Here is a 72,089-nt window from a genome sequence, read left to right on the forward strand (position 1 = left end):
AACAGAATAGGCTGTGTAACTTGGAGCTTGTGGCATGGGCCATATGCCACACAGAGTTTCTAAAGGGACTGGTTGCTTAATTATGATTGTGGTTTTTGTGCCTTTCCAAAAGTGGAAACTGGCTCTACTTTTCTTTGGAGTTTTGGCCATAGGATGTGGAAAATACAGAATGCACATGAAATATTGCAAGTCCTTGCTTTAGAAAGGTTTTTCCCTCCAGCACAATCCACAAAAAGATCCCAACCCAGAAAGTCCTCTGGTATCACTGGGAAAGATATGGTGGCATTTATCACAGACTGTGAACATTTTCAGACCTCCATCATCTCCTGGATCTCACATCTCTGCCACACTCACATCTGCAGCTTAATTAAACAAGTTTTCCCCAAGGGAGCTGTCACGCAACAAAGACACATGGGAGCCAAAAAGTACTTGTGTCTTTGTGCCATAAAATTTCCAAGACAAAATCTGCATCAACCTTTGCACAGAGAGGTAGAGGGGCAAAGATGACCAGTTATTTATAAAAGGATGATGGGCCAGAGGGTAAATCCTGGAGTCAATCCAGTAAAGTCAGGGGATTTACTCTGGATTTATACCAGTGTGATTGAAATCAGAATCTGCCCCCCATGAGAAAAAAGGTGAGAGAACACGCCTGTGCAAGCAGTGATGCAGCAACAATGCTCACCTGGCTTCACCCTCTGCCCACTTCAGCCACACTGAGCAGTTAGACACAGAACAGTTTCTCTACAAATATTTCCAGAAAGCTTCTCTCTCACCCATAACTCATAGACTGCCTCTCTCTCTGCTGTTATCCAGCATTGATTTCTGCTGCGCATTTTGGGGTACAGCTGGTGTGAACAACCATCTGTACAAAAAAGCTGCATGTAGCATTTTGTAACAGCTGAGGCATCAGGGCTGTAACAGCTGCAACTTAACGGGAGAGTCGCCTTGAATTTGGGACTCGAACTCTGAATTGAGAAGCTGAAAGGAAACATACCCAGGTCATAGTAATTGTCATGTTGGATCAGAGTCTAGTGTGAGGTCCTGGCTATGACAGTTTCAGAACAAGGTGCAAGAAACTTCCTAGTAGGCAGATGTAGGATAAACTGCCCCCCCATGAAGGGGCCTCATCTTAACCCCCTAATAGTTAGAGATTAGCTTAAGCACTGAAGCATGTTGGGAGTACATGTACAAGGACACATTTGGTTGCTAGATGTGCATGGGGTTTCATAGCCAGTCGCTATGCACCTGAAGTTTTAATTATTGACATTTTTTAAATTTCTGTGTTTTTTTCCTCCCAATTAATAAAGGGGTTACAAAAACATTGGAGTATCTGCATAATGTTTTTGAAGTAATGTTTTCTCATGCTAAAGGCTTTCAGGGCATATTTATTCTATCTAGTTAAAACAGCAAGATGCTGAAAGATTTGCTGTTATGGAACAAGTCACAGGATTCCAAAATCTCAGCTAACAGGATATGTGTGTGTGTGTGGCTTTCACCATATGCATTCAGTTGTCCACGTGAAATGACTTCACAGATCGCTGGCTCATCTGACATCTGTTCCTAAAGTAACTAGAAGTTCTTATCAGCATGCACCTCAGGGAGGTATTTTACCTGTCAAACTATTTCAGATGTAGCTCTACTCAAGGATAACATGATCAGCATTTAAAGTCCACATAATCTAGGGAACCAGTTTTCCTTTGGTCCCTCTGAGGTCATTCAGAGTGGGAAGAGAGTTTCTGTAGGTGTTTCATTACAATTAAGTTAATCATAATTTCCAAACCACTGAGTCTTCCTGGATTCTGACAACACTTAGTTGTTTAGCTTGATTTAACATTATCTCTGTTAGAACAGTTAAGAACAGTCTAATTGCTAAAGTAAAAGAACATCCCAAGCCAGCACAGGGCTGGGGCAATTAAGCATGCTACCTGATGGCTTTTGATATGTTTTCTTCCTGCCTTAACTGTACTTGTGTCAACAGGTGGATGCCTGCAGAAAAATCCAGTTAAACTCAGCATTTTACACTTTCTTATGAAAAGACAACTGTACGGAAAAGACTAGACAGTAGCAGCAGTAATCTTTTCATGTGTTACATAGCCCAGGTCTAAAGAAAGAGGTGTAGGAAAGATCACTATGAAAGGTGAAGGGATAGTCATTTTTTTCTTCCCTAATGCAGGTTCAGGTCAGTGCTACTCTGATAAGTGCAGGCAGGATGTACTGAAATTTGGAACTGAGGCTTACAAACATATTACAAAAAATAAGAAAGATTTCATAGAGACTTCTGCAGCTTCAGCATTTGTTTGCTGCAAGCAGAGCAAGGTGGATCCCTGTGACAGTTTTTATATTATTTATTTGCTGTTTGTATAGCACCTTCAGCATGCTGGATAATTTAAAAACAGCTGAAACAAATAAGGTAACTGCCCCAAAGACCCTACAATAGAAATTTATATAGGCAGTTCACAAAGGAAGGGGAATAAGGAGGCAAGGAATGTGTAGTGTGAATGAATTCAGCAGCATTGTTAGTTCTTCTGTCTTTTTTTCCTGATATGTTGAATTTAATCTTGATTATTTTAATATTTCAGCATGTCTGAGGGCTTGTGGAAGAGAAGACATCTATGGCTTATGGGCCAGTTTGAAGAGGTGTTTCACAGTAATAGCTCATAATTGATTTATGTAGCTGAAACTTGCAAAGTGCTTTGAGATCCTTGGTAAAAGGCATTCTAGATATCCAACATGTGTATTATTATTTATTAATAAGCTGCAAAAATGGGCTGCATTAAGTGAAAAGCTCATTGTATTGTTCCAGAGTGCTGTGTCTTCATCTCAACACACACAGGATTCTGATTATTCTGTCTTGTCACATACATCTGGTACCTTTTATGTGTCATTCACAAATCAGTGAAAATTCAGCCTAATTATTGCAGCACATTTCACCCAGAATGTTTGAATCTTCATGTCTCTGTTTGGTCAAGTCTTAATCACAGATGTGGAAGTGAAACACCTGCCACTAATTCACCAACCTTTCCACTGTCCTTGCCCTCTGGCTTTTTATTTGCATCTCAGGTTGTCACTAATTCTGACTTCAGCAGCTGTTAACAAGCACATTAGAACCTACATGCTTTTTAGGGCACTGTGACTGCAAATGCAGGTCAACCATAGAAAAACTTCCATGTTTCTCTGCAATCAGTGGTATTACTAGTAAACGCTCTCATGGGAATTTTGTTAGAAATTTGATGGAGGTCTATAAATAGGGTTAATATTTTACTTAGGCAACAGGACAAAGCAGTGTATGTTCTTTCAAATGTAAAAGTAAATATCAGAGAAATAGGCTAAGCATTTATTTCATCTTCTTGTAGGTCTCCTGCAGAATACATGTTCTTATTTACTATTTGTATTGCTTATAGAAGCCCCAACAAAGATCTGGGCCCCACTGTGCTCAATACTATATGTGCATAGTGAGAGTCCAGGCCTGCCCCAGAGAGTTTACATGCTAAATAGAAAAGGGAAAACAGGTACAGAGCAGAGAAGTGGCTTACCCAAGTCACACAGTAGTGGTTCAGCTATAGAAGCAGGAATAGAACCCAAGCCTCATGAGTCCCTATCTAGAGTACTATCCATTATACCATGTGCCTTCTCAGTTCATTATACAAAATTTAATTAGCAGTTTGTTCAAGGGACAGTTGGGCAAGTCACACGTTTTGAGGTAGATTTCCTTACCTGTAAAAAGAAAAGGAGTACTTGTGGCACCTTAGAGACTAACAAATTTATTAGAGCATAAGCTTTCGTGAGCTACAGCTCACTTCATTGGATGCATTACGATGAAGTGAGCTGTAGCTCACGAAAGCTTATGCTCTAATAAATTTGTTAGTCTCTAAGGTGCCATAAGTACTCCTTTTCTTTTTGCGAATACAGACTAACACGACTGCTACTCTGAAACCTGTTCCTTACCTGTGTTATTATATTATTAAGATAAGAAGGATTTTTAAAATTGAATGTACTTCTCACTGTTATTGCTGATCCTTTACTTTGCACACTTCACTCAGTTTGGAAAAGGGAAATAGGCTGGTCAGTTTGTTTTATTTATAGATTATTTCTGACCATTTCACTTTCTGGTTCTAATGCACCAGCACACTGGTCTAATGTCTAGGTTGCAAACATTGCCAGGGAAGTGCTTAAATCCAAATTTAAGATTATTTTAATTGGGTATTAAAATTATAGGGCTATTTTCATTGATCCTTGGATTTATAAAACCTTATGTTTTGCATCTAAAGTGATCTGACACTGTCCTTTGAAAATTTCGTAACACATTTCAGGCTTTTCCTAGGATAAAAGGCACCATATGAATGTAAAATGTTGTAAATGAATCCTTACACACTGCAGTCAGATCTCATTTCTGCTACATCCCCATTTAAATTCTACATGTTTTCATTTATATAAAAATAATGGACCAAATTCTGCTCTCAGTTACATCAGTGCAACTCCCCCAAATTCAATAGTGCTTACCAGTGGATAAACATTTTATAATTGCTGATAGATAAACAGAATAACCAAATTTTATGTACTGTTTCCTATGTTCTAGTGTGATGTGTTCTTACTACATGGTTTTCTAGTTTGTTGAGTGGTAGAAAACTGAAATATCCAAACTGTATATATAAGTGAGTTGGGTTTCTGGCAGGATTCTGTATTTTATTTGTAAATGTGTGTGGCTAGACATGGAGAGGCTGGACATGTCTTCTGCACTGTGGTCATCTGGAAAATGCTTCGCACAGAAAGTCTAAAATGAGATTACAGAAGGTCTGTTCAAAGCTTGCGCAGAGTCCCATATATGTCCCATACAGTCAGTGCCTGCGGGGGTTTATTAGTCACTCTGACACTCAGACCATTTGTTGTTTTATTTAAGAGCTTGGTTAAGTGCCTGTGGCATTGTTTATTTACTTGATAACAGTCACTTTATCATATGGAAAACATAGAATACCATAAGTTACAAGTCATTATAAAACTCCTTGGTTTTTGTAATATTGGTCATTGCAAGGCATCATGTTAGAGCCGTTTTTATATGTGATGGGTACGGTTGCACAATATTGAAAACCTGGAGAAATCTATAAAGACAATAATTGAAAATGTTAGGACTGATGTACAGGAGAACTACTGCAATGATAGGTGTGAAAACCAATTCTAGCCTATTTTCTGCCTTTGCTTTTTTGGGCATACCTAAGTTGTCAGTCAGGGCAGACCAGAGCCTCTTACTAATAAAAGTCAGTAGAAAAGGGGAGGGTGTGTGCGTGTGTAAGGTATGTACATGACTGAGTACTTGCACATATTAATATTGCTGTGACTGCAACTGCCCAAACTAGGCAGTTACATAAATATGTTTAATATTACAGCACTTTTTTTCATGGATTAAGCAGAATGGTCAATCTTTTTTTTACACTGAGAGAACACTATAAGTCTCCTTGTTTATCACAGAGTTAAACTTGTTTTGGACTTTTTGGGGAGCACTATACTAGCAAAGAGCCCAATGCTGAAGTCCCTATTATATATCCTCTGCTGAACATGGATCAAAAAAGAATTACAGGATCTGGCACCAAAACAAATAATTGAAATTCTGTGGCTGTGTTACAGTACAGCAAAGACAGGAGGTGATAAGACACCATCACATAGCTCTGTATAATAGAGTATTATCTTGCAGCCTGTCTCAAGGTGGTAGATAAGTGCTGTTTCACTTTATTAACAACTGCTAACTTCTGAAGAGAGCAGTCTTTGGACTCTTGGATTTTGCTAAAGAAAACTGAAGCTAATTCTCAGGAAGGGGGAGAGGAAGCGTGTCCCACTTATAACAAACTATAAATGTGTGTCCAGCTGCATTTCAAGGAACTGCCATTAGATTTCAGAAAACCAGAATGTTTAAAGTGATAGGAATTCCTCCCTGTTTGTTTTATTGTACTTATTCTGGGGAAGGGGAAGGAGAGGGAAGGAGTAGTACTGTTAATTTTATCTGCTGCTTTATCAGCACAGAAGTGAATGAAATGAAAGCAGCAATGGAATCACCTTTGGGACACTGTCTGTGCAAGGTATTAAACTAGAGAAGGAGGAATAATTAAAACAGTTGGCCAGAGGGTAGAGAATCATTTTATATTTCAGTGATGTCATGTGCAGCAGTGTTGGTTACAGCTCTCTTACAGGGTTACAGGATTGGCAGCAAGCGGGAGGAGAGAGTGGCAAGATTGATCACAGCAATAAGAGGGTGGAGGGTATCAGGGACTATTTGTCATCTGTTTAACACTTGAGGACATGCTTTGGAATCCCATTAAACTATTAAGAATAAAGATATCCATTAATTGGAGTGTAATGAGATGTCCCAGCTACTTCTTAATCCCATAAATTCTTTTAAAAAAAACCCCTAATGACTTGCAATATTGTTGTTCTGTTCTGGAAAAATTGTTCTTTGTATTATTTTTATGGCTGTTTGTTGCCTGAAAATCCTTTATGGGTTTGGATGGCCAAAATTTCTATCAAGTTGGGTTTCTAGAGACTATAAAATATCTAAGGGAGTAATTTAGAGTCTGTGACTCAAAGAGGTTTGGGTTATTATCTGTTTCAGATACTCACTGACAGCCTGCCAATGTCTGGAGGGGACTGAAATGGGAAACTCTCCCGAGCAGAGATTAGGGCTAACAATGGCACTGACAGAAAAAGAGAGAGAGAGAAAGAGAGAGAGGATGGTCTTGGAGTTAAGGTTTTGGGCAGAAAGTCAGGAGATCTGGATTGAATGCTTGGATCTGCCCAGGCAGCTCGTGTGACTTTGGGCAAATCATTTAATCTCTTTGTGCCTCAGTTCCTGGACAGTAAATTGGGGATGATATTTCCCTATTTCCCAAGGGTGCTGGGAGAATAAACGCATCAGTGTTTTCGGTGGGCACAAATACTTCAGTGAGGGGACTCATAATAAATACCTAACTCGATAGCTTCCTTAAGAGAAACTACCAGTCTCTCCATGTCTATATTTCACACTGACAGCAGCAGCAAGTCTATAGCAAAGTATCCATGAGATCCTTGAAAACTAGGAGATGGAAGTTTTTCATTTTGCAAGTTACAACAACACAATTAAACCCATCTTCACTGTTCTCCTTACAGCTGAAAACAACATGTCCTGGTTATGTCTAATGGGCAAGTCATTAATATCAAGTCAACCACTGACTTTGGATTTGAATTGAAAGTATTAAATGCTCAGCCAAACTGATACAAAGGTGGAATGTGTATCAAAGGGGAGGGGAGGAGGCATCTTCGACTGCAGACAGCTGAAAAGTACCTTCTATGTTTGGCTGCATTTAACCTGCATTGCGATACAACTTTGCTTCCTACAATGGGCAGCTCCAGATAGCAGCAGTCAGAGCCTAGATTCTGCAGTGGAAGGTGCATTGGCAATGAAAATGGAGAGACAGGTCGATGCTATTCAGCTCTCAAATAATTTGTAAAATTAGTGACATAATTTTCCTGTTAGATTCTCAGCACCTAGCAATATAGATGCTACCTGATGTCTAGTTAAAGAGCAAAATGAGTGTCCCCCTTGGAGCTAGCCTTCATGGTACAGGACCCACTGCTGCAGGAGAATGCATTTAGCAATCCAGTGATCCACAGCTTTCCTGATGTCTGCTTCTTTATGACTCAGGGTGTGAGATCTGACAGTGATTTATTCCCAGTGAATTTTGTGTTACTCTTGAGTGTCTCAATCCTTTTCTAATCCCTTTAATCTTAGTGACAGTAACTAGCCCGGAGCCTGTTTTGCTTTTCCCCATTTCTAACACACTCCCACAGGCTGCCTGTTCTTTGACCTCCATCATTTCACACTTGGGCAAATGGCAGCCATGCAATGTATCTGCTCCTTATTCAAGGCCTGTGGTCCCAATATATGGGATACCATGGCTGCATTGTGACCATGTGGGGAGGCAGCTAGTTCAGGCCCAAGATTTGGAAAAGCAAACATAAACACAAGGGAGTAGCAAACAGAAAGCACTCTAGTTCAGTAGTAGTGCTCTATGTTGCCAGCTACACTTTTTCCTTGTCAAGAATTCTGAAATGTAATTCTCACTGGTTTCCTTTCCTAATCTCTGCTATAGAACCTCACAGATGTTCTGACTCTGCGAACTTTGCTACCCCAGATCCCTGGTGACATGCCACCTACCTGAGGTTTCCTTTTTCCTTTTGGATGACTTTTTCTCAGTTTCATTTGTAGTGTTTCCTGATACCCCATAATCTTCATTCACGCCCCCTGCAGCAGCCACTAGGTTTGGGCTGCTGCTTTCTAGCTCCCCAGAAGCCAAGGCCAGTCCTGGATTTAGCCGCCTTCTGGCCTCAGATGCTGCAAAGTGCCATTCAGAATGCTGGAAAGAAGGGTGCTGCTCTGCGAACATGCGTTCCTCTCGGGGGAAGCTGTGGGGGGCAGTGGCCAAACAAGAGGCTGAGAAATCGGAATATGCAGCAAAGTCTGGTTTTTGATGGAATGAGAATGGTGCTTGTGGGTAATGATGCGCTCCTGCTGCTGTGCTGAGCTCCGAATGGGCATTCCGCAGGCACCCCCAGAGTGGGGTAGTGGGACGGGGACTTCGCATACAGCTACTCACGGAGGGATCCATTCCTGGCTCTATGCTGTCCGTGCTCCGAGATTCGTAACTGGATTTGGCTCAGGCTTCAAGGATACAAAAGAGGGGAAAAAACAGCTCCAAACTTATACGGAAAAACAGAATTGGATCTCCCCCGCTGCCTCCCCTAAAAAATGGTTGGTTTGTTCTATTGCAAATTTGTTAGTTTGGAAGCTTGACTAAACTTCCGCATAGTCCCAGCTGGAAAACCCCAACCAGGTCTATGCAGCAGTTGGGCCGAACGGTTTCCCAAGGCCTGCAGCTGCCTCCCTGTGAAACGCTGGACATGGGTGAAACACTTTTTAAATACAGTGCCGGGCAGCAAGTGACAAGTTTGTGAAGTGAAATGTGAGAGAGGGGAGGGAGGGGTTAACCTGCATACACTCAGCCCCTCCAACCAAAGCAAAGCAGGCAACTATTAATCATCCGAAACCTTATATGCACATCTAATGGGATTTGCAGATGGAGACTTTTAAAGAAACATTGTCTGTATTTTTTTATAAAGGGAGAGAGCAGCACACAAAAAGGCTTTAATGTTTCCCTGCAACACTATGAAGTTATTTTTATTGCACTGTTAACAAAATTCCCCAAGTCTTGGATTTGGAAAAAGCCCTAAACCAGATCCAGAATTCAACAGATGTCAAATTCCAGGGACTAAAACGGGAAATAAAAGCAACAGAGAACTTCACTGATTGCATTTGATTTAAGGGCCAATCATAAGGTAAAAAAAATTAAACCTGATATTTTTATCCAAGGTTGTGTGAGTGACTTATGTTGACTTTTTACAAAGAGGGATTTGCTGATATGTGGTTTCTGCTGCCAATGGCAAAGAATCATCCCTTTTTGTGTCCCACTTTCCAGAGGATTGTCAAAATGATACTTTTCTCCAAAGAAGTCTCTGGTTTTCATGCAAATGGGAGGCACATTTTTCATCTTTTGTTGAAAGTTTTATAGTTTTTATTAACAGAAAACAGATTCTCAGACCTTAAAGCCATCACAGTTGAAAGGATATTAGCAGGGAATCTGCTCTCCATCTCTTTCCCAAAGAGAAGTGGTGGCAGAGAATAGTCAGAACATGCCCTTCTGGAGAGTTATGCTAACGGTACTGTAACTTGTCTCAGGGCTGTAACCTCTAGCACTTTCTACACTGTAAAGTTACATATATAATATTTCCATAGTCTGCCAGCAGTCATCTCCCACACTGGTTTCGTAAGGCCTTGCTATATTGTTGGTCTAAAATGTAAGTGACTTTCAGGAAGAAATAACATTTAGCAGGTGCTTGTTTTCAAATGGGACTTCAGAGAAAAGTGGTAGTATTCTGTTGCCTTTAACATGTCACTCAGGAAGGTGAAAGACATGCTACAGCCTAGATAATGGCATATAACATGGCTTTTCCTTTACTGATAGACAACAGAATACTAAAGTCCTTAGCAATTCCTTTTGGAACCCAATCACTTGGTGAATGTAACCTGGAGAGTTTAGCACCAGAGTTACATGATCTCTGGCCTGCTTGTGATATGGAATATTGATGTTCTACTGTACATAGCTGGGATGATGCATCATGGAAGAATATTATCACTTACCCACTGGGCTCCTGGACTTTCTTCAGAAACATAATTTTGCTGCAGTTAACGCATTGAAATTCAACACTAAGATGCTTACACTATATATGGCTTGTTGTAAGAAAAGACCTTTTGGGTTTGTCTGCACTGCAATAAAATACTTGTGGCCAGTCTGTGTCAGCTGACTTGGGCTCTTGGGGCTTCAGCTGCGGGGCTATACAATTGCAGGGTAGACATTTGAGCTTGAGCTGCAGCCTGGGCTCTGGGAACCCCCAAGGGAGAAGAGTCCCAGAGCCCAGGCTCCAGCCTGAGCCTGAACATCTAGGCTGCAATTGTACAGCCCTGCAGCACGAGCCCCGTGAGCCCGAGTCAGCTGACACGGGCCACCCACAGAGTTTTACTGCAGTGCAGGCATACCCTTTGTTGTCTTGGCTATCTAGATTGTAAGTTCTCCAGGGCAATTCTCTCACTGTGTACCTGCAAAATGGGGCCTTGCCTTTGTTTGGGGCTTCTATGAACTATTACAATATGAATAATTAATAATAACGTTTGAAGATCTGTACGTCACATCAAGCAGACAATGCAAACTGATTACAGGTCTGATTTTCTGGCCATATCTCAACAAGGGCTCACATTAGTTAGTGATTTAGTACTACAGATAGCAAAATAAACAAGCATTTTAAACCCCCACTCCTCCAGCATCTTGGAACTAGCAAGATGATGTCAAACACAGTTTCTCAATCTCTTTGCTTTTATGTTGCATCCCATTCCCATGCTGTATTTTCTATATTTGGATGTAAGCTCCTCTGGACAGTGACCTTGTCATCTTACATATCTGTGAAGGTCCATGCATACCTATGTAAATAAATAATTTATTTTCTGAGGAAGTGGTTTTTACCAGCGTATACCAACTTGATGCTGATTCTTATGACTGTAGGTTCAGAAATTAGAAGCAGTGATTGGAATGTCTGGATGTCATGTTCTGAGATTCTTTAACATTTTAGGTTGTTTTCTGTAGTGCATTTTCTTTTTGAGATGGCATTTGTAGCTTGTCTCTAAGATCCTTGTGTTAATATCTTAAAGGGGCTTATTGGGATAGGTAAACCATGAAATTTTAATCAACAAACAAATTTGGAGCCACATTTTCAAAACACTCCCTACAAATTTTAAGATACAATTTTTGGTGGATAGCTATGGGCATGTGAAGAAACCAAAATTGGTAGGTGTAGAAATGTAAGTGCACAGTTACCATTTGTACATGAAAACTGGGAGCCAATTAAAAACTCTTTCGTTTATGGAAGTTTTCTTTTGAAAGGATGCTATAATTTCTTGGCTAGATAGTGCTTTGAACACATGGAAAGCAGATTATTCTCCCAGCAATTCAGAGCTGGAAGGCTGGTGCCATCTGGAATATTGCCGTGAATCAAAATGACAGTCTAGGTTCAGAAAACATCCAGAAAACAGAGGCTGCTCCCTCTGAACTATTATTTCTAATAATGCTGAACCCCTGGTGAGATGATTCCTGCCTTCATTGCCTAGGAGCTCAGTCTCTCCCCCACCCCCGACTTCAAAGAGCCACAAGGGAAATCATAAACATGCATTCCACTAACCCATTGTTATAGGTTGGCTATGTTCTGTGGTGCACTGGTCTGGAGCCAGAGTCAGGTGATAAGGGTGAAATTAAATGAGGAAGCTCTCTCTTCAGGTTCATTTGACTGGAGTTTGATTGCAGACATGAACTCACATATTACCGGTAATTGCCAAATATGTTATAGCATCACTTCTTCCTGAGGGCCTATGTGGCACTGAGACCTTTTCTGGCCCTCTGAATTGCATACGGAGTGGGAATTATTTTAAGGAATCAGAGGAAAGAGAAAATGCGTGTTCACTCTTGTTTCTCCTAGTTCTTCAGTAGTTGGCCTATTCCAAATAACCCCAGGCTAGTCTAGTGAAGAATGCTGGGCTTTCCAATCAATAAGGAATAGCATCAAATCTCACTCTATTTTCATGTGACCCTTGACCTTCAAGATACTAAATATCTGGTCACTGATTCATCCTTTAAGAAGAGCTATTCTTACTAAGGGAATCTCTTGCTGTATTGTAGCTCAGTTCTAGCTGAACTTTACTACATGCTTTTTCCTCCCATCAGTGAGTTCAAAGCAAAATCATGCTTAGTCTTGGAAAGCTGGTGCCAAGACTGAATTTATGAATCCTTTAACTGTTAAACATGATAGTCCATGGAGTTTGCAGAGTCCACAGGGACCGCTGTGCAGCATGAAGCACAAATGCTAAGACTATGTTTAGGCTCTCAGAGCTTTCCTGTGTGGCGATAAGAAAGACACTGCATGTAACAGGTATGCTAGTGTCCATTAAAACTCTTTCTGTTGAGCTGAGAGGCCTAAGTTCTATAAGTATAACTCAAAATGTGTTTATGGTCCTTATCTAAGGTAGTTATCATTACTGCAGTATGAGTGCCCACAATCTTTAATATATTTATTCTCACAACCGCTCTCCCCCCAGAAGGTATAGACATTGCATCCCTGTTTTTAAAGGAACTGAGGCACAAAGACTAGGCCTCACAGAGGAAGTCTAGGGCAGAGCAGGGAATAGAACTTTAGGTCTCCCAAGTCCTAGCCTAGTGCCCCAACAACTGGACCATCTTTCCTCTCAGAATAAATTGATAAGTGATACACCCATGGCAGCGCCACCCACATCAACAGGTGGTCACAGGCAAAGTGCTATTGACAGTGGGACAGTCATGAAGGAAGCGGCAATGAAAACTGCAGTGTGGCCTCAAGTGGATACATCTCCAGTGCTATTGGTCACTGGAGCGATCGATTGATTGTGTCTTGGCCATGGTGCTGGTTCTGATCTGGTACATGGAGCTGATTTTTTATTTGGTTGTCTCCACTGAATGCATCCGATGAAGTAAGCTGTAGCTCATGCTCAAATAAATTTATTAGTCTCTAAGGTGCCACAAGTCCTCCTTTTCTTTTTGCGAATATAGACTAACATGGCTGCTACTCTGAAACTGTCCATTTTTCTAATGTGCTCTTTTCTGGGGAGAGAGCAAATGCAAGGTGCCCTCTGGGGCTCCTGGATCCTGAAGGCCTCAGCTGTTTGTTGAAGCCTTTTTCCTAAGGGCCCACATCAAAAAGAAAGGCAAACTCATCACCCTTTTGTCTTAGCTTTCCACCATCACCCAAAACACTTTGTATGAAACCTGATGTCAATGGAAATTTTGCCCTTGACTTCAGTCATGGTCAGGATTTCACCCCATAATTCCTGGTTTCAGCAAAGGGGAGAGAAGAGAAAACATGATGGTTAGTTGGATTGGTTTAGTTGACTGAGCCAGGGCTGGTAGTCAAGTGTCCAGGGCTCTAACCCAGATGCTGTCCTTGATTCCCTGTATGACCTTGAGCTAGTCATTTATATTCCCTGTGATCAGTGTAACACGCACCCACCTGTGAGCAATGTTCCCTCTAATTTTTGACAGGCCGTGTGCGTAAAAAATTTCTTCCGTGCAAATTGTTGCGCTTCTGTGCAAATTTTTGTGCGCACGGTGTTTCGCTGTGTGCATGGGGTTTAGGATCTGTGTGCGCATGCACACGTGCACAGCTTAGAGGGAACAGTGTTTGTGGGATGCTCGTTGGGGTCTATAGGTGGAAGGGGATCTGTACTGTTACACGGGGGCAGATAGTCCTAGCTGTGGATCACTCTAACCCCAGGATTCTAGGGGCTCAGTTTCCCCAGGAGTAGGTTTAGATTGTCATTCTGCCATCTTCATGATGCTGAGTTTTGGGAGCTACATGCAGGTGAAGATGCGGTTCCTGCAAGTCACGCAACACCGTCAGCTAAATCACTTGGATTCAGTTTTCTGGATGGAGCCCTCCCTAGTCTTCCTCTAACTTTAGCTGTGTGAGGAGGGGGCCGCCTGCATTTCCCAATGGTGAGAACCATTGGCCCGACATCACCCCGGCACCCTCTGCAGCTGGTGTTGTCAGTCAGCTGCTCAGCGGGGGCTGTTTGCCCTCTACATCTTCCTGACACTTTGCTCCCTGAAACAAGAAAAAACAACAGTCCTCCCCTCCTGCGAGAGCCCATTTGTTAGAGGGGGCAGCCACCTTTAACCTCCTGAAAGTCAACATCTCCCTTGTCAAGCTCCAGGCTGGGCGGGATGGATATCAGGGCTTGTAACAGGAGCTGCTTTAATGAGCTGAATGCAGCTTTCCAGAAGAGGAAGGCTGGGAGTTGCTTTTTCAGACTTTTTTTGGGGATTGTGGGATGTCCCTATGAAGGGTTTTCTTAGTGTCCAATGAGTCCCCAAAATAAAGGCTGAAGAGGACAGATTGTCTGAGGAGCCCTGTAACCATGGATACTCCTGACTTACACACCAAACTTTATCCAAATAACCTTTGAGATGATGAGGAGGGGATGCCATGTCATTCTTCTCCTTCGCTAGGGGGTTGGGAAGTCCCATAAGGCAGAGCACGCACAGCGAGTCCTCTCTCTCATTCTGAATGCAGACCTGAATCACACTGCACAAACCCAGTTCCCTCTTCTCAATTCATATTAATGTTTATGTCACCCGCTAGAGCAGGGATGGGCAAACTTTTTGGCACAAGGGCCACATTGGGGAATAGAAATTGTATGGCGGGCCATGAATGCTCACAAAATTGGGGTTGGAGGGGGTGCAGGCTCTGGAGTGGGGCTGGGGATGAGGAGTTTGGGGTGTAGGAGGGTGCTCCAGGCTGGGATTGAGGGGTTTGGAGAGCGGGAAGGTGATCAGGGCTCGGGCAGGGGGTTGGGGCATGGGAAGAGGCTCGGGGGTGCAGGCTCCAAGCAGTGCTTACCTCAAGCTGCTTACCATGCAGCTCCCAGAAGCAGTGGCATGTCCCTTCTCTGGCTCCTATGCAGAGGCACGGCCAGGCGGCTCTGCACTCTGCCCCATCCATAGGCACCGCCTCTGCAGCTCCCATTGGAGCGAGTAGGAGCTAGAGCGGGGCCATGCAAATGCTTCCGGGAGCTGCATGGTGCGGCCCCCAATCCTGCACCCCAGCCAGAGCCGTAGTTTGCTCACCCCTGCACTAGAGTGCAAACCAACAGTTACTTTTACCCAGAGATCAGACTCTGAATTCTCTGGGGCAGAAATCACCTCATCCTGTGTGTTTGTGCAGCACCCGGTAGTGGGGATCTTCTCCTGGAAGGGGCTGCTGAGCAGTTCTGCAATCTAAAGCCTATTCAGAGAGTGCCCTGGGGACGGTGCCGTGCCCTCACTGCTCCCCCACAGGAATAGTGCAGGGCCAGCACGCTTTAGGAGGAAGTGCAACACACAGGCCTTGCTGAGTCCCAGTATGGTGGAAGGGCAGCAGGGGAGGCGCTCTGAAGGGCTTGGTGCTGCTTGGCTTGGGTGGGCTAGTGATAGGGATAGCACGGGGGCGGGGGGAGGGGTCTCTGGAATATTCAGGGCCACAGGTGCAGGATAAGAGGAGGGACAAAATGGTTCCTCTGCCTGATGCCACAAGTCAGTTTGCTTAATGTCCTCCGCCTAGGAGGGCACCTCCAGTGCCAGTGCTTTGGGGATAGAGTGCCATGTTTCAATGGTGAGAACCCCACAGGTGTATTAACTCTGCATGAGATCAATGGGGACCTGCTCAGCAGGTCTAAGTTGGATTTGATCCTACTCAGATAGCCTCAGACAGGGCAATGCTACTGCTGGCCTCTCTGTGGCTCCATCTACTCTCTGAACTGGGTATGGGATTCCCAGCTGGAGGAGACACACTCACTCTAGCTCCTATCAAGCTAATGCTCTAAAAATAAAATGTAGCTGGGGTAGTGCTAGTGATGGAATGGGCTAGCTACCCAGAGGCCATGCCGGGGTCTGTGAGGGCCACATGCTCAGTGTGGCTAGCTCCTCCTGCTGCTCGCGCTGCCACGGCTCTGGCTTGAGGAGAGCTAGCACAGTGTGTCTCTGTGTGCTGGGTAGCACACCCCAGCTTGACGAGTCGCCAGCCCCTATGCAAAATTGTCAGAGAAGATTATCTTTTTTCAAAGGAGCCCCATGCTTTCTGACTCTGGAGTTCAGGCACTTCATGCTGGAACTGCAAAATCGTAAAACCCTTCAACATTCCCTGCAGGGATAATTCTTTCTTACTGTAACAAAGCTTCCAAACTGGAGGCTTCCCGGGGTTTGTGTTTGAAGCTGGAGATAAGTCGTTTAGTACAGGACATGCATGAAACCTCCTCTGCCCCACAGTAAATTAAGACATTTGAAAAAGTCTCTTGAAATGTTTAGCACAAGTCTACTGAAAGAGAAGAGATAGTGGTCTCAGACTATTAGCCTGTGGGGAGAAGGGAACCTGAAATTAATTCCCCTGTAAAAAGGGTAATGGGGAAAACACCTGTAAGGAACAGATCAGTGAAACTTCCCAGAAGCATCTGGAACTGAAACCCAAAGAGGGATGTTTGAGATTAAAGAATTTCTTTCTAATTTAAAACTTCCTGTATCCTGCAATCAGGATGGAAAAGCACTAGCTAAGGATTTATCTCATCTAGAGTCTGAGAAAAATATAACAGAGTGGCATGAACAAAATTAAAGGTGCGCGAGATTATTTTGTTACATTTTCTGACCTATTAAGTTGTAAATTGTAACTTAATATGCTCCTTTAATTTAAAAAAAGGCACCAATTTGGTCTGTAGCTGAAGTAACTGGGCTAGGTGTCCTGATTGGGATGTCCACCAAGACTATGGAATTTGGGGAAGGGCCCTTGCTACTGGCACCACTCCTCACCTTTAGCGCTTGTGGGGTGGAGGCTGAGGTGAAATAATAGCTGCTCTTTTCTGCATTGCTGTCCTGGAAGTGACTGCTCCACAAGAAGAATGTTGCAGAAATTAAAGATGGAAAAAATTAATAAGTCATTTAGTCCCCAGATTGCTCCATGTGGAATGTTTTCTAGGGCCTTGCCCAGTTCCATTTAAAGTGTCCCTAGCAAAGAGATGTCCTACCTGTCCATTGTGTGTGTGTGTGGGGGGGGGCGGCAATTCTACACTGTCAGGATGTTTTCAAATATATACACTCAGTTTTCCATTTAATACCTTCATACCATCACTCCTAGTCACACCCCTTTGCATAATCCTGGTTAACTCCCCACCACCTAGCATGTTTAAAAAGTTTGTAGGCAATTATCATGCCCCCCTGCTCTTTAAATCTCTCCTCTTAAATAAATCCCTCTAGCCTTTTAATCATGTTTGTGCTTCTCCGAACTCTCTCCAAGTTGCAGTGCAGGGACTGAAGATTGACTGGTGCCAAGTTGTCACTGCTGCCCAGTCCCTCTTATGGAGACAGGAAGCTACAGCCCAGCAGGGTGAGGCAGCTCAGCCAGCAAAGGGAGCAGCTGCAGGGAGCTGACAGTAATCTCTGCATATCTCCCATGCCTAGCACCTTCCTCATAGTAGTGAGTCATTTTTGGTGCTCCCAAAGTTCACTCTGTCCTAAGGGATAATACTGCTAATTACTACAGGGATATAAATGTGAGTTTTTTGGGGGTAAAACCCATTGAAGCAAGAAATTCAGAATGAAAGTTCAAACTGTGCTAATGACTCTGTTACTGACTGCACAATCTCCTGGTCTTGCGTCAGAATCCCCCTTCCCCTTCCTTACAGCCTTGGAACCATGCTCAAGGACCCTTGCTTTGTTCTCCTGTCTTTCTGCATGGCACCATCATTTGCATTGCTTGACTGTGTAGGTCTCTCCCCATCTCTCATGAATGTTGAATTCCAGCCCTCTCAGGTGGAGCGGCGAATTACACAAAACAAATGAAACTGGATTGATTGTCAAACTAAAACAGTCTGCAAATTCGCTATAAGTGCAGCCATGCCACTGTGCCAGGTCCACACAGAAAACACCCTTCTGGTAGGAGAAATTGTCCTACCACATAAATCCAGAGTCCCTGCTACAGCATTTCCCCTAGTGGAGAAACCTAAAAGAAGGTGACGCTGACAAAGCTATCAGAAGCAAGTAGCCATGAGGCACTCTGCATTAGATTGTCATGTGGCAAAGAGAAATGTTGACAGAAACTTTCAAAGCTGACTAGGGATTTAGAGATTAAATTAATGGTGTTTCCAAATCCCCTAGTCACCCTGCAGTTTCCCAGCTCGCAGCTTCTGGACAAACTACACTGTTTTTTGGAAAAAAAAAAACAAACGGCTACTGGGAAATGGGACAGAAACACTGAGATTTATGCAGTGAGGGAACCTTAAAAACACTTGAGGAATCTGCTCAGTTCTGAGTGTTGTGAGGATCAAGAGAGCTTCTGCTAGATAAATGCTTAACAGTATTGTTAATGAGCCCCAGCCAGGAACCTGTGGCCAGCACCATATCCAGCAACAGTCTGTTACCATTTCTGATCCAAAACTGGATTCTTTGGCAGGGAGCTGTTGAACATTTGTTGGGAATTTCAGATGAACACCTGTATCCACTAGAGGAGTGACCTGCTCACCCACCTCAATGGCACAGTCTGCTCTGCAGATTAGCCAAGCTTTCTGCATCCAGCCATTCCAAGGACGGAGCGTGGGAGATGTGTTTCCACTGAACAGCAGCCCAAACCTCCTGTTTCCACCCAGGGTTATTTTTCAAAGCCTTGTAAATTCTTGTTCTGTTTTTTTCTGAAGGTGACATGCCCCTGAGGAGGCTGGGAGCAAAGAGGCCAAGGCTCTTTGGAGCCTTTAGGAGTTATTTTCAAATGTGGGAAGGATCTCATAGAATTGGGGGTGAGACAACTCCCCATGCCTGGGAATTAATGCATCTAGGGAAGAGCAGGCCCTGCTCAATGTTGCAGGACTGAGCTGCTGTGAAAAGGGCTGGTGGATTTTTCTGAGGCAATAGATTGGAAAGTCATCTTGTTTTTATATAAAAAAGGAGCATGAATACCATACAGGCCTTTTAGTGTCTCCTCAACTCATGGAGAATTATTCTTTCCACGTAATTTTCAGATTGTTTCCTTAGTATTTTGAACTTTTTTTAAAAAACTGTACTCCGTTTATTTGAACAGAATGGAGCTGCATCTCAGGACCTTTAACCCAGAAGCCTGAAATGTGGAGCAGTCCCTGAAACTGGTCACTGTTCTCTGAGCTGTTTCATTGAGCAGGCCCAAGGCTGGTTGTCTGAAGGGAGCACTGTGAGGCTTTTGAAATGCCATCATTTCAGCAGGATAATGACTGAGTTCCTGTTTCTATATTATTCATTCAGCTTTGGAAAGCAGACTTTCAAGTCTCTGGGAGAGACAAGGTGCATGAGGGAATATCTTTTATTGGACCAACTTCTGTTGGTGAGAGAGATAAGCATTTGAGCTACACAGCGCTCTTCCCCATGTCTTTGAGAGCACTTCTTACAGCAGCTAGTGCATGGTATTTTGGAGCAAGCAAAGCCTTGGGAAAATGAAAGTGAACACTCAGCTGATACATAGGGAGTTTGCACCTGAGAAGAATGGCTTTTCTGCATTGTGGAAAAAGGGAGAAAATCTGACACAAAGTCAACACATTTTTCACAGCTCCGTCAAATGAGACTTTATAGTGGTTCTGCACAGCGCTACTGATAGGGTTAATTTAATGTGGCAGAATATCAAGTACTCACCTGGTTCAAACACGATTAGGACAGCAAGGCACAAAAAGAGTTAAATGGTGATTGAAAATATTGAAATTGAATCTGGGGCATTTTTTAATCCACATCTGGTGTCAAGACAGCTGGGCCTCCGGGCTCCATTGGCCGGTGCCATTCAAGTCGATAGGAATTCTGTAAAAAGTGAATTTCCATGTTTGCAGCAAATCTTTTTTAGCAAGAAGAAATTACTTTAGCATAAGGTGCAAAAAGGGCTAAACTTGAAGGGAGCTCCAGCAGGGACATCCTGTGGTAGGAAACGGAACTGCGTGGAATGGTTTCCAATAGGTACAGCCGCCTGGAACAATGCCTGTGTTGTCCCAGCAGAGGAGTGGAAGCCAGTGGTGAGTCTGAGTTGCAGTACAATTTGCTTGTCTCTGCAGCCCCTTTCCCTGTCAAAGGCACGTTTTTTAAATGATGTCCTTGAGACCTCACAGCTTCTCAGAGACTCTTTGCTCCTTCTACAAGCCCCTCATACAGTCCCCCGCCAGTGCTCCTCTCTCCCCAAGTCAACTCACCTTCCCTAAGGTGAGCACAGCTTGTTTCTTGGCCCAGAGGCTGTCTCACAGATAATGGGAAAGTCCAGAGTGATATGGCTATTTGAGAGTTTAGAGTTTAACCTACTGAAAAGCATATAAATTAGGAGATGTTCTAGAGGTTTGATGTTAATGCTGAAGCAGACGGGGATTCCCTCGGGCAATAGGAAATTCTCTAGCTAAAACTTTACCCTCGTGACAGACACAGAAAAGTCCGAGGCAGGGTTTCCATAATCCCTTTCTCCAAATAAAACCCCTCGCTCCAGTTCCCCTCTATTCTGCGGAGGAGAGTTGAGGATTCTAATGAGGAATAATACTCGTTTGCTCTTCTGTGGAATCTTTTGTATCTGAGGAGCTCACAGCGCTGTACAAACATGGAATGAATTAAAACTCCAAACACAGTAAATCAGTATTTGACAGGTGGGGAAACTGAGACACAGAGCGACTAAGTAGCTCATTCAAGGTCATGCAGTGAATCATAGATGGGGGAAAAACTCCAGGAATCTTGACGCCTGGTAGCATGCGCTAATCACCAATCACACACCTTTCTCCAATAGACCAAAAAGCATTTATTTCAGTGTTAAGGAACAAAACCACCCTAAGCAGTTATAAAAATCTAAGAATAATTTATAAATGAATAGTTCAGGGTCTTCAGGGAGTGTCTGCAGTTCACCATGATATCCCAGAGGAAGGGTGGATTGTCACAGCCTTGCATTGCCATTGCATGGTATGTGATCAGTCAAGCCTGTCAGATGGCTGACAGGCTGCATAACCTGTTTTTTTTTTTAAATTTGTTAAGTTTATTATGGTAGTGCATAGGGGTCAACCAACAATGGGGCCCCATTGTATAGGCCCTGCACGAACAGAGAATGAGAGACAGTTCTCTGCCCTGAAGGGTTTACAGTAGAAATAGATAAGCCAGACAAAAGATCAGGGAAAGGGACTGAACACACAGGCAGTGTGAGCAGTGCTAGAGAAGAGGGGGGAAGTAAGTCACAGATTCAGCAAATCTCTTAAGCATGGAGTTAATTCCCATTGAAGTGAATGAGACTCAGGTATTTAAGTGCTTTACTGAATTGGGGCCTAAAGGAAACCAAGTTGGGCCATAGTAGGGAAGCTCCCCTGCAGAGCAGTGGATAAAAGGAATTGTTTGAGGGAGAGAAACAGAGAGCACAGCCTGCATGGAAGAGGGGGCCAGGCCACAGAGAAGAGATGAGGTGGGGTAAGGGAGCTTTAAAGAGGAAATACCAAGGCCAAAGATGGGCTCTTTGGATCTATCTATCATTTTAATAGTTATCTCAGCATCCTTAAGGAATATAAGGAGAGAGAAAAGTGTAAAGCTGGGACTAATAGAGGCAATGTACATAGAAGGGGAAAATGATCTCTTAGCAATGAAAGTTAAATAGCTGTGTAGTTAAAGAGCAATGCAAAAAGACATTAGATATTGGGCAAAATGTCAGGAAACATTAACTCGCCTTTCGCTGTAATCCCATGTGACAAATTAGTCCAATTTCAAAGGCTGGTATTTGCAGCAAATTAATGGGGAATATTAGGTTTTGAAGGGAAGAGAATGTGAGTGTAGGTAGTAAGATAAATGTACAAAGACAATGACAGCTATTTTGTAATATTGGTATCATATAATCAAGATGCTTCTCACTCCGTGCCTCCCCAAACTCCCAAGAACAGAATTTTCTAATCAGTTCATAGGTATGTTTCCAGCAGAGATGAATGAGTGATGTGTAACTTCAGTGACATTAAGCTGCTGAGAAGATCCCAGGGTACAGGACTTTAAAAGTCTGATGTGGCACAATGACTGTCTATGGTTTAAAGGATCATTTAATGCTTTTAGTCTCAGAGAGTTTTGTCAAATGAACACATTACAGCTTAAAGCAAATTTTTCTATTCCCCATTATCTGTTGTTGACTGTATTTTCATATATAAAATTCATCAGGATTTATTTATTTATTCTTGTGTTTAGAATCATTTAGTTTGTTCCATTTTTGACTTAAAAGGATAAGGATATTTGTTACTGGGAGCAGATGAGGATTTGTCCTTATTCAAGAGATACCATATGAAATAATTCTTTATACTACAGCCACAGAGCTCAGAAATAGATTAAGCTAAACTTCTGCCTTATCACTAACTGTTCAGGCTAGAGATTTGCCCCTGCTTTGTCGCACACTGCAGCACTCTTGATCCCTTTCTCATCTCATGGTGAGCAGCAGGGATCTCTGGAGCTGGGAATATCCGCATAGCTAGTGCTTCCTTAGCACATTGCACAATCAGGAGCAAGAAGACACTGAAGGGGCAGAAAATATATAATTGCTCAAAGGAATCTTTGGAATTCACTGCCTCATAGGTAAATATTGTGGCTGCATTTTTATAAAAGATCTGGATAATTTAATGATCATTAACACTGGAATACCATCCAGCTGCACTCAAATGTACACCACATTCTCATCTGGTCAATTCCTACTGTTAATATTGTATTCTGCAAAGCTTTATATTGAGTGTTTTAAAGAAAATATCTACTTCCTAACAGACTATTTGAAAGAACTGGTTTGATGGAGCTGGGAGATCATACTCATTCTTGACAATAACTTTGAAGAGGAGAAAGAGGTAATGATCCCCCTTATTCTCTGCTAGTGTTCTCAGTCTAACAATACAAAGTAGAGCATTTAAATAGCTTCTCTTGCTCACTGCTTCTCTCACATTCTCCCTTCATCCCCCACTTCTCTGCCATCCATCCAATTTATTCTTCTATCTTCTACTTTTATCCCTCTTCTCCTGCTTGGATTTTCAGGCTCTTTAAATTTCTTCAGTTCCCCACTAAATTTTCAAAGCATTGTGTGTGGTTTTAGCCACACAACTCCCATTAAAGTCAGTGGGAGTCATTAAAGTCCACAGGCTCCGTATTAAAGTCAGTGGGAACTGTGCAGTTAAACCCCTCTGCAGAGCCATGGAGCTTTTTCCTTTGCCATGGTCTTTATTCAGTAGGTTCATTTGAGACTTTACTGAGGTTTAATGTCTGACTCGCTCTGCAGCTGGGAGCTGACATCACTATCTCAAGAATTCTAATTTAATGATAATGTTTCTCTTAGAACTAAGTCAATATTTCCGGTATTAATTAGATTTGATGGCTTTATAGTAGTGGGAAAACAGTTTCGGGTACAGGAAACCAAAATGTGTTCAGAGCAACTGATATGACAATTTATTTTAAGGACATATAGGATCAGCAGTGGAAAAGAGGGGGACTGTAAATATAGTTTGTTATAACTTGGGGGAAATATTAAAAGGAAGATAATTCTGTATGGGGGAAAAAGAAACATTAGTTGGAAGCTTCACAATCATTATACAGTGAAAGTGCTGCAAGATTTTAACTCTCTGAGAGAGATATGGGCATCATATTGTTGTTTTTATTACTATTAGATTTTTCAGCATAAAGGATTGGGAGTTTTGGGTAATGGTGGGATAGACACTACTGGTAAAATTAATCCTTGCTATAATTTACTAGACTCAATGGAATCACACTAGACATGAGTTAGGTGATGGTCCCATCTGTAAGAAAGAATGCTTCATTATTACACAAATTAAATTTTATTAATTATTATATGGAGTAATGACAGGTTTCAGAGTAGCAGCCATGTTAGTCTGTATTCTCAAAAAGAAAAGGAGCACTTGTGGCACCTTAGAGACTAACAAATTTATTTGAGCATAAGCTTTCGTGAGCTACACCTTAGAGACTAACAAATTTATTTGAGCATAAGCTTTCGTGAGCTACAGCTGTAGCTCATGAAAGCTTATGCTCAAATAAATTTTGTTAGTCTCTAAGGTGCCACAAGTACTCCTTTTCTATATGGAGTAAATTACCAAATATTTGCAAAGTCACCTCCATTTCTGGTACCTCTGGCCATTTTCTGGTACCTCTGGAGAAGAACAAGAGACTATCTATCATTAAAAAGAGGAACAAAGAGTCAGCCTAACTTCAGTACATGGAAAGATACTGGAACAAATTATTAACTAATCAATTTGCAAGCACCTGGAGAATGATAGAGTTATAAGGAATAGCCAACATGGGTTTGTCAAGAACAAATCAGGCCAAACAACTTAATTTCCTTCTTTGACAGGGTTACTGGCCTAGTGGATGGGGGGAAGCAGCAGATGTGATATATGTTGATTTTAGTAAGGCTTCTGAAACAGTCCCACATGACATGCTCATAAGCAAACTGGGGACCTGTGCTCTAGATGAAATTATTATAAAATCAAATGCACATTCGCAAAATGGGGGATATCTGGCTAGGTGGTAGTACTGCTAAAAAGGATCTGGGGGTTATAAGGGATCACAAACTGAATATGGGTCAAGAATGTGATGCAGCTGCAAAAAAGATACTAATATCATTCGGGGGTGTGTGCATATTAACAGGAGTGTCATATGTAAGGCATAGGAGGTAATTCTCCCACTCTACTCGGTACTGGTGAGCCTCTGCTGGAGTACTATGTCCAATTTTGGCCCCACATTTTAGGAAAGATGTGGACAAATTGGGGAGAGTCCAGAGGAGAGCAACAGAATGATAAAAGGGTTAGAAAACCTGACCTATGAGGAAAGGTTAAAAAACTGGGCATGTTTAGTCTTGAGAAAAGAAGACTGGGGGGGTAGGGCTGCTAACACCCTTCAAATATATTCAGGGCTGTTTATAAAGAGGATAGTGATCAATTGTTCTCCATGTCTAATGAAGGTAGGACAAGAAGTAATGGGCATAATCTGCAGGAAGGGAGGTTTAGGTGAGATATTAGGAAAATCTTTCTAACTGTAATGATAGTTAAGCTATGGAACAGGCTTCCAAGGAAGGTGGTAGAATCCCCATCACCGGAGATTTTTAAGAACAGGTTGGACGAACCTGTCAGGATAGTCTAGGTTTATTTGGCCCCGTCATGGTGCAGAGGGCTGGACTTGACGTCTTGAAGTCCCTTTTATCCCTAAATTTCTATTATTCTGTGTTACAAATATTAATGTGTTGCAGCAACAATTACCCCAGTTCCTCCTAACAAAAAACATTTAATAAGGGATTAAATATGGTGATGACATAAAAACTCATGGCTCTGGCAGATGGATAAGTGAATTATGCTATTTGGGCTGTGAAAAGGGAGTCTATAGCAGAGAAGCTGGCATCCATGCATTCTTTTTTCCATAACAAAAGTCATTAAGCCAAATTCCCTACACTTACAAATTGACAAAACTCCCTTAAAGTCAGTGGAGCTGCACTAATTTACACGAGAAGAAGATCTGATCCATTACCTGTAAGACTGGATATGGGTCATTTGGTTAAATTGTGTTTACTGCAGTGTAATTATTCTTAGACTCGTGCAATATTCTAGCTGGATCTGCATCCCCTCTGTGCCCTTTCCTTGGCTCTGCTTATAACCACCTGGAGTTCTGCCTGTGCTTTATTTGCCGTGAAACTTGCCATTTTCTTCTGTCGTTAAGAAACTAATAGGAACACAAGAGAGAAAGTTCGTACCCCTGGCTTCAGATCCAGTGACTGCAGGAAGCAAAGTGTGTTCAACAGCTTCAGTGGCTGGGAGCTAAGGGAACAAAGATCTCTGCTTACAAGTCTAGACACCATTTCTCACATTTTAACTTTGTCTTTATTATTTCAATTTCCTTTTGGATTTAAGGCCTACTACCTTGTAAAGATTAGGAATCCCCTTCCCCTTGAAGGCCATAATAGCAAGCCAAGTCTTAGTTTCACCTTTATTCTTAGAAGCAGGAGACCATTTGACAAACACATTTTATTGCAGTATATTGCAATCTACATTTACATTGCTTGTGCCAATAGAGACTGAGATTAAGAGCTGAACATCACTGAATATGGGTCCTGATCAGGAGGCTCCTGAGTCTGTGCAGCAACCAGCACATTTTTAGGATCAGCAGATGAGGAGTTAAGCATTTATGGTGGGCAAATTTATTAAAAAATACAAAATTAGCTCAGCTTTTGGCAGATTTTAGCGCTCATCTGCTGTTTGCATCAGACCACACTAAAGAAACAGGAACCACAGCATCCCCAAGGAGCAGCTGGGAACAGAATGTTCAACCTCTTCAAGCCACTTTTTGTAGATATAGATTAACAAATCTACATCTATTTACACACATACAATACACACATATTTTGGTAAGGGGGGTGGTCATCCATTGCATGTGCATTTTGTGTGTATGTGCAAGCAAAGAGAATGAAGCATCTTGGGAAAAACAGGAAAAAATCAGTTTAGAGAAAAATCTGCCAACTGATGATCTCCTTGTCCTGTTTCATCCCCTCTTTTTTTTTAGTGCTAGAGATATTTGCATTTAATCAGGATCTGTATTTAAGAGCTCATCTGCTGCCATTATCCAACATAAACCTGTCTGCAGGAACTGGTTGAACTAAATACAAATAAGCATACACCCAGTAGGGATTTCCAGAGGAGCTAAAATTCAGCCTTTGCTGAGGGCTAAAAGAAGGAATATACACCACTGAAATCCCTTAGACTTTGTGCTGCCCATCTGTATAATGGTGAATTTCACTCAAAATAATTAGTATATATTATTTCTCCAGAGTCACAAATGTGCCCCCAGGATCTTACATTTGAAGTTGAGATAAGAGGCACAAAGGCTGTGGACAGCCACTGGAGCAGTGTTGCCATCTCATTTTATCATGAGTCTCACAATATTTGGTGGTTTTCTTAAAGCCCAACCTCCTGGAGCCATACTAAATGATAATCTTGGCTTTCATTAAAAAAGTGTCGAGCCTTCATGGTTGCAGAGGAAAGCTGGAAAAAGTGACCCCCTAAAAGCTCAACAACCAGAAGGCAAATTAAAAGTAATAAAAATGAATTATTTTAAAAAATCTCATGATTTTTATACTGTTGGGGTTGGCAATAGTGCTGGGGTTAGCAGTACACCACTGAACTCCAAGCTCTGAGGCCAGCCCATATTCTGTATGTGTCATTGCTGTAAGAAACTCTTTTGAGAACACAAAGCTCATTTAATCTAAGGGCCACAGAGCCAGAGCAATAAGGATATAGTTCGGTCCTATTACACCTACTTCTCAAAGTGAACTATTGCTTACAGTGTTGCTGTAGAGGCATTGTGGTTTGTTAATAGAGAAGTTACTCCCTCTACTGGCAGCATGTAGGAGTTCAATATCAGCGCTGTCCACACTGGTGGGCTCCATTCTACTAAAAATCAGAGAAACAATATTATCGGTAAAGTTGTAAAATGTCTACCAACAAAACCAAACTAGCATAAGGGCTTTAATGCTGCTGCTGCTAAGGATTTTATTCAAATAAAAAGGAGTAAAATCTCTGTTAGTTCTGTGTTTAAAATTGAAGGTCTTTGTTGTAATTTATAAACAGCTGATGCTCACATTCACAGCAGATGGGGCCAATTCAGGGATATTTGACCTCACAACATACAATTTTTGTGATGTAGCATATAGTAATTTGGCTGAGACCTCCTGACCCATCTCTCTCTATCTGACACTCACATTCATACTCTTTCTCACACATTTCACAGACAAGGTCCACTGAATGAACTCAATGGGGCACCTGGGGAATTCCACTCCCAGCCTCTTGTATCAAATTGCACGGTGCTTGTTAGCAATAATAGCAGCCATGCAGCAAGTCAGGGTCTCGGAGATGAGTTAAAGACTAGTGCTGCCAGATAAGAAGAATGACTTTTGGCCTGTCAGTGCCCCTCAAGCCAAAGAGCAGGCACAGCTCTCCTAGATAATATTTAGTCCTGCCTTGAGTGCAGGGCTCTGGACTAGAAGACCTCTAGAGGTCCTTTCCAGTCCTATGATTCTATGAATCTGTTGGCTGTGAACGTTATTCCATTACTGTAAGAGCAGATGTTATTATGCACTGGTATCATGCTTGGATTGTTTTTTCAGGAGTTATAAGGCCATGCTGTCACTAGTGTTATTAGCTATTATTGTGCCCTCAGTGAGGCTAGGTTCAGGTCAGCCTTCTAAACAAGTGAATTCTGGAGGAAACTTCCCATTTAGAAATTGTTGTGTTTTTTTTTTAAAGGGGGTAAGAGTTGGATGAAAGTAGGAGAGATATTGTTATGGGCCCTCTTTTCCCCATCCCATTGTTGCATGGTGAGTTTTTACGACAAAAGGACAGAAGATTGAGCAAGGGGGACTGAAAGAACCATGGAAACTACAATTTTAAAGTCTTAGGTGTGAAATGGATCTTAATCCGAGGAAAAAAAACAACCTCGGGCACAAGGAGATAAGACCAGGTGAAATGAAGAAGGAATCTTTACACCATAAAACTAAATCTGATTAATAAGACATACGGGTCACTTACATTAAAGCTGCAACTGGTGATAAATCATTTTTGAAATGAAGATCTGAAATATTCGTGTATTCCTGGCAAAACAGGCAGATGGAATGAAATGTATAATACTAACCCATGAAGATTATTTATACAGCCACCTCTCATATAAATCTGCTTCACCTTGGCCCTCAACCCCACTGAAAATTATAACTATTATCAAGGGCCTCATTAGAACACAGCAGAAAGTGGCTGGAGGATGAGTGGATTTGAAAGGCTCTTTGCTGTTGTACGTGCTGTAGGAGCCTTGCTATACCAAGATTATGAATTCAGTATTTAACAGAGCAGATTCTAGAGGTAGGGTATGCCCAGGGAATGCCAACAGTCTTGTTGGTATTCCCCCAGCTAAGCATTCCCTTTGTGGGGTTAAGTGCCGCTGTGTTTTTTAACTCAAAATGAAGTTTGTCATTAGAGCCAGGCCAGAATTTCAGTTATGGTGGCATCTTGCTAAGTGGCAAATTAAATGTTTTCAACTTTTTATTGGAAAAAAAACAAACAGAAGCTGACAAATGTTTAACTGAAATTTTTTAGTTGCTGAAAAATATTTGCTTTTTGGTGAAAATTCTGGTGGAAAATTTTGTTGAAAACATTTTTATTGAAATTGTCTATGGAAACAAAAGCCATTACCCAAGCAGCTCTAATAACTAGTACAGAAACTCGATAAAGATGGTAAGATGTGAACCAAACAGTACAGTGACATGGTCAGATCAGCGAGCAAGGAAGATAATTTTGTCAGGGCGTCTCTGGATGGACTAGATGGGGAAGGATAACGGATTTCAGAGAAGGCAAACTGGTCACAAACAAAGAGAGTTTGATGCTTTCAGCATACCATCATGGAGGTTTATTCACAACACAAACACAGGGAATAGCAGGAGAGGCTGTGGGTTGGAATTGAGGGGTATCAACAGAGCTGTATGTATGACCCCAAGGACTGGCTAGTAGTACCTAGCACAATGGAATCTTGGTTCAGCTACCTAAACTTTCTCCTGCAAGTTCAACCAGATACAGGATTCTTCTTCACTTTCTGTTCTAAATGATTGTGAGGTGTTACTATGCAGTATGCATCAACAGCTTCTACCAGAGGTGGCTGCATTTCAGCGGTCAGACACGTAATTCCTACATATATAGGCCTTGCTCCTAATTGTTTTGTGCAGGGATATCCTGGTGTCTGCATGGAGCCTCCAGTTCAACACTGGAACCAAAGTTTGTAATTCAGTTGGTAAAGTGCTTTGTGTCCTTCTGGATGCTGTAGCAGGGCTGGAAGTGGGGATTGAGCAGCATTGGCAGAGCCATATTTGGGAAGCTTGTGTGGCATCATGCCGAGTCTATCTAGTGCTGCTAGTCTCCTAAAATGTGCACTATTCAGAATTGTGCAAGGAAAATCCTGTGTTGTTAGATTTTCCTAATTTTGGGCCAGTGATGTCTGTATTTTTGTTAAGGGTTAAAAAGCTTACATGGATCAATAAAAGCAATTAATAAATGTTGGTACCTAGAGGGTTACAGATAAATCCATCCTATTCAATAAGTTCAGTGCCATAAAACAGCTTTTCTCTTTTAATTCTAGAGTTTGATAGAAAATGTGAAGAAATTAAAAAAAGGTGACTTACTAATTGCCTGTAAAATAAAAAGCAGATGGATTCTTTATTGCAGTTGAAGGAAGTTGGTAATATTAAGGTAAAATGTCAAATAACAATTGATTTTCTCACACATAAAGGGGCGATTTATAGCTTCCTAGTTACTACAGGAGAAATTATCTGAAGTTCTAAAAAGTATAAGGCTAAATAAAGATGAAATCATAGGAATTTTTCTTCTGCAACTACAGGATGTGACTTACATACCATCAGGAGCAGTCTGTGCTCTACACTAGGACCCTCTGGATATGTCTACAAGCATTTTGCAGTGAGAGGGAATGAGTATCCCAGCCCAGGTCAACAGACTTGGGGTAGTGGGCTCATGATAGTGCCCTAAAAATAGCTGTATAGACAGTGGTCAGAAGTTGTGGTTTAGGCTTGGATTCTGAAGCCTACAGCGCGAGGGTGGGTTTACATAGTAGGATACATAAAACCAGCAATTAAACAGTAAAAACAGTATAAAGGAGAAGTTACACATTCATTTGTGGATTCATTCCCCACAATCTCCAGCAGTTTTGATACTTAGCTTTACCAGCCAAATTCCAGTATCTTAAGATTAGCACTCAGATACAGCCTAGGGTTGCCAGGCATCTGGTTTTTGACCAGAACGCCCAGTTGAAAAGGGACCCTGGCGGCTCCGGTCGGCGGTAAACATCCAGTCGGCGGGCAGCAGGGACCAGGGGCTAAGGCAGACTCCATTCCTGCCCTGGCTTTATGCGGCTCCCAGAAGCTGCCGCCAGGTCACTGCAGCCCCTAGGTGCATGGGAGGCACCGCGCACTGCCTGCACCGAGTGCCGGCTAAGTAGCTCCCACTGGCCAGGAACAGTGACCAATGGGAGCTGTGGAGGCGGCACTGTGGGTGCAAGGGCAGCGCATGTAGCCTCCCTGGCCACCCATGCTCCTAGGGGCTACAAGGACCTGGCGGTTGCTTCCTGGGAGCCATGGTAAGCGCTGCTGGGACCCTGCACCCCCTCCCGTACCCCAACCCCCTGACCCAGCCCAGAGTCCCCTCCCACACTCCAACCCCCGCCACAGCCTGGAGTCCCCTCCTGCACCCAAACTCCCTCCCAGAGCCCGCACCCTGCAACCCCCTCACACCCCAACCCCCTGCCCCAACCCAGAGCCCTCTCCCATACTCCATACCCCTCATCCCCAGCCTCACACTAGAGCCCTCACACCCAGCTGGACCCCTCACCCATCTCCAGCACCCCAACCCCCTGCCCCAGCCCCATGAAAGTGAGTGAAGGTGGAGGAGAGTGAGCAACGGAGGGAGGTGGGATGGAGCGAGCAGTGGCTGGGGTATCAGAGAAGGGGCAGGGCAGAAGCGGGGCCTTGGGGAAAGGGTGGGGCAGGGTGCTTGATTTTGTGCAATTAGAAAGTTGGCAACCCTAACAGAGTCCTGTGTAAACTCAAAAGCGTGTCTCTTTCACGAACAGAAGTTGGTCCAATAAAATATTATCTCACCCACTTTATCTCACTTAGATACTTTGGTAGAGGTCTTAGATCCGATAGATCAGAACTCGGAACTCTGGGCAGCCCCTAGGAATGGTGATGTTAGCCTGTCTTGTCCTGTGGCCTTATGAGAACAAATGACTGAACTGGTGCAGTGCCAGGCCACTTTCAGGAACAAAGCTGACTAATAAGAAAGAGATTCAAATACATCATCATTCTAACGCACTTGATAGCATTTTGGATACATAAACCTTATCCTGAGCAAAATACTGTATTTGGCATCTACAATTTCACTTAACAAAACTGACAATAATATTTACTACACAAAATAAATAGCAAGGATGTTGCCCTGGAAATGATACATTTGAAACATTAATGATAAGTGCACACAAAAGAAGCTTCCCTGTTCATACACTATCTGGGTAGAGAGCTCCTGGAGTGAGTGTGTGTGTGTCATACTCTGATTTGCATTTGATTAAAAAGCTCTGTTGTATATTGTCAGAGTCAGATTTATGATTCCACTTTTCTACATTTTCAGGGTTTGTCTGAGCAGAATTTTCAATGAGAACACTAGGTTCAGCTGAGCTTTTCTGTGCCTGTCAAGTGAATCATGTATTTCTGGTTAAAATGACTGTAAAGTTAAACTCAGGCTCTTTTCTAAATAAGTGAGCAACAGGTACATGTAAAATGTACTGAGGATGGAACAGTAAGCTCGCAGTAGTTTTATGAGTAAGTTTCTAGTAAATTCAGTGGAGATGCCCCAGGGGCCGGGAGTTCTGTACAGTTCTGACTGGCTAAGCTAGTGAGGCGGGGGCAGGAGATAAAAGTTCACAGGAACACGGAGATCTGGGTGAAGGGTCGGAATGTGGGGGGAACACATGGCTTGGATCAGGGTTATACAAAACCTGGTGCCCCAGTCACTAGACAGCAGTTAATAACCTTTGATACCAGTGGCTACTGTTAAAGCATATCCTATCTGTCCTGGCTGAGAGCACCAAGTGTTACAGTAAGTTATACCTGGATAGATTCCTACAGCTGAGAGTGTTGGAGAATCTGTTTCCTGACTGGTAAGTGTGATTCCTGGATTTTGTAGGATATCATAGACAAAGCTGCTGACAATGTGTGAATAGGGGTGGGCTGGAGTGTTAAGAAATTAAAAATCATGATGTTTTAAAAGCAGATATTTTGCTCATATTTCTAAAGGAGATTTATTTAGAGTCTGGGGACTTTGAACCAAACTTCACACTCTTATACAGCCTGATTTCTACTAGCTTTATGCAAAGAGCCACAAGAATGATTAAATAATTGGAAAAGATGCCTTATAGTGAAAGACCCAAGGAGCTCAGTCTAGTTAGCTTAATGAAAACAGGCTGCGGGGTGACTTGATCAGTCTACAAATAACTACATGAGAAACAGAAATTTGTTAATAGAGGGCTCTTCAAGCTAACTGACAAAGATGTAAAAATATCCAACGGTTGGACGCTGAAGCTAGGCACATTCTCCCTAGAAAGAAGTACAAATTTTTAACAGCGAGGGTAATGAATCACTGGAACAATTTATTAAGGATTAACCACCATTGGACATTTTAAAATCAAGATTGGATGCTTTGCTAAAAGATCTGTTCTAGTTCAAAAGGAAATAATTTAAGAAAGCCCAATGTCCTGTGTTACACAGGAGTTCAGACTAAATGGTCACAGTGGTTCCTTCTGGCCTTAAAATCTATTGATCTCAATGGTCAGAAGAGACCAAATTATAACTCACATTCATTTGACATTTGATGAAATGAGAACAATTTTTCCAAGTCCCATCTCTGTTATATAACAGAATGTTGAAGACTTGTGTTTAGTTAGGATTTCATGTGGAGTAGCATGGTAGGCATAGTGGCTGCATGCTCAATGCTGAGGCTAGCTTAAATTTTTTAGTATTTCTTTGCCATTAGTTCTCCATGTTCATGGCAACAAATGACAGAACAATCTTGTTATTTCAAGCCCCCTCCATCCAAAGTCTGGTTCTGTCAGTGTGCACCACTTACTGCAGTAAGAAAAGGAGTACTTGTGGCACCTTAGAGACTAACAAATTTATTAGAGCATAAGCTTTCGTGAGCTACAGCTCACTTCATCGATGAAGTGAGCTGTAGCTCACGAAAGCTTATGCTCTAATAAATTTGTTAGTCTCTAAGGTGCCACAAGTACTCCTTTTCTTTTTGCGAATACAGACTAACATGGCTGCTACTCTGAAACTTACTGCAGTGACATTCATCCCACACTCCATCTTATTCAAAGGTTTGATCCTGGCTATGTGCATCTCAGATGGATGCTTACCTCTGTGTGCATGTTTTTCAAAGCTTTTTGTCAGTAAGATTTTTTTTTGTCTGAGATATTGTCTGTGACTAGTGTTCATTCCCTGCCCTCGTGACCATGGAGAGAACAGAAGTTCTGCGTTGACCCCAACATACTCAGAATACTTGTAGCTCTGCATTCAGACAACAACTATAATCAAATCTCAGCTGGTCACCTACTGGAGTCAGTAAGGAATTTTTTTACTCAGTGCACAATTGGCCAGATGTATTCTGGGTTTCTTTCACCTTCCTCTGATGTATCAGTGATTGGCGAGAACTGGAGGTAGGACACTAGACAGGGAGAATCAGTGGTTTGAAGTGGTATCAAGAATTCCGCTTCTTAGATCCCTGGCTGCTGTGTCTTGCTCATATACTCAGGTCATAATGATTGCTAGATTTGAGGTTGGGAAGGAATTTTCCCTTAGATCAGATTGGGAGGAACCTTGGAGGTTTTTCACCTTCCTCTGCAGCCTGGAGCACAGATCAGCTCCCAGGTATATCTCGCCTAAACAATCCCCTGTCATTGCATGGGCCTTAGGCATTGGTGGCACCTCATTCTCTCCTGTTCTCTGCCTGTAGCACACAACAGTTCCATTTCAACACAGCTAATGTGGTGAAATTTAATGGCCTGTGATACACAGGAGTTCAGACTAGATAATATAATGGGCCTTCTAGCCTTAAATTCTATGAAAACTATGAAAAGGGACAGAAGGTGGCTGAAATTTGAGAAGTGAATGGTTGAAAATGCAGAATTTTGTGTGATCTGAAAGTTATCTTTGAAATGAAAGGGCCTGTGGCTATTGGGTTATCCTTCTAAAGGAGATTCCATGATGAAGCAGTATTTCCCTGCTGTGAAACTGAAGGAGAGCCTTCACCCACCACCCTACGCTGGAAATAAAAATGAACTTTTCTTGTCTTTGTGTACAGCACGTACGTAAGGCAGAAAAGCCCCTCCACTTTCTGCTGTGGCATTGGCATAGAAGGGTAAAAGTATGTCACTTGGAATAGAATAGAAGATGCTAGAGATTATTTATTGTATCAAATTACATAGAATTATCCTAAATGATTATTGTGGAAGAAATAATGTTGTTAAAATACAGAAATGTTTTAAACCAGTTTCTTGGATGTTTGGTGTTATGAGGATATAGAATGTGGGAGGCTGGGCTTTGTGACAAACCATTTTTTTAAAATTCCCTTTTCCTCACAATATCTTCCTCCAGATGTGAACAAAGATCCACCCCCTACAGTTCATTGGAAACTAATTGTAAATAAGATAATGTGTTGCTGCTCTTGCAATGAATGGGACTCCTACTCTTTAGGCACTCCTACTCATCACCACTAGATGGCAATACACACCAACAATTCCTGGTTAGAAGACAAAAAGAAAAGGAGGACTTGTGGCACCTTACTAACAAATTTATTTGAGCATAAGCTTTTGTGAGCTACAGCTCACTTGAACAGTGATGTTACCAGCAGGGATTTATATACATAAAGGGCCAGATTTTAAAAAGCAGGCCTTCGGTTTTTTGCATTTGCATATAATTGTGGGTACAGTCATTTTCAAAGAGCTTTAACTTCTTGCATTATGTTTCACACTAAAAACATTTGTTGGGGTCCCCTGGCCTGGTACCCAGGATTTTTGTGCATGTTTTCCTCAAAGAGCACCAGTTATTCTTCTATGTAAACCAGAAGTGAGCTCCCCTTGGCCAAACTGGAAGGAGCTGTGCTAAGCAGGGTTCAGCAGACAATTGTGCTTTGCACCTTACCTGGGGAATCCGACCACTCTGTGGGCCTAAGGCATGCCCTGGGTGAGTTGGCACCTCAGCTGTTAATATATTGCCAACTCTTCTCTCTTCTCCGTTGGGGACTAGAGCTCAGAAGAGAGCCCCAGTGCAGACTCTCAAAGGAAGAAGGGTCAGGCCCCAATAATGACAATCTGAAGCTCCCCTCAGTGAAAGGGACCGACCCCAGGAGCTGCACTGAGGAAAGACCAAGGCATGAGTTTGAAATGGATAGTAATAAATTCCTCATGGTCTAATCACTGTTAAGGGTAAAGCACTGGCCTTTACTAAGCCAGCAAGGGAAAACATGAAACTCTAGCCAGACTCCCTGCACCAGATCTAATCCCCAAGTTCTGAAGGGAATTATGAACTCGAACAGCCACAGCAACTTGGTGTCCATCAGCCTGAAAATTGTCCTGAGCTGCTTGAAAGAGGAGGGAGAAAAGATCATTTCAAATAGATAATACTTGGGCTACTCCAGCAAGCTGTGACCTTCTTGGTAACAAGATGGCTCAGTTTTAACCCTTCCAGAGCCTAGCAGGATGAGGGTCACCTAGGAGCAGGCAAAGGGCACAAAAATTTCCCCAAGACAAACTCTTTTCCTGTCACAGTTACCTGAAAGACAGCGCAGGCCCCTCCACAGGACCAGTCACAGGTCCTTCTGCAGGCCCCTCAGCCATCGCTTCTAGAACACCAGACTGTCCCAGATCTGCGAAGCGCATGCTCCCTGTCCAGAGCTGCTTCCCTCCCCTCAAGGCTGCTGCCTCATTTGTTTTTGATTTCATGTTTACAGCTTATACATTCCAAGCTCCTTTCAGCAAATTACAAGTGTGTTCGCCAGCTTGTTGTCTGGGCCCAAGGGAAGAAGCTATTTATTCTCATTGCTGGACCACTGCCATCATGGGACCAGCATGTCTGAAGGGCAGAAGCCTTCACAAGAAGCTGACAGGGACAGTTACTCCTGTGGTTCATGGCTCGAGGACAGCAAGGCACCACAGTTCCTGCTGTGACTCAGGAGTCATTTGAAAATAGGGGAGATGCAAAGGTTAAGGTAGAAAAATGGAGCTGTCTCATTCTCAGGCCCAATCTCACTTGCCATTTTTGTTTCCATGTAAAAATAAAGGATTATAATGGATCCCTTCATGTCAGGGTACTGGGCAACTGCTTACTGAAGAGTCTTGTGGCTTTTAAGGTCAGGGCAACAGCATATGTTAACTGGTTTTACCTCAATCTAAACTCTCACCACAGGGACTAGTGGGCCCTTCTCTCAGCGTTTGGAACCAGCTTCCATGCTGTGTGAGGACTGTTGGTGGCTGGGAGAGACACATTCAATGCTGCTGCTCAGGGAAGCCAAGCTAAGGCCCAGTCAGGAGCAGTGACTGGGCATGTGTAGGTTTTGAGAGGCTGTGGAATAGATGGAAGAACCGGTACTAGGACAATATAGGGCCTCCCCACAATAGTGGTCTTTGGGTCAGAACAAAGAGAGACCTATGAGCAAGAGAGAATGGGACAATCAGCTATCAGTGCAAGGAGCCAGGAACCAAACCTTAGCTGTGACAGAGTGAGGAGAGGCCGAGCTGGCAGCATTGGGATCAGGCTCAAAATAATTCAGCAATTCCCAAACTTCTGAAGGTGTGAGCCTCGCTTCAGGAAAGTGAAACTAGTCACTGCCTCTCCCAAAGAGGCCTCGCCATCCCAATGTATACACCTTCACGCTCCTTGGCTAGTCTTCCACACACCGCATCCTGTACATGGGAAATTCTGAGTTAGGCTTTGGGACCGGGGGAGGCTGCTGGAGGGATGGAGAATTGGAGTGAAGCAAGTTAAAAGAGCCAAGATCCTAGTTTCTTATTGTTTGGGTAACATGGCAGCCATTGTATCATGCTTTTGCAAGCTGATTTCATTGGCTGCTCCGAGGAAAGCGCTGTGCAGGGCAGGTTTGCAATGAGACATCGGGTTTAGCCAGAGGCTAGGAATCATTCAGGTGATGGTAACTCTGTTTGTGTTTGTGGGGAGACTTGTGTCCTCTCCTTCCCGCCTTCCCTGCACTGTCCCCTGGAGTTTGCAGAATTTTGTTCTGTGATCAAATCCCCAGTGGACTTCCCCCTCCTGATTTAATCAGTTATGACTGTGACAATGCTCACCACCTGGAATGTGGTGAGGGGAGCCCCTGCCAGCCTCATCACAGTCTCCAGGCAGCTGTGTCCCCCTCGGGAAATGCAGATGCTAGGGGAATATGTGTAGTTTGCCCACCAGGCCTGGCAGAAGGTTAATGATGCAGACTCACCTGCCCCACGTTTCATCTGCATCTGAAAGAGAAATAACTTTACCTAATTTGAGGGAAGTTAATGCATCAGAAGGAGTGAAATGCTCTGTGTTTGTGAGTGAAAGATGGGTGTTTTTCCATTCCAAAATGGCCTCATTTGAGAGCTGAGGAGAGGCCTTGCCAAGAGGCCTCTTTGCTTGCTCCACCCTCTAGGATGACATGCCTGGAATTTGGAGGAGCTACTTACAGAGCAATCAGAGTTAGGGTTTTTCCCACAGTGTCACTGACATTTGTTTTCAGCAAAAGTACAAAAATCACAGCGGCTGCAGAACTTTCCCCCTGGTGCATAGGCCCTGTCAGTGGTAGTGAAGCCTGCCAGCCTCTATGAGCCTTAACCCGTTACCTCTTGGTGGAGACTGCCAACAAGAGGGCTAATGGCAGTGTTTATAGGGTTGTGATGTTAACAGCTTCCCACAAGGAACCAAGCTGAGACCAGCCAACCCATTTCCCACAGGCTGGTCAACAGCCATTAGACAATAATCAGATCAGCTGCTACCAGCAGGAGCACTGAACCAGGTATCAATCCCATGAACCATCCACTTCTCTGACACTGAGCTTAGTAGCTCCCAATGTTTAAACTTAATTTTCTGTGCAGCATGAACCTGCTGTGCAGCATGAAGGCGGTCATGGGATGACAGCCACAACTAGAAATCCCAGCAACAAAAGGTTACACAACCCAGGCTGGTGCACTGAAAGCATTCCCTAATGCAATGTGATGGATTCATGGGCAGGTCCCTTTCCCTCCATCCAGGAGTTTGGACCAGCAGCACTAACAATTAAAATCTGCAGGAAGGAAATCTGGGATGATAACAAGATGTGCTCGCAGCCTGTACTAGTGGAGAATGAAAATGCAACTGGTAGAAAGAGCTAAAGAGGGAACTTTTTCGAAATCTTACAGTGGAAATGGCTTGGTTTTATTTTCTTTAGAATTTTCCACAAACTGCATCAGATGTTGACAGAGTGCTCTCAGTTTAATACCATATGTAATGGTCCCTCAAGATGTGTCTTTGTTGGCAGCCATACACTTCTTGGGAAATCTCAGTTTGTTCTAATGCCAACTGCACTAGTATGGCCTTAAAGAGATGCGACGTTAATGGCAGGGCCGTGCCTTTTGCCAGCAGGAGTTCTTGTCGGTCAATAACGGGCAAAAGACAGTCAACCTGCTTCAAAAAGATGAGGTGGTCTTCATCCCTGTGGAACTGGGCTGCTTATTTGTTCTTTGCCAGTTGTTGGCAGGAGTCCTTTTCAGTCTCTATAACATGATCAGATATCAAGGGGATGGACATTAACATAAATAAATGAAATACCTGCTAAGGAGTAAGGGGAAAAAATCTCACTCTGCAGCTTTTTCAGGGCAACAAGGGACTTGCAGGAAGCCCATTCTCCCACATACAGTCTTCTGAAAATGGGTCTCTTCCATTTACTCTGCTGCTGTGTGAAGACAACATGGGCCCTTTGGCCGTGTCTGTACTGGGCCTCTGCTAGTGATTGGCAGCCATGTTAAAACCCAGTTTCTAATACTGTTGGGCTAGCCTGTGTAGATGGAGATAACTTATAGATTGATAGATTCATAGATACTAAGGTCAGAAGGGACCATTCTGATCATCTAGTCCGACCTCCTGCACAGCGCAGGCCACAGAATCTCACCCACCCACTCCTATGAAAAACCTCACCCATGTCTGAGCTATTGAAGTCCTTAAATCATGGTTCAAAGACTTCAAGGAGCAGAGAAGTCTCCCTCAAGTCAACCATGCCCCATGCTACAGAGGAAGGCGAAAAACCTCCAGGGCCTCTCCAATCTGCCCTGGAGGAAAATTCCTTCCTGACCCCAAATATGGCAATCAGCTAAACCCTGAGCATATGGGCAAGATTCACCAGCCAGATACCCAGGAAAGAATTTTCTATAGTAACTCAGATCCCATCCATCTAATATCCCGTCTCAGGGGATTTGGCCTATTTACCCTGAATATTTAAAGATCAATTACTTACCAAAATCCCATTATCCCATCATACCATCTCCTCCATAAACTTATCGAGTAGAATCTTAAAACCAGATAGATCTTTATTCCAAAACTTCACTCCTCTGATGGTTAAAAACCTTCGTCTGATTTCAAGTCTAAACTTCCTGGTGGCCAGTTTATACCCATTTGTTCTTGTGTCCACATTGGTGCTGAGCTGAAATAATTCCTCTCCCTCTCCTGTATTTATCCCTCTGATATATTTATAGAGAGCAATCATATCTCCCCTCAACCTTCTTTTAGTTAGGCTAAACAAGCCAAGCTCCTTAAGTCTCCTTTCATAAGACAAGTTTTCCATTCCTCGGATCATCCTAGTAGCCCTTCTCTGTACCTGCTCCAGCTTGAATTCATCCTTTTTAAACATGGGAGACCAGAACTGCACACAGTATTCTAGGTGAGGTCTCACCAGTGCCTTGTATAACGGTACTAAAACCTCCTTATCCCTACTGGAAATGCCTCTCCTGATGCATCCCAAAACCGCATTAGCTTTTTTCACAGCCATATCACATTGGCAGCTCATAGTCATCCTATGATCAACCAATACTCCAAGGTCCTTCTCCTCTTCTGTTACTTCTAATTGATGCGTCCCCAACTTATAACTAAAATTCTTGTTATTAATCCCTAAATGCATAACCTTACACTTCTCACTATTAAATTTCATCCTATTACTATTACTCCAGTTTACAAGGTAATCCAGATCCTCCTGTATAATATCCCGATCCTTCTCTGAATTGGCAGTACCTCCCAGCTTTGTATCATCTGCAAACTTTATTAGCACACTCCCACTTTTTGTGCCAAGGTCGGTAATAAAAAGATTAAATAAGATTGGTCCCAAAACCAATCCCTGAGGAACTCCACTGGTAACCTCCCTCCAACCTGACAGTTCGCCTTTCAGTAGGACCCGTTGCAGTCTCCCCTTTAACCAATTCCTTATCCACCTTTTGATGTTCATATTGATCCCCATCTTCTCCAATTTAACTAATAATTCCCCATGTGGCACGGTATCAAATGCCTTACTGAAATCTAGGTAAATTAGATCCACTGCATTTCCTTATCTAAAAAGTCTGTTACTTTTTCAAAAAAGGAGATTAGGTTGGTTTGGCATGATCTACCTTTTGTAAAACCATGTTGTATTTTGTCCCATTTACCATTGACTTCAATGTCCTTAACTAATTTCTCCTTCAAAATTTTTTCCAGGACCTTGCATACTACAGATGTCAAACTAACTGGCCTGTAGTTACCCGGATCACTTTTTTTTCCTTTCTTAAAAATAGGAACTATATTAGCAATTCTCCAATCATTTGGTACTATTCCTGAGTTTACAGATTCATTAAAAATTCTTGCTAATGGGCTTGCAATTTCAGGTGCCAATTCCTTTAATATTCTTGGATGAAGATTATCTGGGCCCCCCGATTTAGTCCCATTAAGCTGTTAGTCTTATCTTAAAACAGTGTTCAAAAACCATGCTCTATAGCATAAGAACATAAGAACAGCCATACTGGGTCAGACCAAAGGTCCATCCAGCCCAGTATCCTGTCTACCGACGGTGGCCAATGCCAGGTGCCCCTGAGGGACTGAACCTAACCGGTAATGAATAAGACATAAAAGTGGCCATACTGGGTCAAATCCTTGGGCATAAGAGCAATGCTTTCTTAAGAGTCCTGCTAGGCAACATCAACACTTTCAACTTCATTACCAAATCTGACTTCATATTCAAACAGTTTCCAAGCCTTCAAAAAGGGTTGTGTGCCCAGATGATCCATGGCTTTTACATTCAGATTATGGAACATTCATCAACCTGGTTTGTTTGATTCTTCAGAAATACATTTTGGAATTTGATCATCAACTGAGCAGCTCTTTCCTGAAGGACCAAGAGCAGAATCTGACCCCATGTATCTTTTTTTTAAAGTGTCCTGAAGGCAGTGATGCAGGCAGTGGGCACACGTCCACAGAACTCTGCTTATGGTTTGATTGTGCAGGTGGTAGTGTGTGAAGTGGCCTCAGCAAGACAAATGTCTCCAGAACAGGGGAACTTCTCAGCATTGGTTCATGGAGAAGTAGTGGATGATTTGTCTTGTACACACACCTCACTCTGCGCCCCTGCAGTGTCTATCAGAACAGCTCCAGAAAGAGGATTTTCCAGAGGCACATCATCCATGATCTTAAATGAACTTTGACCTCTGTGTTTCAGGGGATAATTTTTTATAATAGTTACAAAATAGTTGGGAGGGAGATATGCTTTCAGAAGTGATGAGCAGGAGATGCAGGGTGGGAATTTTCATCTGGTGAAGACATAAGAAACCTGAGTGCACACACACAAAGCCAGTGGTCAGAAGCTGATTTGATAAAACCCTAATTCAGATAAGACCCCGGGGTACATTTTCAGTGAGGTACATGACATTCTGTGAATGCTAGCAAGGCATTGGCTAAAACCACCACACATTGTGCACCTCATTGCCGTTAGAGGAGAGTAGCAAGGCGCACTCATCCCTTTGAGGGATTCTTCTTCCCAAAGTGACAGGTTTCAGAGTAGCAGCCGTGTTAGTCTGTATTCGCAAAAAGAAAAGGAGTACTTGTGGCACCTTTGCCACAAGTACTCCTTTTCTTTCTTCCCAAAGGACACACCCAGGATGGGATTGGGCTGATCTGCTATATACACATGTGTTTGCAGAGGCACTAAGGAAACAGTTTGTGGGAGAATTAATGAAGGCATTTCCAGGTAAAGGAAAGGAGCAGATAGTAACTCCAGAAAGGACCATTCCCAGTAGTACCAGCCAGTAGTGACATCTGTACCCAGATTGCTTTTTTCAGGAAATCTCTTCTTGTCCAGGTGCTTCTCTTCCAGAAAATGAATAGCTACAGTTGTCATTGCCTGCCTGTTGCCCTTGCCGTAGAATTCCCTCCAAGAGACTGTAACTCCTACAGTCTTCAGCACAATGGAAACGGGACCAGGCACGCTCAGTCAACAGGCTTTCTCTTACTCTGAAGCTGTTTTCTCCTTTTGGAATGGCCTCTGTGATTGCCATGACAGTGGCCAGCTGGGTAGTAAGACAAAGGTGAGGAGCCTATAAGTTTAAGGGAGACCCCTTTGTGGTGTTTGATTGACTGACTGAATCAGTGAGTTGTATCTGGGTAAGAAAGTATGGGAGCAGACCCCCTTTCTTCCCCTCACTGGGTTTCCAGGGCCCTGAGCCCTCCTGTAAATAAGGAAAGCATTTGCCCTGGGACTATGGGTACAGACACTCATGTAAAAAGGGAGATTCCTTAGTTTTATTTGTTAAGTTTTGAATGGTGGAATGAAAGAACTTAAAATGGGAGTAACTGGAGCTGTCAATCTGCCCACTCCAAATCATTCATTTTATTGAGAATATCTGCAGCTTGGAGTAAATATCTTCACTGGCCACTGGGCCCTTTACCATACCCTCTGGCCCACTCTGACACTTGGTATTCCCTGTCCTTGCCATCTGCTTTAAGAAGCTCATGATGCAGAGGACAGTCTTAAACAGCTGCCTGAGGAGTGTGTTAGTAAGTTACAGTAGGCTCCAGAGCAGATCAAGAACACACTTATTGAGCTGTGGTGAGAAAGGTGACTGTCCATGGTCAGGGGAAGGGAGTCTTGCAGTTAAATGTCACTTTCCTTATTCACCCTAAACAGAGCTCCAGTTTGATGCCACAAGATAAAACTTTATCTGTAGTCTTTTAATTACTTAAATACTGGATGTTATTTCCATGCCTTGCATTGCTTCCTCGTTCACTCTGTTCTTCAGGGAACTGCTGAAATTGAAAGGTAATTGTGAACTTGCTGTAATTAGCAGTATTTGCTCCCAGTCATACATTGCACCTGAAAGGAAAAGCAAGTTCTACTAATTAGAAATGAAACGCTTAAATTAATCAATTATAATCTTGATAATGCAGTATAAATCTCAAATTAACTGAACAAATACATCATCCAAAAGTGATCCCTCTGGTGCATATTTCTAATGTACAATTTCCATACCAAATTATTGGAGTTTCTGGGCAAAAAGGAGGAAGAAAAGTTGGAAGAAAATGTTTATATAGCTTTCTTCAGTGCTTGCTAGAATATAGTTTTATCCTTGCAAATGAATTGTCTAGAATTTAGGCCAGCAAACAGTGAGGAAGGAGGATTGTGGAAAATGGGTGAATATCATGTCTGTGATTAAATACATACAGTGTATATAACTACACTCATGGTATCAGCATCACCAGCACAGCACCTCTGTTGTACTTCATGTCAATCACAAATCATGGCTTCATAGCCGTGAATGGATGCACAAACAATGAAACCTGCAATTTTTGGTTTGGGAGGGAGTGTGGTTTGGTCATGAATGAATAGAGCAGGGGACTGGATGTCAGGAGTCTATTTTCAGCTCTGCTGTGGACTAGCTGTGTGGCCTTGGAAAATTCATTTAAGGCCAGATTTTCAAATGCTCAGTATCCACAATTGGGGCCAGATTTTCAAAAGAACTCCGCACCCACCATGCACTCAATATGCTGAGCTTTTTTGAAAATTCTGACCTAGGAGTTACTGAGTCTCATCTGAGATTGTTTTTTCCACAGGCTAATAGAAGAAAAATGCCTGGGGCCTGCCATGGAATGGAATAGCATAGACAAACTTTCACATTTAAAATAGTTTCCATCTTAAAATAATGTGAACCAGACTCAATTGCAATTATCCCTTATTTATTATGAGCAAACAGAATTCTAATTAGCCTGATTCGTGCCTCAAACACCTCCTCAGATTGGCTTGGAAATTAAGATATCAGTTGTACTAGTAATTATGGTTTACCATCAAATTACCTCCCCCCAAAAAACTATTAAATTGGCCATGGCTGGGTTTATATTTGTCTCAAAACCATGTCCAATGAGGTCTGTGCAAGTAAATACAAACAACTGGGAAACAACTCAGAATCCTGTGCCAAAACAGCAATTAGGGTTTGAGAGCTAAGAAGTTTTAGCTGGAGCTGAAGGGACCAGCTCACCGTGCAGGTAAAGTTTAATGTATATTGAGTGGACACCTTGAAGTTGATGGGCATAATTCACTGTCCTGTGGCATAGCTGGTGCAAATGGACCATGCAGGCAGGGGATCTGCCTCCCTCCCCAGAGATGCTTCCAATATAAGGGCTTCCCTGGCCAGGGCAGGACTGATACAGCAACCCTATTCCATCCCCTACAGGGAACACTGTCCAGGTATGAGGGACTATGGGTGTTCATGGAACACTGCTGGCTAGTCCCAGCAGTTGCAATGGCCCCTTGGGGCCATAGGCTGTTGGGCACAAGCTAGGCCAGCCCTAAACTGATCTAACCAGTTCCAGGGGACAAAGTGGCCCCAGCTGGACCAGGGAAGCAGAGAGGAGGTTAAGGATAACAAATAAATGTTGTTCCTAAATCAATCCCTCCAATAGCTCTACCTTGTCCACTGTATGATGTATAAACTTCTGTCCTCACTTTCAACTTCCTGCCCCCAGAGCCCCAATCTCAATCAGTCTAGTGACTATTCAAAGCTAATATTAATGCCTCCTGTATATTGAGTTACTAACTTCCAACCCTTTTTTGCTTTCTTTCCTATCAGACCTGCGTAAGAGCAACCAGCTCTTGGTCTAACAACAGAGACTGAGCACCATGGTACAATTAAACAATGATTTGTTCTTCAAAATGTTCTCTTAATTGCAGCACACTGACCCCTTCAGGCACCTGCACAGAAGGAATTAATTGTGAAAAAAATTGTTAAAATAAGACCAACACAATCCAGAATTCGTATTTTCTTCATTGAAGCATAATTACCTTTTTCTGTAAATCGATTCTGTCTCAGTCTGGGTGGGCCTTTCCCGACAGACCTGGCTAGCCAAGATAGTCATTCCCTTTGTGTTAGGGGTACAAATACTACAAAGGAGAGAGTGTGTAACTTCCTTGAGACGCTATGTACAAATAAGTATGAGAAATGCCTTATGAAAATGTATGCTATAAAAAGACTTTAACGGCTGTCCTAATGAGCATGCAAAGACAAGAAATACAAAAATAAAACTTCCCCCCACAGCCTTAGCTCTGCCCCTTGTGTGTATGAATCATTACAATACAGTCTTTAAGGCTGTAGTTATATAAATTATTTGCATAATACATCTGAGGTAATATAACTGCTCAGACACACAGGTCAACTTTCTTAGGTGTAATACAGGGGCTGTTACAGTTAATTACAAAGTTAATTTAGCTGCTGTGTATATGGGAAAGCTAACCAATTTCACTATTATACTTAATGTTCGGCTGCTGTTCCTATACATTTTACTTCATGTACGATTAGTATAGAATTATGTAATTATGTACTGTATTGTAGTGCACACATACACACAGGGAGCACATGATTCTATATTTGCTTGACTTTTGAATCAGCAGTCCTGCCTCACCCAGTGCACAAAGTCACTAAATATTTTATTATGTATCTGATTTAGCCATCCATGCATGCACAGTGCGGCTGAATTTCCTTTGGGAGAGCATAGGTAAAGAGCAATGTGTTTTGTTGCTGTCTTTTGCAGGGAGGCTGTGATAAAATGTAACATTATTTGTGGTGCAGCTAGTAAGGAATTGCTGTAAGGTGATGACCTATCGGAATATACAGTTATATATTGTTTGCAAAGTAAAGCAACCCAAAAAGGTAAAAGAAAACACTGCAGAGACATTCTCCCTTGGCGGTCTGTCTCTGGAACATGCTTCCTTCCCTCTGAGGATTAGAAATTCACTAGAGACCACATCTAATATTGCACACAAATGTTTAGATATCACAGTGGGATAAGCAGGTTCTGTGTCAAATAGACACCACATAATTGTGTCTTTAGATCCAGCATACAGACTGATTCAGATGTCACAATCCTAAAGTTTTATAGGTTTGAAAAACAAACAAAATGCTGGAAAAAGTAAAATTCTTCTCTACCTTTTCTGACTCTGAATTAAAATCAGCACCAGGAAGAGAGGGACCAGCTGTCTCCAGGCTGATCCATCTCCTTTTTTTTATGCTGGTTGTGAAGCCTGCAGCACAGCTCAGGAGAAGGAATGGTGCAAAGGAAGCCTCTGTGTCCTCCTGAGGCTGAGATAGTCATGTGCCCGTCTGGTTCCTTGGCATAATTTAGATGTGCATTTTGGAAGAAAAAAATGGTATTGTACACATGTGCTTGAATGTAAAGAATTATCTGGGTGAATTTCTAAAGTGGAATCTTCCTAACCCTGATCGTTCTCAACATTCCAAATCCCCCTATACACAGATACACTGTTGGTCTCTCTACCTCTTTCCCAGCAAAGATTTAATAGTAAGGACAGTGCTATAGCGAGGAATTATAATACCAGCTTCATACCATTAAAGGATAGCTTGCAGAACATGTACTAGTACATTCTGAAGAGGTATCATCAATAATTAAAATTAAACTATAATTGTTAATAGGTATGACCACCATAAAACAGGAAGAGATTAAAGACAATAATAAATCAGCTTCATCAGACTTCCAGAATACATAATCCAAAATGTAATAGCCAAAAGGTAATTGTCAGTATAATAGCTTGTCCCACTGTCTGTAAAATACATTGTGGTATTTCTTCCATTTCAGTAAGAAGAATCTAGGACACAGACAGCACAGAATAGAACATTTGTATTATAATAATTCAAACTACCTGTTTAAGTCTGTCACATGAAAAAATAGCTTTCCAGCCCCCACATTGTGGCCTGGCACAGGACCTCAGCCAAAGCAGCATTCAGTTGATGAGATTAAGTTGTTAGGCCCTCACTTATCACCTGCACACTGAGGCTTTATACATTATGAGATCATTTCCTGGTGCGTGTACAACTTGCTATTTCAGCTTGGCTCCATTCAACCAGGACAATTTACTGAGACCAAAAGGGGTCACAGTTACAATCATATCATAGAAAAATACCCGCCTAGCCAGGTCACCCATCTGACCCTTTGTATTGGTTCTTTCAAAGGAACCAGTCAGAGAAAGTTGTAGCAGATATGGGGGGGGGGAGGCTTTTTTGTTCAATTTCTATCCCATGCCCATCACCATGGTCTGCAAGCTCTCCTTTAATGGTATTGATGGGCTCAGTATAAAAACCTGCGAGGTCACAGGATCAGCATTTTCTTGTTTGCACTTACCCATGAATTGTAGCCTGCTCAGCCTCACTCTGCTCTTTATGTGACAACAAGACACACTTTGGCTGTAGGAAAAAGTTACTGCTTTGCTAGAGGGCACAACTAGTACTCAGACCAGTCACTGAGCCCATCACAAAATAACTCTTTCCTCCTCCAAGGGCAACACCCCCAATGAAATACTGGAAGAAGGAGCAAAGCTTGGACATTGGATATGGCCACATTGTTTTGCCATGGCGTTCTCAAAACACATTTTCCAAGGAGAGGGAGTCTTGTGAGAGCAGGTCCATAGCTCTCGAGGAATGGTTTCGTGAGTAGAGACTTAACAAATGCTTCCTTAACGACAACCAGACCCCTACTTGAAGGAGGACCCTGACAGTCTTCACTGGGAACTGATCCAGTCCTTTCTGTTCCCTCCAGGAAAGATACAGCTTCTCCAGAAACTTAGTGAAGGACACCAGCCAAAACTGAAGCAGAGAAGCCCTGTCGTTTGTTTCCTGCAGACACTGCTCTGCTATCATAGGCATAGACAACACTTTCTGCATTCACAAATTAACACAAAAATTCCTCACACAGAGAAAAACTTGGCCGTTCGAGGGCCGAGACAGCCTGCATTAGCCAAGGTGGCTGCCACTGTGAGTATATTCACACAGATTATGACAGAAGTGACAGCAAGTTTCACTTAGGCCCAATCCAAAAACCCATCAAGATCAGTAGAAGTTTTTCCACTGAGCATAATAGACTTTGGATCAGGCCTTTGTACAATGTGTGCTGAGACCACTGCCATATCATGCTCCCTAGTCTGTCTATCGCCACCTGTTAGCTCTAGTCTTTTACTTAGATTGTAACCTCTTTGGGGCAGAAACTGTCTTTTTCACTGTATTTATACAATGCCTAGCACAATAGGGCCCTGACCTCTGACTGGTGTTCCTAGGTAATACTGAAATATGAATAATAATTAATATAATTAATAAAAATAATTAAATTAAATTAATTAATAATGAAGAGTTTAAGGTCTTCTGGCAAAGTCCATCTGATTTGGAAGGAGACTTCTGTCACTATTGCTCTAGCCTGTCCTCTCTCATGTCATCAGGTATTGGCCTTTTCTATAAAATATTCCTGCAAACCAGGGTTCAGAAGTTATGAGGGGAGTTTTACTTCTCAGTCATTAAAAAGTGAAAGTCACATAGGTATCCCAGTTCCTTGGGGATTTTCATATGAAAAAATCAAAAGGGGATCTCAGGTTCAAACAAAGATGAAAAACATTATGTACGGTGAGCCACTGACATATACAGACAGATGATATGAAACAATGGATTGACCTATAGCCATTAAAATCAGTGGAAAGGCACCCATCTACTTGCCTTCAATGACCATTAGATTGGGCCTTTGTTGTTCAAGCAGCATTTTCCTGATATCTCAAGGATCTGTCCTATACGTTTTTAAGCCCCAGAAACCTTCCTCCTTGATGGCTCATCAGCACATTTAAAATTTGATGGTAAACGGGCTTATGAAGTTGGTGCATATTATTACAGGGAGTCTTCATTTTTAATAACTATTCTCCATGCTTTTATGGGGTTTTTTATTTCACATTATACAAATAGCTACCCAGCCCTGAGAATGAGATAAGGTCAGAGACTTTGAATTACAGGAAGAGCAAAGCTGGCTGATCGACAACAGCGAACCTTTAAGATTGATTGAGACAACTTCAATTTATTTGTACAGCATGCATTTGGAAGGGTCCCCACCTCCTGTTTTGCTAATGATAGATGATGAGATGTAGACAGTTATTAATTAAATTGCCTGCAGTAGCAATGTACCCAGCAATAAGGCCTAAGGAAGCGAAATGTGTAGCATTCCTTCTACCCCGTTATGGGAATGGGGCCCCTACTCTGTTCTCTGGCACAGTGGGGATTAGACTAAAAGCATCAATATTCCTGCACAAGCTGGCTACCTAGTAACTGTCTGAACACGGGGCCCTAAAAATTGAAACCCTCCCTCATGGGATGTGCAGTAATTAAACTTCAGCATTCTTTCTGCAGGAAATGTTTCTCTTGTGTTGTTCCCACAGATTGTGCTACAACAACAGTTTTAACCTCATGAACTATTAGCCGATTATGAAGGGATTTTCACAGTCAGCTTTAGCTGTGGATCAAAAGCAAAAATGTCTCTGCATTGCCAGATATTTATAATTTAGGATGCAAAATATCAAGTATACACAGGCTTGAGAAACTCTGGGCAAGCAGAGCAGAAATCAGAACCAAACTGGGCCTATAGTGCACTTTCCGTTTCTTTCACTTGTCTCACCAATAACCCCTCTGCTTCTCCTACTTGTAAATCTCCTCACCCCACACATGATATGCAGTTATCTTAATCTATTTTCTCTTGTATTTTTCATATCTTTATTTTCTTGCCTGGAGCTACCATCATTCCTTGATTATTCAAAATCCACCACTTCCCATAATCTACCCATGGATGGCCCACCCCATCCTCAAAATCTAAACACATTTTTAAAAAGAGAGAGCACTCGCATGCTGTGAAAAGAAACAGCCTCCTGAGCTTACTTTATGCAAATCTCACATAGATTTCTCACATAGATTGTAATGATTTTGTCTCCACTTGTTGTACAAAGCACTATGCACACTGATGGTGCCTCACATATTTGTTAACAATACACTACTGCTCTCCTTACAATGATATAATTTTATAATCAGGAGCTGCTGTTCCAAGCTGAGCACTATGGCCACTTGGAATTTCATGGGAACTTCTGGGAGGTGACTCAGGTCTTCCTGCTCCATCATCATTGCCTGGCCACTTGAGAATGGAGAGTCTCCATTAGCTGTTCGCAGGATGGAGACTGTGACACACAGGCACACAATTCTGATTCCGTCCAAGAGATAATGGTGATGACACAGCCATGCCAGCCAGTAAATTACAAAGCGTTGACCCCAGGATAACTAACATTTAAAGTCATTTTCCCTAGGTGGTTGGAGAGCACGTGGAAACAGAAGCAGGATCCTTGGCATTCAGGCCTGTGGCCATCCCCTCTGAAGAGCAGGGAGTGGCATGGCTCTTGGTACTTGGATACAGGATTGGCATCCATCACTACCAAGAGCAGGTGCCTGGGAAGAGATGCACTGATTGGACTCATGCCCATCTCTACTGAAGGGCAGGGCAGAGAGGGTCACAGCTTCTGGCCTAAGGATCTGTGTTTATCTGTGAAAAATGAGACTGGAGGGGTAAAGTTCTTGGCATTTGGTCCTAGTAGGTCTCTCCACTGTCAGGACAGGTGACTTCTAGCACTTGAATCTACACCCATCACAGCCAGAGAGCTAGTAGTTGGAGATGAGATCAGGGATGCCCAGCTCCTGACATTCACAGCTTCATCTATCCCTGCTAGAGAGGGACTCTTAAATACCATGGGATGCATTAGTAATACAGAAACAGGTGACACTTCCTTTCAGATGGTCAAAAAATTTTAGCAAAGCATTTTTTCAATGAAAAATAGGGGCACACTGTTAGCATTCTCAGGCAGGATGCATGCCTCTCCATATGCGTCTCCAGGTGTAGCAAATGCTGTGAATTCTTGTCATGCCAAGGAAATATTTTCCTCTAACTGATTTGTTTTGGGGGACCACACATGCACAGAGCTGCCCTTGGCCTGGCTTTTGTGGCCACAAAGAAATATTCCAAACTAGAGGCATGTACATTTTAAATTGTTACGTAACTAATTTTAGGCTTTCTGCAAACTATATGTTGAACCCAATTTTAGCTTATGAGAACTTTTTTTTTTATATAAACTGAAGTTATAGGTAGAAAAGGCTGGCTGGTTCATTAGCTTTGTGGAGCATACAATTTGCAGTCTCCTGGGATATTATTTAAACTTATTTTTACATTCAAAGCTCTGTCACCAGCCATTTACTGGGTTTGTTTTTAAGGCATGGGTGGGATTCACAAAGCCATTGAACCTGTTACCACGGGGAGTGAGGGAGGGTTGGGGGGGGAGTCTCCTTTAAAGCATGTGATTAGAGGCTTTAATATTGTAAGCCGTTGGGGACTAAGAATGTCCCTGATGATGAAGCACCCTAAGAACCAAGCTGCCTTTTCGGAAGATTTGGTAAAGGAGCCTCTTTCTGGATTTACCCAGATCAACTCCCATGGAGTCTAAAACAAACCCAGGTCACAAACATTATTCAGCACTGTGCAGCTCCTGCCCAGGTGTTTGGCACTGGCAGCAGCCCCCTAGCCAGTGCTAAACATGGTGTGGTTCTCAGTCCTTTGAAAGGGGGTTGCTATCCCCTTACAATGACAGATCCCTGCCCATCTCCACTAGTCACCCTGAGTGGAAACACACATTTCCCAGCCTGCATTCTGGGAAACACTCTTCTTTCTGGGTATCCAAAATAAATTAAACTAAAAACTTAATAGTACATGCCCACAACACAGGTGCACACACACAAAGTATGTCATGAGTGTTTGATGACTTTCACCTTTGGAGAGGTGTGCCTCACTGAGAGCAGTTTTAATGGTCATTAACTGACTCTGAATGTACAATGGCAGAATGAAGAGGAGAATTTGGGCTGTAAAGCTTAGGAAACATTCTAACCAATGACCTGGCACTTGGAAACGGGATTGTGTCGGGTGCCAGCAGAGTTGGTGTGAGGCAGTTCCTAGAAGTCAGTTTGTACGTCCTATTCCCTCAGCACTTCCTCCTGCAGCACTTGGGCTTGGTGGTATGCTTTCCTGCATGATGCAGGCCACACGGAGTGTTTGCTCTTCTTCCTCCCCTAGTAAGGCAGGTTCTGCCAGCAGAAAATATTTTCCAAATTAAAGTTGGCAGCTGCAGATACTCTTTTTTTCCATATACATATAGCAGCTATGAAATAAACCACATAGATCGCTGTGGTCTGAGGCAGCAGCCAGGAAACACAGGAGGAGCCACTTGTGGGGAAGCCTCAAAGCAGTTACCAAGAAGATTGTGCCGGAACATTTTCAAAGAGCCACGATGGAGTTAGCACCTCGAAGCACACATTTCCAGTAGGAATAACGCACTGATTGTGAATGGAGGTTTGGAATCACTGTCACTGTACAAGGCGGGCTGTAAAATAAAACAAGATCTACTATAAATAGTACACAAAAATGTCAGGACAGCTAAGGCGCAGAGCAAGATGAGAGTGGCAGCTAAGAAATAAAGGGTGATTATCTTCCCAGGCAGTCGCAATCTTTCCAAATCCACAATGCCTTTTGTCTCAATGGACTATGGGATTCATTAGAAATACAGAAGCAGATGACTCTTCCTTTCAGATGATCAAAAATGTTATCAAAACATTTTTTCAATTGAATTTGTTTGGGTTTTTGGATGAAAAACTGGAAGCTGAAATTCATGGGAAATTTAAAAATACCCCAAAACAAACACAAAATAATTTGATGTTTGCCAATCATTTTTTTGCTGGATTGTCCAACCAGCTCTACTCTCCCTCCAGTCACAGTCTCCTGGTTTGTAACTCACGCTACAATTAAAAATGATAAAGCCTGAGTGCTGCAGCCAGCACATAAATAGCCTCAGTAAGGACCTTAGGTGCCTTTCATATTCTGAGACTTAGAAACTCCAGACTATTTAACCTGCTTTATTATTATTTTATTGTGGTGGTGCCTAAATACCCTTAACCGGGTTGGGGCCCCATTGTGCAGGCACTATACTAACATATAGTGAACGACAGGCCCTGCCCCCAAAAGTTTACAGTCTAAAAGGTTTTAGCTCTAACCTACTCTTAGCTGTCTTTATTTTTTTTTCTCCAAAACTTCCTCGTGGCTTTTAACTTCCTCTTTCGCTGGAATTTTCCTTCAAGGTAGAAAGAAGAACTTTGCAAAGAGGAAAGGGAATGAGGAACAACCATATGTTACCTCCTCACCACCACAAAAAGAGGGGACTCCCTGCAGGAGGAGAATCTAAGGAGAGAACTTGATGCAAAAAACTGTGTTGGGTTTAGAACCTTAATTCTTGCTTCTGTTTGTTTGTTTATTTATTTATTGTAATTTTAACTGTGCAACTTCAATGTCTCTTTAATGTGAGGTACCTACTGAGAAGTTAAAGTTCTGCAAAGCTACAGTTCTCTACAGACGAATGCTGTGGGATCCATGATTCATAATCCGTAATATGTCACAAATGGCTTCAGATCTATCAGATTTATTTTTCTTCTCAGAGTTAAAATGAACACGTTGGCAGGAAGCAACATTTTGGTGGCCTGAATTACAAGAGGAGATTGCAAAAAAAGATGAACAAACTATTCTAATTTTGTATATACATATGGCCTAGCCTGCAGGTAACTCCTGTTGCTGTGCTTGTTTATTCATTAAAGTGCATTTATTCAGGAAAATGGAGTGAGACCTAAATTCTTGTTCACACAAGCTCCCTGAAAGCAGTAGCAGAATATATGCATCTCAACCAAAACATTACCAAGTGACATGACCTACTGCTTGGAAATAGCGAAGTGAACCAAGCCACTGAGTTCAAACAGATTTTTGCAATAAGAAAACACAGGTCTATTTTATGGTTGTTGATACACAGCTTAACTTCCCCACATCCTCCCTGATTCTCACTGCAGGCATGAGAAGGTGCTATAAATTCCTTCCTGTGGGTTACAAGTGGAGAATGTTTCAGACAGCGGTCTGCAATATTTTTCTCTAGCAGAAAATGTAAAGTGAAGATCAAACAAACAGTTCCTGCCTGCCTTGTGCCTACACATTAACATACACATTGAGAAACCCTGAAAGGGGACAGTAATCTGGATGCAGAGAGTGGCCAAAAGGATGGCTGGATCTTCTCTTTTACACTATATATCCTGGGTCAAATGTTCATCTGGTATGACTCCACTGAAGTCAAAGGAGCTTCATTGATTTAAACCAGCTGAAGAGCTCAAGAGCTGACCTCCTCTCAAGTGATCCATGTATAGGTTTCTACAGAGGGAACTAAATACATCCAGGTTTAATGCTTAACTTGGCTCCTGCTTGTCTGTCAAAATTCTTTTAAGACAAAAAATGTCACTGAGCATTCTCCCTTCTGGGCTCTTGGGACAGACTGGCAATTGTTCTTGGAAAAGTGATGGAATGAAAGCGACTCTGATGTTTCAGGATGAGGGAAAGAATTAGTAATTCCGTGTCCAGTGAAATAGACATGCAGACCTTTCCAAAGAGAACACCGCACAGCCATGCCCACCTGACTCTAATGAAGACTTTCCTGTGTCCTTGGAATAATGGACATTGTAGATTTAATCCAGGCATTTTACTTTGGGGACTAGGCCATTAATAGCATTTCTCAATGCACTGTACAAGTTATACATATGCAAGAATTACTCCACTAAAAAGCAGCCACCTGCAGAGCGAAGGACAGCAGCTAGCAAGACAAAACAGGAGGAAGGCAGCATATTTTAGGCAAGGGAAACCCCAGCCTTGTGGAAAGTTCCACATCATCTTTAATGTCTGCACAAAACAGATAGGACCCTGGATTTTAAATTCTCCCCTTAAAGCCACACACTACACTGCACAGAATTCCATCTACCTGACTTGGAAGGATAGACAACTGAGTGGAGAGGGCTGTGATGGAAGGCCAGAAGATCTTAGGAAAGCTGAGTTTAAAATGTGAATCCACATCATAATTCTCATGTGGGTGGGGAAGGCATCATGCTGCTGAGAATCACTGTCTCAGAATGAAAAGGGTTAAATCCAGTTGCAATAGGAAACTGTTCTTTCTGACAACACCAGCATAGTAATGGTTTAGGAAGTTCCTCATTTCCTAAATATGCTGTAGGATTTTGGAATTTTCCTTGGGAACCTGTGATAATTACATGGGTTTGATTCCCATGGGTCGCTCCAGAAGCTTCTAGTTGAACATATGTGTTTGGTATTTATGCTGCTAACCAGGGCTGCTTGTAGCAGCCTTATAGCCAATGCTCATAATTTATGCTGAAGTGGCAAGAGCTGCAGAGGTGAAGAATCACTTGTGTTTATCACTGTGGGCCACTGTCTTTTAATATATCATCTGATTGGCTACTCCCTCCTGCAGTGTCTTCTTCTCCGTTGGAAAGAGACGCTGAAGCTGCAGATGTGGAGTACTAGACAGTGCTTCTGCAAAATAAGTTGCTACAGCTCCGATGTCAAGCTCTAGGATAGTTTTATCCATAAATCTCATGCTTTCTATGCACTCCAGCCTCCTCTCTGTGTCTTGGGAACTCTTTTTGAGCCACATATGGGTCAGAATCAGCTCCTCTGACTCCAGCTTGGCTGCAGCTTTCTCCTGGACACCATTTTCTATTTACAGTACTTAGATTTGGTTCCAGAGAATCTGTTTCCTGAACCAACTCCTCATGAGACTCATGTGTGAGGTCTCTCTGAAGAGGCTGCTTCAAATATGTTTTAGTATAATCCTTAATGTTGCCCCAACAACCACCCACAAACATCCTATCTAAAGTCATGGGCCTCTTACATTAACTTTATTAGTCAAATATTGTCTCTACAATTCTGGGCTTTTATGAATCTTCCAAATCTGGTAACGTTTTACATATAGTAAATTTTAGACATTTTCATTGTTGTTTGCAGGTAGCTACAAACAAATCGATACAGTGATTAAGATAATTTCTCTTTATAGTGTGGACTAAAATAGTGTATTTCTGTAAACACATATATGGAGCACAATTCTCAAATGTCTCCTGCCTGTTTCAGTGAGGATTTTCATACAAGATACCATACCTGAATAACTTCTTCCAGTAGACTTTACCCCATGAAATCTGTTTTCATCAACATGCAAAGCTCTGTGTTTCTGGCACACACACTAGAAGTGCAAGTCTAAAGAGGGATGAAGGATGAGGAAATGGGAATGGAATGAGCAAAGAAATCACAGTTCATGTTTGGAAAACTTGGAGCAGAGGGTGGGTGGCAGTTTCAACACTGAATAAGAAACTGACCCTTTCCTACTATAGTATCTTGACATGGGGAATCTCCACAGAAAGTTCAGCTCTTCTTAAATATTTTCTCCAGTGTAATAAGTACAGAGATATTTTAATGCGAAACATGATGCTTCTTCTACCTGTTTTCTCTGAACGAACATACTTATTACAACAAGTGGCATTTGTGTTTGATTTCTAGAAGGTTAACATAGAAATTAGGTCAGACCGTCTGCTACACTTACAGCATCTCTTGCGTTTATTATTTCAGATACCTAGAGCAGCTGGTTATGGTTAGTGACCTTATTAATGACTTTATGTTAGGAGCTAAAAATCTAGGGCATCTCTTGTCCCAGAGCAGCAGAGGCTGTAGAGGAAGCATGAACTTTAGTGACATCAACAAGAGCAGACACTGCTGGGGTTGCTCATCCATTGGTTCTTGCCCATATACAGTGATGAACCTCTAATCTTTGTTTCCACAGTTTTCAGAGTAGCAGCCGTGTTAGTCTGTATTCGCAAAAAGAAAAGGAGTACTTGTGGCACCTTAGAGACTAACAAATTTATTAGAGCATAAGCTTTCGTGAGCTACAGCTCACTTCATCGGATGCATCCGATGAAGTGAGCTGTAGCTCACGAAAGCTTATGCTCTAATAAATTTGTTAGTCTCTAAGGTGCCACAAGTACTCCTTTTCTTTTTGTTTCCACAGTGAGTGTCTAAAGACATGGGGACACCATACAGAAAGCATTCTATTCACAAGCAATTCTCTTCCAGGGTTCTGATATGTCAAAGAAGCTGCCAGATGAGCTAAGGAACAAGAACTCTGTAATCCCTGTCTCTTAAATAATCACAGACAGGGAAATGCAGAAAATATATTTCAATAGAGGCATATTTCTTTCTGAACTGGTTTAAGTTTTTTGCACAGGTTATGTCAGGTGCATATTTGCCTCTGCCTTTTTTTTTAGGGTGATTGCACTAGTATGTGGCCAATGCTGAGAAGCAGCACATGTGCAGTGGATGAGCCTTGTTAGTGGGTGCAGAGAAAGGAGGTGGCTCTAGGGGGGGGTTGATGGAGATGAGTGAGCTAACAGCAATCCTCCCCACTCAGGTTTGCTGGAATATTTCACTGCTAATTAATCTTCATGGCTTTTTCAAAGTAATGGATGCAACAAAATGCTCCCTATTCTGCAGCATCTTTCAAAGTATTCTGTGAGTCAGTGGAAATGTAAGTCTTGGGTTCACCCATTTTAAACAGGAGGCATATCTTCCCTTTAACAATACAATCAATTTACAGGATTGAGGTCGGACAAACACATGGACATGGATTTTTGGAGGTTGCTTTTGTTGCCTACTGTGGACCTGGTGCACCTACCCTGTGCTGTGCAGGGAGAACACATGTGGGGACAAGTCCAGAAGATAGACCTGCCTTAGGTGTGAGTGCAGAACTGTATCCAGAAAAGCAAGTGTACGTGCCCTTTTACCAGTGCAAATGGTCAGCTGGGAGGAAAGTGGGTCCTTTTCTGATCTTCAAAGCTTGGGTTCAGGAACTGGGTGAGGTTTGTCACAGTTTTTCTTCCCCTTAGGTTAGCACAGAAAATAACAGGTGGCTGAAACAAAGGGGTGTGAGGTGGAGGATGAGGAAGCAGTAAAACAAGCATGGTATCAAACTGGTTCTACACCGTGCCTGGTGAGATGAGTGGTGAAGGGCTAAGCAGGCAGGTGTCACTTCTGGATGATGGGATCACTTGGCATGGGCACAGGTGAGCAACAAGGGTAGCATGTACCAGGATACCTTGAAAACATTCAGATATGAGAGATGGAGAGAATGAAAATGATAAACAGAGGCCAACAACTGAAGACCTCAAGTGGGGGAAAGGACTGTCACTGAATGAGCTCACCCTGTGAGAGCCATAGCACCAGGGAGCCAAGTTACCATTTTCACGAGGGTTTGCGTAACTCTGTCTTTCTGGTGCTTCAACAGAAAGGGCAAGATTGAAAATCTGTCTTTGCACTAGTCTTATCCAAATATTTTTATGCAAAAAAAAAAAAAAAAAAAAAGCTGCTGCGCCTGGTTCTGCTAAATCTGGAACAAAACAAGCCAGCCAAAGTGCAATAGCATAAACCTGCTTTATTATTGATAATCTTGTTGGCTCCTGGAGCTGGATGCCACATTAGGGACATTCACACAACAAACATTGAGCCTAGAAAATGTAGCTTTTAAAAACATTCTGGCCTGCTTTTAGCTCCTGGGAGGACCCTTGAAGCCTGTGAGTTAAAGATGAACTAACTCACAGCACCAGTTTAATTCACAGGCAGCCTTAGACTGTATGCACAGACCTAGCTACATTAGAAACCTCTGTACTGTCTCTGATCTGTCCCCAAACAACTGAATTCCTGAGAGGAACATGCTATCTGCTCAGCCAATTACATATCTTGAGCCTAATCCCTGTTCTGTGGTGCACATGGGAAAGGGGCACCAAGGGGCTCATGCAGCAGCAAGGTTAGGCCACCCTCATAAGCATGCTATGTTGAAGGCTCTATTCAGCACCAGCCACAGGGTCCAGCTGACATGTCCCTGGTATTCCAACACCCTTGGAAGTGTTCTGTTGTCTTGGGGTGTAGCTAGAAGCTGGAGTACTGCAGTTAGCAGCATGGCCCACAGGGATATACTCTTTTCCTTCTGAAAGTACAGTTAGACATGCTACAGAGTCACGTCTCCCCTGAGCTAGTAGGGTGGCTCTAGGACTCACCATATGGCCACTCACTGCTGCTGCCCCACCTTTTCAAAATCAAACAGAGCCAGGACAGGATTTTGCCTAGGTCAGACCATCAGCAAGAAGGAGAAGGGAGGACATGTATTTTGTATAGATGTTGCTCTCATTTATTGGGATCCATCCCAGTGGGTGAAGCTAATTTTGGAGAAGCCACCAAAAGCTGATTGCCTGAGTTTCCCTTCTTATTCTTCATGTCACACTGCTCCTTCTCACAGCATCACAGCTTTCCAGGGCAGAAGAGGCCATTATGATAATTTAGTCTGACCTCCTCCAAGTCCTAGAATTTCACTGAGCAGTTCCCACCTCAAGCTAATAACACGTTACTCATCCTCCTCCATCTCTCCCCCCAAAAAAATTGATGGAGGAGGCAAGTCATAGGGCTGTCACTACTGGGGACACTTGTATGGATGTAGCTACACCAGTGCCGATTCCTAGGTAAGTGTATCGTACACGCCCAAGTCCCATGTAATACATCAGTGTAGCTAAATCTGTACAGGTGTTCCTTGTACAGACTGGTCCATAGTTTCCCTGTTCCATTTAGTATTTGAACTATGATTTGTGAATGAACTCGCCCTCTTGTAGTGGGTTACCTAACAAAGTCAGTATTGCTCTTAGATACCTAAATATTTGTTTCTGAAAAGCTTCAGACTTTGAGTACCTCCCTGTCTCTGAAGAACAATTTTAGAACAAAACTGTTACTTTTAGAACCAACTTTTACTGCTAATTTGACTAGAAAAAAATAGTCCCTGCAAATAGCAAACCCCTCCAAATGGGAGAGTAATTATCTTAAATTGAGCTTTATTTCTGGTTTAAAAAAATACCCACCCAACCTGTAGAGCATGTGATGCACGCTGGAAGCATTAGAGTTAAATACTGACCTGTTTTACAGTGAAAGGGAAGGAAATAGACCAGAGGAAGGAAGGAAGGAAGAAGAGATTAGAGAATGTGACAGATGTAAATAGTCTCAGAGGAGCCACTGTGTCCCAGGGCCTCTCCCCAGGGGAGTTTTCACACCAAAGAATCTGGTAGCATGAATGAAGAACGACATCATTTATTTATTCAGCCAGCACTGAGCTGTTTTCTTAAGACATCGAAATAACCTCACACCACAAGCATTAAATTGTTGGCAACATGATAAAGATGTCTGTTTAATTTAGAGGCTTGATAACCCGCTAAGTAAATAAACTTTTATTCCCTGGTTTGTGAGTAGGCCTGAAAGTGCATGGAAGAGCTTGAATGAAAGGGTTTTGCGAGAGTTAGTCCTACAAGCTGGGCCTGACAGATGTGGGAGTCTTTGAGAGAGGAGGTATATGACTTCTAGGTTTGGAGCTCAGTTGACTAGCTGGGAAGCAAATAGCTGGGGCCACTTCAGTCTGAGATTATCATCTGTAGCCTGGGCTCAGGGCTCCATTGTTCTAGATGTGGTAGCAAACACATAACAAAGCCTCAGAGAGAGTTCCTGGCCCAAAGAGTCTGCAACCTAAGAATAAGATGAGAGACAACTGGTGGCTGCAGCAAACAGACAAGGGGGAGCACATGGAAACAATGAGCTGCTACTGGTCAGTATGACAAACAGCAGAGACAGCAAAGAGGCTGCCTACCCATTGTCGAGATTTTTGTTGATCATTTTGGCACCCTGGCAGAGCAGAGTTCCAATGGGACTCTGATGCCTTCGCTGAATAGCTAATCGAGAGTGACAGTCATTCACATTACAAAAGTGACCCTCTCATTGTCAGTAGAGCAGAAGACTGTTGTACCAATGGAGACGTGTTAGCACATTCTAGCACCAGGGAAAAGGAAGGGCGGGGTGGATTAGTGAGCTAGACACACATGCATGAAGCAAGCAAATTTTGCCCACAAGAGCCATATGAGATGTATTTCTCATGCCAATCCTGCAGATTTCTTCTTTCTTTCCATCTGCAATTCTCTGGCCATGCCCAGTCATGGCCAATACTTTCAAAAGGGGCTGGAGCATTTGGGTGCCTCTGTTCTTGGGAGTTCTGTTTGGGAGAGCTTTAAGGGGCCTGATTTTCATGAACTGCTGAGCACCCACAACTGTAGCTGAGTGTGATGGGACTTGCCAGGTGTCTGTAAAGTAACCCAGTCTTGAGATGACAAAGGCATCAGTAACTCTGCTGAGGCCCTCATCTGCGAGGAAGGGCCACAACCTTCTTCTGTCCAGCTACAGGTGGGAAAAGACACTAACACTAAAACAGCTGGAGCAGCAAAGGAGCTGTTAGGGCTCTGAGTCCATGAAAAGGGTAGGACTGCATCCCCCCAGCCGCATTCCTTACAGGGAGACACAGTCTAGTGGTTTGAGCACAGGACTGGGAGCCAGACACAATTTAGCTTTAATCCCATCTCAGACAATGCCCTCTCCTCTCCCCTGTGACCTTGGGCAAAGTAACCTGACTTCTCAGTGCCTTGGTTACCCCAGCTGTAAAATAAGGACCTTAATCATACCCCACCTTCTCGAGGGGCTGTGAAGAATAAGTAAAATGTTTTGGTGATTAAAAGAGCTACAAATCCTGGACATTATTATTCTGCTAGATGAATCCTTCTGACCCTCCAGTGTGCTTTAATAGTAATGCAGCACCACAGGAGTGCCTGCCACTTTACAGACAAATTACCAACACTGGCTCTTCCCATAGGGTTTACAATGTAATTTACCCATGACATAGAGAGAGACGACATGTGACATGGGGGAGTGCAAAAGGCAAGTTTAACACCCTGACATTCCTATGGTGGTAATAATTCATATTGTTATTTTAATATGTAGCACGTTTTGTGCTTATGCGTTTTATCTTGACCCTGATTTTATTTTTTTAGTTTTGTTTTTTTCCTCATTTTAAATGTTAATTTTATTATTGTTAATTGGCAGAGGAGTGGGGTCATGGTGCACAAGATCAGGGCAGGTCATTCCAGGAATAGAGGGAGCCGCATTCCTTCCTTCCCATGGGGGGCTCAATTCCAGACCATTCACTCTGTTCCTTGGTGAACTCAAATCAAAGCTCGGCTCCAAGAATGCAGAGAAACAGCAAACTCTAGGGTCAGTGAAAAGGAGACAGAGCAGAGTGTCAGACCAAGCCATGGCACAGACTCTCCTAGCAGCTGCACAAAATGCGGGACAAGGTGGAATCATGTAGCTTTCTGTATTTGCGAGCCCTTGGCCAGTAATTATGTTGCTCAACATTGCCATCTGAAATTGCTGAGAGACGAGCAGGGCCACCATCCTGTTGAGTCTGTGCACTGTGTACCTGGGTAACATCAGAAGGCTGTATATGCTGTGAAGACAGCAACATGGGCCAACCTTATTTTAAACTGTGGTTTAGTTTTAAAGTAGGATGCATTACTTGCCTATTAAGGAGAGTCTCAGTTTATTCAAATTTCAGGTTACAACTGTGCAACTTACTCTATTTAAATTCAAACTACATATAAATATATTCTATGTTAATTTAAGCCTCCTGAGCATGTTCACCATAGAAAAGCTGTTCTAGATTCCTCTATACTGTACTACTTTGAGTGCAACAAACTAATTATAAGTTGACATCATATTGCTAAAAACAAAATGCATGTTTGTTCCTTCTGCACTTCATGAGTTTTGAAACCAGGTTTGCAGAACTCATGAACGCTGAGCCCACTGGGCTACGGACTTACTGGATAGAAACTACTGTATGTACTAAAGAAGACAGTTTTAAAAAGGTGAATCATGCAAGACCCCTGGCACTGCCAGCAGAATGTTTGTGCCATCTGAATGTTCTTCTTTCACTGAACAATATAGTCACTGGAAAAATCTTACTTTTAATCAGCGCAAGAAATAAAATAGCAATAGTAATAAATGAATGTCAGGTAAAAAGAGGAATCCAGGACTTTCCAGTGTTGGTGTATGGGAGAATTTCCTTTGCTTCCGCGCTGCTGCGGATCATTATTTCCACACAAGGAAAAAAATGGGGAAAGTACAAAGTCTCAGGACTAACATCCCTGAAGGGTAACTGCTGCCTGCGTCAGGATTTTTAGACAGTGGCAATGATGTTTCTGTGAATTAGAACATTTTTCTCAAGACCCTTCACTATGGTAGCACACTCCTTACTTTCCTGACGAGCTTGCCCTCTTAAGGAGATATCATTTATTACAGCAGCATCCAGAAGCCCCAATCAGGATCCAGGCCCATTGTACTGTGTAAACATATCTGAAAACACAGTCCTTGCCCCAAGGAGTTTATGGTTGTGAAGCAATAGATAATGCAAGAAAGGGAAGGAAACGGGGATGATACATACAATCAGATGTTATGTGGCTATTCAGGTTTCTCGTACAAAGCAGTGCTTCAGCAATTTAAATCAAAGAAATAAAATAGATCTTTTTTACTGTTTAGTTTGACCTTTCACACCTGTATTCAGAGTTTAGCAATGCTATTGCCTTTGGCAATAAGAGGAGGCCATTACATAGTGACATGAGAAGAGAACTGAAAGGTACCACTGTGCTACAACGAGCTATGCAAGCAATTCTTCCAACCCAAGACAAATCCCAAATCCATGAGTGGAGGGGGGAAGCTCTTTTTACTTAGTGTGCCCCTTTGCACTGCTGGGCTTATCCTGATCTGGGCAAACACTGGCATAGTGGAGGACTCTGTGAGGATAGGAAGCCTCCATAAATCCTCCTTCCTGTTCCAGAGGACTAGGACAGATATAAGAATTATATCCTAATCTCTTGCTTAAGCAGCAGAATGAAGAAATATAAGAGCAATGGCAGGAGGGGTCCCCTGCAAGCAGCTCACCAGGTGAGGTGAGGCGAGGGAGGGGGTAGGGTTTGTCACAGGAATCTGCAGCCGAAGCATCTCTGTAAAGGTCTCCAGTTTCATCTTTTCCCAGCTGTTCACAAAAATGGTGCCAGGTTCTACCCCCTGTCCTGGTAACATGTCAGGTGCCAAGATGTAGGTCAGAAGGAATTGATTCAGAAACTCACAGGATAGCTGAATGCACCCACAAACTGTGTGCCCATTCCATTTGTCATAAAAAAACCAGCAAGAACTAGCCATGAGCAGGACAAACCTGTTAGGAAATAGCATGCAAACAACCAGTTCCGTATTTGTACACAGGACTTGACAAAAAAATGTGCCCGGACACACAAATACAATACACTGCTCAGCTGCAGGAAGCCCTGGAGGCATCCTAGCTAAAGAGCTCAAAGTGGAAGGTTTAATGAAAGGAGAAGAAAGTTTGGAACACAGGCAGTGAAGAGGCTGGCCCAGGCACGGCAAGTGTCAGAAGCACCCCTTTTATTTTGTTTCAGCTTTTATTTGGTTCCATACTTTTAAGATGCATCTTCTGAACTTTGAATCAGGTATGATGTTTCAGAAGAAATATCACCCAGACCCTGGGAGGCAAGTCTCTTTGCAACAGACTGGCAGGGCAAACATTTTTTAAAATGTCCACTACCTCTGGATGCCTCAGAGTTTGGGTGCCCAGCTTGAGACACCATGGGCCTGGTCTTCATAAGTGCTTAACACCTGCAAGCTCCCATTGATTTCAGTTGCAATTGTAGGTGTTCATCTCTTCATAAAATTCGGCCCGAAGGGTCTCACATTGGACACACAACAAATGAGAGACCTAAAATCAAAGATCACTTTTGAAAAATTTGGCTCAAGTATCCAGCAAAATCTGTGTCCAGTTTCCACACCAAGGCTTTGAATTAGCAATAAGGAGTGGTATTCACTGGGCTACTGTGAAGGGCTGCCTTACCAGCTGGCTGCCCTAGCGCTGCACAACACTATCTACTATATTGAAATTCACAGTGAATGGACATGCAAATCAGATGTACTCTAGATCTTCAGTTATATGGATGCAGCTCCCCTATTCTTTAAGGGCAGAAGTGAGGGCAGACACAAGCACACTGTATCCAGAAATATTGGAAAGCCAATTGCTGCTTGGCACTTAAGCAAAGGGATTTCCCCATTTTCACAATGAGAGTTTGGAACAACTTGAAAGCTCATGGCCTTACTGTTTTTTTGGTGGCTCTATCAGTTGGTGAATGTTTGAGCAAGGAGACACCATCCAGTTGGAGAGTGGTTGAATTCGGTAGAGCCTTTCCTTCCCTGAGGAGAAAGAGAATTAAAGTAGATTGAAACACCACTGAACTACTTCACTGCCCAGGTTGTGCTTCTCCATGAGATGTATGGTGTACTGGAGACAGCAGCTCAGGGACTCAATTTCTCTAGTGACCTAGGTCATGACGTGTGAGAGCAGATTCAGGACCCTGATCCTCTAGGGCAGAGAAGTGTGTTCACTGGCTGGAGCCACACCCTGTTCTGTGCTGTGAATTGTCAGAGGGAGCTGACTGAGGACTACAATGATAGAGAACTGTGCTGCACTAAATGGAGCACACATCGGTTTTGACACTCTTGGGAACTGAAGAATTTGCTTCTTAGATTGAAGGGTATGTTGAACCAGTAGTTTGTAATGGACTTCACTGCTGCTATGAGAACCAGATCCCAGTAGCTTTGCATCAGACTTTCTTTGCACTGTGACTTAAAAATTAACACAAGTCTTTCCCGTAATTACTCATTGTCACTACTTTATTAACAATATATTTAAAATCTGAAATAACAGACTAACATTTTGCAAGCAGTATTACTTCTCATTCTCTACAAGAAAAAACTTTGCATAAATAATTTACATGAGAAAATAAATATGTAATTTACTCTTTGAAACAATAGCTTTCACATTTAGATTCTGGTTCCACTTAAAATAGTTGCAAAATATACCAAAGTTGTAAACTCACATCTTAGAAGATTTTTACGTCAACTTTACACAGAAAATACAAACAGCAAGGAATTATATTCCATCCAGATTTTGGATTATGTGATACTACGATTTGCAGTCCTACAGCATATGTACAGCATTTGAATATTAACTTTCCAATAATACTCTTTAATGTAAAAACACAAACACATGTATGAATGGTGTGAAGCTATTTAAAAGGAAAGACACTGTCAAACTGAACTGCACATAGCCAAGACTTCTCAGAAGGAATTCACTGGTTTTCAAAAGAGCATAGGCTCATGCCAATGTGGAACCAGCACCTCACCCTCAGAACCTGCCATGCCCAATCCAGCCCAACAGAGCATATGGTCAGATGATCCAAACTTTGCAGAACAGAGAACAGAAGAAGCTGACATCTCAGCTTTGATGCTAAAATCAATTTGCTTTTGGAGGAGTAAGGCAAATACTCAGTATCCTTCCTATTGGCCCTCACTGTAAATTACTCAACTGTGTTAGAAGTAGTTTTAAAAAATCTAGGAAAAATATGTAGGGCCCTCCATGTATCTGTTTAAAAGATGAACATCATAGAGTTATGGGGTTTGGGAGGGCCCTCCATATGGCCATCTGCCTCACTCTCCAGCATCTGAGCAGGATTGGTTTCAATATCCCATAGTCATTTCTGATGGTATCAAATCTCAACCTAAAATCTGTTGAGTCTTGTACTATAAGAGTAAAGATATGGAATGGCTCAGACTCACATTTATACTTGCACTTTAGGATCACAAATTTCATGTTTCTCCTCATTTAAGGAAATTACTGGGGCATGCAGAAATCTGGCAGGACTTTATTCTTTTTAACTGAAACATTTGAATTTCCTTAGTCTGCTATTGCTACTTTCCTAAAACTCAGTCAAAGCTTGTTGACTCTTCTGTTGTTTCCCTACTTTCATTCTTGTCCTGCCTTAAGTGGTTTTGAGAGGGCTTCCAAGGCTCTGTTCAGACAAAGTAAGGACAACGACCTTTTGCAAAGTGTAATATATGGAACAGTTACCATAATATCTTTGCTTCCTCTGCCTTCCTTAGTGTGCACACCACAAAACCCCATGCAAATTCCCAGGCTAACTCTCCTTTCAGAATGAATTTAGGTGCTGCTCCCACCAGCTCAATTTCTCTCTTTCATCAGACCACAGCTGTTAGAATCTGATAGGCTTTGACTATGCGAGCTCTTGACCTAGTGTTGCAGGAGCAATGGGATTCCACTGCATTCAAAACCTTACTCTGTGGCCTGTCTGTCTGCCATTTGATGAAATGCAAAATATCCAGAGCTGTTGGGCAGTACCTCTCAGAAGGGACCTTCTAATAGGCGTTTTCTAGCTCAGGCTGGTTGGATTTGCTGCCCCGTGCTCTGGAGAGACGAGGCTTCTTGTTTTTCTGAGGCCTGATGGTTTCCTTACCAAAGTCCTTCAGCTCAGACTGGTTGTGGTAGCGAGTGTAGCGCTTGCATTTACATGCGGTGACAGCTCGGATTTTGTAAGTCCGAGTCTCTTCCTGGGGGCAGGCCAGTTGGATGCGCTGAGTGCGAGCGTGCGCGGGAACGCAGCGGTAATCCAGGGCATTCTGGCGCCACCACTTTCCTCTACCAATAGAGTTAGGGAGGAGGTGGGAGGGGAAACATTGGCCTGAGCAGACCAGCTCCTTTATGGGCTTGAAGCTGCGGCAGGGCCCATCAATGACATACCGGGTGGAGCGCAGCTCTCTGCAGCTGAAATCTGAGGCATCTGCAATGAAAAAACAAACTAGTTACAGGCATCTGCATCCCTTCATGTTCATCGTGCCTCTAGCCTCATGCTGCAGCTGAAATCCAGCTCCAGGACCTTTAAACCAGCACATTTTTATCCAAAATTGTACTAATAAAGCCCACAAGGAGATGGTTAAAGTCAAGTAAGCATCACCTAGAAATTTCAGGTAAAGTTCTCTCCTAACCAGGAAGCTGCACACCAGGCAGGAGAAAAGCTGGTACTGGCATAAAGAAGAATCTGCTTCTCTATCATTCAGAAATTGAACAATAAGAGCTGGCTCTGCACCAAACCCTGCATCCAAATACCCCATACTACAGACCACGTTGCAGCTCAGTATTTGTATAAACAAGAGATTAAAACCTGCAGGACCACGTAGGAAAAAGACATATCAGGTGCTAGATGGGAAAACACATGAGCTAAAAAGGAAGCAAAGAGGATGTGCAGGAAGCTGAGGCAGGAATCAGAACAGCCCTAAGCATTGACCTCTCTGGGCAGAAATAAAGATGTTTAAGGGTTAAATTTTGCTCATTTCCATCTGCATGATTCTGGAGTAACACCACTGGAGTCACTGGGGGTGAACTGCAGGAGGGCAATGAAGGCCCAACAGACTCAGATTCTGCCCCCTTCAAGCCACCTGTGGGCTAAAAACCTTCTCTCATTTACATTAGTTTAACTCCATTGATCTCAGTTGCTCACTTTGGACTTAAACTGGAATAAGCAAGAGCAAAACTTGGTGCAAAGTTTTGGTGAAAATCGAAATCAAAATTCTTATAGCCAGATTCTGCCTGCACTTCTGCTACTCCACCCTCACTTAGCCGGCTTGCACAGATGTGAACAAGTGCAGACTTTGTCCCTTCTATTTTCTGTAAAGGGCCACAGATCCCTGTAAAGGCTTCTGACCAGCATCAGACATATTATAGGTCTGCTTGTTTTGATCTCCAGAGTCCCTTGTATTGACACGTGACTAATAACAAAAACAATAAGGAAACTGGCAGATGGCAACTGTGACTAAGGATGGAGTTCCCACTTCTTGGAGATCCCATTAATTCACCACTCATTTGGCGTTCCAGCCCTCCCACTCTCTGTTCTAATCCCACATCATTCATGTCATTTCCTTCAGTCAGACAGAGGCATCTTCTGCCAAATTAGAAACCTTACCAGGCTTTTGCTTGTGCTTTAATAGATTGCCAGAGGCAAGGGACACAGTAGAAAATACGGGAGTTTCGATCTAAGGATTTAGAAAAGCTCCTTTCATAGGCAAAGAACTTTCCAGTTAAATAATTGATGCTTCAGATGCATTTATCATCAGAATGGGGAAGAGCTCTGTCTCCATGAGGGTTTCTTTCTGTCTTTGCTCAATCAATGTCCTTAGCTACACATGTTTGAAATGTATGCAGTTTGTGAGACTGTTTAGCAACTAAGGTCTTGAACTTCATCTATCTGAACACACTTTATTCCTCTTGTCTAAGCAAAAGAAATGCATGGAACACAAATGAGAATTTAATTGTGACAAAAACCTACAAAGGTGGAAAACCAAAGAGAAGGCTGTTGTCATCCATTCTCCTTGCTGTGAAAAAGGCACATCTCTGCTAAGGCCACTAAAGGAGACTAGTGGCTTGAATTCTGAATTTCTTAGTGGTATAATGTTTTTTAGACACACATTTCTCTCAGTGAATTTTTAAGGATTTCCCCCTATGCTACAGAACCAGCATTTTTTTTAACCTAGCAGAGATCTGCTTTCTGGATATATATCTATTCATTCAGACTTAGGCCGCAACCCTGTAAACACTTTGCACAAGCTTAACTTTACACACATGAGTAGTCCCATTGCATTTGGAAGGGGGTTATAGTCATGCAAATATAGATTTTGCCCCTTCATATTTTAGCAATGCTAAAGACTGCACTCACCAGATTAAATATTTTTTGGTCTAGTACTGTGGTTAACATGCTGATACTAAGACCCTGTATGATTTAGCCAGACAGGTTAATCAGATTTTTTATACTCACACACTTCCTGAGCATTTAAGAAATTGATTTGGACTTGTGTAGTCTTAATGGTTCAGACTCTGGCCTTTTATGCCAGCTCAGCAATGGGACATATATATACTGCTATATTAGACACCTTGTTGACACACTATATTAGATCTGTTGACACACATCCTTCTGTGTTACATGCATGCTGATCCCACATGATACCACACAGGTGCTAGTCTCAGGTAGTTGCATTTCTGGTGGGGACAACATCTATTATATTGTGGCTCTGATTCCTACCCCCAACCACTCCACTAAATACAGTGATGCAGCTATACAAATGCATGGCATTCCTTGAGAGAGCCCCAAGACTCTTTGAGGAGTCATGGAATAAAAATCCTCCCCCCGCCCCGAGTCTTAAGTGTTCCATAGAGTGGCAGGGAGTCAGATTGCATAACTCTAAGGTAAAAAGAAAAGGAGTACTTGTGGCACCTTAGAGACTAACAAATTTATTTGAGCATAAGCTTTTGTGAGCTACAGATTCCACTGAATGCATCCGATGAAGTGAGCTGTAGCTCACGAAAGCTTATGCTCAAATAAATTCATTTGTCTCGAAGGTGCCACAAGTCCTCCTTTTCTTTTTGCGAATACAGACTAACATGGCTGCTACTCTGGAACAATAAGGTAGTGAGAGACACTCCCAACAATCAAACTTTCTTTCCAACAGCAAGACAGATTCCTCCTTTGAAGATATTGGATCTGCTATGGGGTCTGCTGCTAGGGAGGGCAGCCAGTGCTGGGCCTGGGCAGGAGCATTCCATGGGACTGTGGCAGGGATGGGCTGGAAAGAGGGAATTGTGCCCTGTCATGATGCTGGGATGTTATTAAAACCTATGAATTTGACCCCCCTCAGAAAAAGAAAAGGGGTGCTTGTGTTTTAAAAAATATTTTTCTGGCTCCATGTTTGTGATAAGTTTGGGGGTCTCAGTCCAGTTCCCAAACCAGCACATACCACCATCCCAGAGAGCCCTCAGAGACAGCATTGTTTAGTCCCTTTCCTGAGACCCTCAGCATAGAGGCCATGGACTGAATTCCCTTCTCACCTTTAATCTCCCCTAGAGGAGGAGTCCTTCCAGGTGAGGAGTGTGAGGCACAGTGGGTGTTGGAATTCTGCCCTGCATCTGCTCTGGGACTAAACACATTTCATTCTGTAGGGGTCAATCTGGCACCTTTTGCCTGCATGGAATTCACTTTTAAACTCTTTTTTTCTTGGTGGTGCTGGTGGCAACTCCCCTGACCATTCTCTTTCCCTTCCTGAGCCCAAGCATTTGCATTTCTGAGCCATTGGTGCTGTCGGATCTTGAGCCAAATGCCCCGGTACCATGCTGAGTTTCT

The 72,089-nt window shown here is 42.7% G+C and overlaps 2 protein-coding genes and 1 long non-coding RNA gene across 3 annotated transcripts in view; 1 reads left to right on the plus strand and 2 right to left on the minus strand.

Annotated features, from left to right (window-relative positions):
* Nucleotides 1–8,963, minus strand: part of MEOX1 (mesenchyme homeobox 1) — a 15,527-nt gene extending 6,564 nt beyond the window's left edge. The window contains exon 1 of the mRNA XM_038385727.2: nt 8,180–8,963. Within this exon, the coding sequence (XP_038241655.1) occupies nt 8,180–8,630 (451 nt within the window). The 5' untranslated portion in view covers nt 8,631–8,963. The remainder of the gene's footprint in view (nt 1–8,179) is intronic.
* Nucleotides 8,964–32,832: 23,869 nt separating this feature from the next.
* LOC122457614 lies at nt 32,833–46,154 on the plus strand. The gene is made up of 3 exons (XR_006277250.1): nt 32,833–32,912; nt 34,972–35,113; nt 45,900–46,154. It is a non-coding gene; the product is annotated as an uncharacterized LOC122457614 (long non-coding RNA).
* A 21,636-nt stretch (nt 46,155–67,790) lies between these two features.
* Nucleotides 67,791–72,089, minus strand: part of SOST (sclerostin) — a 5,758-nt gene continuing 1,459 nt past the window's right edge. The window contains exon 2 of the mRNA XM_038385687.2: nt 67,791–68,702. Within this exon, the coding sequence (XP_038241615.1) occupies nt 68,281–68,702 (422 nt within the window). The 3' untranslated portion in view covers nt 67,791–68,280. The remainder of the gene's footprint in view (nt 68,703–72,089) is intronic.

The sequence above is a fragment of the Dermochelys coriacea genome, chromosome 27, assembly GCF_009764565.3.
Source record: "Dermochelys coriacea isolate rDerCor1 chromosome 27, rDerCor1.pri.v4, whole genome shotgun sequence".
In the NCBI taxonomy this organism is placed as follows: Eukaryota; Metazoa; Chordata; order Testudines; family Dermochelyidae; genus Dermochelys; species Dermochelys coriacea.